The 72,089-nt window shown below is 40.5% G+C and overlaps 2 protein-coding genes across 4 annotated transcripts; both read right to left on the reverse strand.

The window, feature by feature from the left end:
- Window positions 1-7,009: 7,009 nt before the first annotated feature.
- On the reverse strand, window positions 7,010-9,734 carry CYCP2;1 (cyclin p2;1). The gene is made up of 2 exons (XM_010242657.3): window positions 9,207-9,734; window positions 7,010-7,384 (listed from the first exon to the last, which is right to left on the reverse strand). The coding sequence occupies exons 1-2, from the start codon at window positions 9,611-9,613 to the stop codon at window positions 7,108-7,110; spliced, it is 684 nt and encodes a 227-aa protein (XP_010240959.1). The 5' UTR covers window positions 9,614-9,734; the 3' UTR covers window positions 7,010-7,107.
- A 4,767-nt stretch (window positions 9,735-14,501) lies between these two features.
- On the reverse strand, window positions 14,502-43,593 carry LOC104585693 (autophagy-related protein 18f-like). Of its 3 annotated transcripts, none has more exons than XM_010242655.3 (8): window positions 42,608-43,590; window positions 19,930-20,388; window positions 19,396-19,827; window positions 18,875-19,111; window positions 17,958-18,779; window positions 17,685-17,848; window positions 15,808-16,173; window positions 14,502-14,874 (listed from the first exon to the last, which is right to left on the reverse strand). In XM_010242655.3, the coding sequence occupies exons 1-7, from the start codon at window positions 42,812-42,814 to the stop codon at window positions 15,810-15,812; spliced, it is 2,685 nt and encodes an 894-aa protein (XP_010240957.1). In that variant the 5' UTR covers window positions 42,815-43,590; the 3' UTR covers window positions 14,502-14,874; window positions 15,808-15,809. The 3 variants fall into 3 exon arrangements, 2 of the variants coding, with proteins under 2 accessions (XP_010240957.1, XP_088750648.1); XM_088894522.1 differs by lacking the exon at window positions 42,608-43,590 and adding an exon at window positions 22,054-22,121; XR_016080297.1 differs by lacking the exon at window positions 14,502-14,874 and adding an exon at window positions 16,692-16,849 and having other exon boundaries at window positions 16,053-16,173; window positions 42,608-43,593.
- Between the last annotated feature and the right edge of the window lie 28,496 nt (window positions 43,594-72,089).

The following is a 72,089-nucleotide window of genomic DNA, read 5'->3' on the forward strand; positions in this document are numbered from 1 at the left end:
TACTTGCAATTAGCTGGGTCATATGTTCTAGGGTGTATTCCAGAGCACCCAAACTGTCATGAAAAGCATCCCTCATAGAGAATTGGACTTGTGTGTGATAATCAATGCAATTTTATGCAAAAATTCAAGTGATAGAGAGCGGTAGAAGTTTCTTTTAGGCTATGTTTGGTTTGAAGGAAAAGGTAAGGAGAACTATACAAGGTTTGTAAAAGTTTTTTTTCCTTTTCCTTCAAACCAAACACAGCCTTAAGTTTTATCTTGACAGCAGGGTTGAAGTTTTAGTCAAAGAGTGCGCCATCCAATCTCTAGAGCGGCAGAAGTTTTTTTAGGCTATGTTTGGTTTGAAGGAAAAGGTAAGGAGAACTATACAAGGTTTGTAAAGGTTTTCTTTCCTTTCCCTACTTTTTTCCTTCAAACCAAACACAGCCTTAAGTTTTATCTTGACAACAGGGTTGAATTTTTAGTCAAACTGCACCATCCAATCTCTAGATATTGATTAATATTGAATGATGATGCCAATTGTCAAAAAAAAAAAAAAAAAAAACTTTAAGGATACTTTAATGCCCTGTTCACTCTTCAATAAGTCACTTACCCGAGTAAGTGAATTTACTCATGTTCTTTTATTTCTCATGTAAATAAGGCAATGATCATTTTAGTTATAAAAATTCATTATTAAAAGGTGCATTTTTGTCCTATTGAAGCAAATTTCTCCCCATGTTGGAAAGTTATTTACCCACCTAGGAGATGGGTATCATTTACCTAGAAAAATAAATCTAAAAAATGAACATGGTTTTCTTAGTTAATGAGAATCAAAATCCCATTTACCAACTTTCCCCCTCTCAAAATCTGAAAAAAGAACGCCCCCTAAGAGATTTTTCAAACAATATGGTATGTTTTACTCTATTTCCTACAACCTAGGAGTAGTTTAAATATTTTACTATTTTACCCAAAAAGAAAATGTTAATCAACTGCTAATTTTGATTGTCACATTAAGGGGTTCTTTTTTTGGATTTTGAGAGGGGGGGGGGGGGGGGGAAGTTGATCAATGGGATTTTGGTTCCCATTGACCAAGAATCCCATGTTCTTTTTTCAGATTTATGTGGGGACCAAGGAAAGTTTATTTTCTTGGGTATCATTTACCCGGGTAAGTGATACCCATCTCCTAAGTGGATAAATAACTTTCCCACCTAGGGGAAAAGTTGCCAATACTTAAATGGGACAAAAATGCCCTTTTTAATAATGAATTTTTATGGTTAAAATGGTCATTGCCTTATCTATATGAGAAATAAAAGAACATGGGTAAGTGAACTTACCCGGGTAAGTGTTTCCTAGGTAACTGCATTTACCCAGGTAAATAAGTTACCAAAAAATGAACAGGGCCTAAGAGATGGATCAATTCATTCTGTTTTGGCAATTTTCCTCCCTTAACGAGTTGTCCCACATTGACTCTAACACCAGGCAAGTTCATCTATTTCCAACTCAGAACCAGTTCATTGCTGGAAAAGAGTATCATCATCATCTAAGCCTTATCCAGCTGTATGGGGGTGGGTGGTCACATGAATTCTATTTTCTCATTAATCTCGTTTATTTAATTATCAATTGTTAAATTATGAACCTTAAATGATTTCTTACTTTCTCCTATCCATGTTCTATCCTCAGCCCTTTTAATCCCTTCAACTTTCAATAGATCACTTACTTCTTACAGTGCTGTTGAAGTAGTATTTCTTAGACATTGGGAGCTTATTTTACATTGTTGGTCTTAAGACTGGATGAAAGAAGAGGGTTGTGTCAGATTGACACCCGGTAGAATCATGAATCCTGTATTGTTAAGGACTATGAATCCTCTAAACCTATTTTGGTTTGAACGAAAGGTAGGAAAACTTGTACAACCTTTTCCTTCAAACCAAACACAGCCTAAAGGTTACAGATGGCACCATGCTAATCAGAATCCACCAGGTTAGCCTGATGTGTGGGACCCCTGATTGGCCCAAATAAACAAGAGTTAAACTGTAGACAATTCATGCTACGTAACTAATCATACACATACAGGTATCCTTGACTCCTTGCAATAATACTGTTCTGCAAATTTCCTCATCCCAATTAGAATCCAGTTGAAGGAAAACTGCATAGTTAGGTTGGTGGTTAAGCTGACTTGGTGCTAGCGCTATATCACCCATGTTTGTATTGTCAACAAATCTCACTCCATCCAACCTCCAGCTTCCAATTCCTTCATAATATTAATTGTTTCTCAAACTTCAAAGATATGGTTATTGGCTGCTTATCTATCTATGCCATTTATATTATTGAAGGGAGATGGTGATGTCTAATGCGTCTCCCTATGATTTTTATACATAAAAAATTGTAAAATTCACGTATGAGATTAAGCATGTTCTCTCTCCCTTTTTCAGTGTATTTTTCTTTTATTTTTCATCTTTTCTTAAAACTCATACTTTCTCTCTCTAACTTCATTCCAGTTTTCCTTTTTCTCAAAATCTTCTTTCATTCTTTCTACTTTTTCTCTCACCCAGAACTGTGTTTCCTCCTTAATTGTCTCCATCATCTCTAATTTTTTCTTTCGTTTGTAATGCCCATTTATGCACGGGCTCTTTCCTCCTAGTCTTTATTAAGAGTAGGACATCCAACAACTTTGTTCTACATTTTAATATTGTAAGACTTCACTATAATTGTTATCGTTGAAGCAGTAACGTATAGTTAAATTTGGCAGTTCCTTTTGTCCCTTAGGCTCAGTTTGGAATATGTAGAGTACAAAACCTTGTATTTTATATTATTTATATTATTTTGTATGTATTTATACTATACATATAAATATGTATTCCTTTTCCAAACTGAGCCTTAGCCCTTAGGGCATTGGGCAGTACTGAATCCTGATCAGTTTGATCAATTGAAGTAAATGAATGGCTTCTTTCTACAAGACAAGATGAATCAAGGACCCTGATGTCTCTATTTTGGCCTAAAATATAAGTATCCAAGGGATCAGAAAAGCATGAATAATGAAAATCGCATGGCAGAACTCTAGAACTAAAGATAAAAGACAAGTGACCCGCATTAGCAAACCCGTCTGCAGGTCCCCTCCATCCCTGCAATCAATATAATGAGTTTAATCAATTGAGATTGCTAATTAAGGTTCTGCAAGGTGCCAATTGACTGGTTGATAAGATCTCTAGCCGGTTTAGCAGAGATTTGGGATTGAATCCCCGTCTGCACTAGGGTTTGGGGGGGTGTTATGGGTTCGGGGGATGGACTACCCCCGTTGTGTAGTCATGGAGAAAAAAAAGATCGACAATTAAGTTTTAACTTTATTTTATTTATTTGTTAGAAATAAAATAGAAAGTAGAATCATCTGGTTCCCACTTTGAAACAATGGAGGCATGTAGAAGGTTTTTTTAAAGAGTAAATTAGGAAGATAAATGATGCAGACCCCATTTTTCATAGGAAAAAGAAATTTAAATCATGGTCACAATCAAATATAAACATGGGGTTTTTATTATTCATTCCACCCACTACAAATCATGACCACAAACAAATATAAATATGGGGTTTTTATTGTTCAGTTGCCCATAAACTTTAGTACGGTTGGAACAATAATAGGTGGGGGAATGAATCAAAATTCAACAGGGTAGGGCTGTTCATAAACAAATTCAAACTGACCAACTGGGCCCGACCCAACTCGAATCGGCCGATTTTTCTTCACCACCAGTTGATTTCGGGTTGTGAAGATGTGTAAACCAATAATTCGGTTCGGTAACTGAACCGAATTGAACCGAGTTATCTAACTAGGTTGTCTCTATCTTAATTCTTTCTAGTTATTTACTAACTTTATTACTTATTTTTAGCATTAATTTTTTAGTTATTTCTTTGATTCTTTCTAGTTACTAACTTAAATGGTGTTTGGAAGCATGGGCACTTTTTGGAACCGATTTTTAAGAAAAAATGCCCATGCTTCCAAGACCCGTTTTTCACAAAAAAAAAAAAAAACTACTTCTGCCACATAGGCAGTGAGCAACACTATGTTATTTGGTAAGGTGATTTTCATCACCGTTTTTCATGTATGAACTGACAGGTAAGCACCACATAGGATACACATCAGTCAACCATTGGCGTTTCATGCATTGACGGGGTCCCGATTTTCGAGGCATGCCCAATTTTTTAATAATCGGCTGAACCAAACAATGAGATACATGGGCATTTGTTGAAACGCCTATGTGGATCCAACATGGCACCATTTTTTCGAAAAACAGCCACGGTTCCAAACATCCCCTTAGTTATCTATTCTTTCTAGTCTTTAGGATTGTCATTAATGGCAAGCATTGCAAGGCAAGCAAAGTTCCTAGTCCCTATACGTTTACTCCTTTAGAAATATTAGCTTCTTGCATTTTTTGGAAAGATTAAAAGAAAGGTTCCCTACTCTCTAAGGACCTTTACACCAAATAGGCAATGGCAAATAGGAGTCTTTTCTTTCCTAGATTAGAGATTCTCTACTCTCTAAGCATTGCAAGTCCTAGTCTTCTTTCAAATTTCATTCTTCTTTGACTCTTTTTTTCCTAGTCCACCTCTTCAAGGTTCAAGCACTCTCAAGATTTTCAAATTTCAACATCATTCATTCACTTGGCTCCCATCTTCTCAAATCTCAACTCTCACTCTCAACTCAAGTCTCAACTCTCAACTTCTCAAGACTCAAGCATCACATTCACAGGTTAGTATTTTTTTATTTAAAATTTAATGCATGTTAAAAGTTGATATATTTTATTTGTATTTTGTTTAAGCTTTGATGAAAAAATCTGGTTAGAAAAGAGGAGAAGCAGCAACCCAGGTTTTCATTGAGACAAAATACTTGGTGGGAATAAACTGTGATTCTTATGTAGTTCTTCTTAGTGCTTGTGCTGAGTTTAAGGTGTCAAAGAAGGGAAAAGGAAGGGTAGAGAGGTTCATGCGTTTGTACTCAGAACATGCCTCAATGATGTAAAGGTTGCCATTGAAAATGGGCTGGTGAACATGTATGCCAAATGTGCCGCCATTTACGATGCCTGCAAGGTTTTTAATTTCACGAGTGTTAAAGATTTGGTGTTGTGGAACTCCATGGTCTCTGGTCTTGACCAAAATGGACGTTTCAAAGAGGCAGTGATGAGCTTTCAATACATTGATTAGCGCTTTAAGTTCATGTGCAAGCTTGGGATCGGTTGAAACCCAAACCGACTAAGTCAGTTTTGTTTAATAGAGGGTCGGTTCTGGTTTAATTTTTATGTAACCCAACCAAGTTGAATCGGTTAAAAAAACACTAATAAACCAACCCAACCCGACCCATAAACAACCCTACAAGAGGGTTAGTGAATCATAGCTGGAGTTATTGGTAAATAAAACCCAAAAACCTAATAAAACTCCCTGAGTTGACTGAACTCTAAATTTCCCAGACAAGGAATCTGAATGAGGTGTAAAATTTGTATTCAGTTAAGATTTGCAAGAGCCTATAGAAAAGTAAATCTTTCCTTCATAAGACAAACACCTGGGTTCGTGTATTATTTGTGTCAAGAAGTTATTATTATTCTACCCTAAATGGAAAATTCTTTAATAACTTCTTGTCCAACTTGCATTATTTTTCATGCACATTGTCATTGGGTCATGGATCAAAGGGGTTTGATTATCTATCTAGCTCACCATTACACTTTCTCAAATAAAAATGTGAAAAACAAAATTAATGAAATAATAATGAATTTCAAATTATGTATTAAATGCATTTTACATCAATTACAAGGTTTTGAAGCATTGGAAATGCAAAAAATATCAGAAAAGCAATTTTAAGATAAGCATTGTGATATGCTTTGGACACACATTGATATGATAGAAAAATTAAGAAACTCAAATAATTCCCAAAAATATGTTAATAACACAAAATATAAATTTTAAACTACCGTAAAACAATAGAAACACGTTTTAATGGTTTGTGTGAAGTGTGAACTATTAGGACACAATTGATAATTGCTGGAAAATGATAAGACTGAAATGAAATGTTCAAGTAAATGAGTATATCTTAAATATTAGAAGATCGACATAATTTGTATTAATATTTATAAACATAAATTTGAATAATCAATTTTTAACATTTACAAACAATTATTCATTAAGGCTATGTTGGGTTTGAAGGAAAAGGTAGGAAAAGGTAAGAAAACCTATACAAGGTTTGTAAAGGTTTCCCTTCCTTTCCCTACATTTTCCTTCAAACCAAACACAGCCTAAGAAAAGAAAACTTAAGATTCAAAATACATGCCACTACGACCATGATTTGAACAAATCGAGCAGTGGTGGGTTTATTGTCTTTTCAACCTATAGATCAAGGTTCAAATAGTATGAATACAAAAAATTATAAGTTATAGACTTATAGTAATTAGGGAAATTTTAATGCGTGGGAAAGTCAAATAAATTTTCGAAGAGAATTTAAACCAGTATTGCATATGAAGTCTTTTAGCCATTCCACCCATGCCATGTATCCATGACCTTAAGTATCAGAGAATGTTGAGAGCTTCTTCACATGACTCCCCCTACTTTTTCCATGTGGAGGGATCCTCTGGATGATCAGACTCTTGGGGACCCAATGGATTGGCCAAATGTTTGATTCCACACTTAATATCGGTTGTATACGGTATACCCACCCTTGTTTTGGACTTTTCATAACTATTCATATTTCTAATTAATATAAAAGTTATAACCTGTACAAGATAGACCCTTGGATGATCTGCTCTGAAATCCTGCATCTCTGTTCCCCAATAAGACATCGAAAGCACGTGATTAAAGTTTAGAGGCTCGGGTTTCCTCGCCAATGAAGCAGTTATCAGGAAGCAGCATCCTTCATCCTTCTAAATCTAGATATGTTATCACCTCTATGAAGTAAGCAAAGATGAAGTAGGCTCTCTTCATTTCCTACTTTTTTTTTCAATTCCAGTTTTCCATTTTCTACTCTACTCTGTGGGAAGAAAAGATGGAAATATATGCTATAAAACCTTGTAAGATGAAGAGAGAAACTAGAATAAAACTAGCCAATCAGAAAACTTTACAACTATTAAGCAAGTAGGAGATTAATTATGAAGAGGAACATTAACCAATGGTTTGAGAAGGTGAAGAACTCTTTGCAGTATCCTCAACAGAGATTTCTGTCTCATCATCAACAGAACTAGAGACAATTACCCTCTCGATTTTCTGACCAATAGCAGACCAAATCATCTCTTTTTCCAAATGAAAGCAATAAGTCTCGAAGATCCGCGAGGTAACTATAACACTAAAATCCAACAGGAACAGCAACTCCAGTTCAAGCCGGTTCAACTCAGCATTACTCACACCACCAACACGAGCATAAAATGCATTATTGTAATGCCTGTATCATTACAGATGGTGAATAGTGAGAGAGGATTCATAGATTAGAGTGATAATACATAAATCCTTTTCATAATTTAATATTTTATACAAACACATTTACTCATCACTTTAGAACTCTGATTTAAATTCATCGAATAGGTGGAGTAGTCAAAGGAATCCAGGTTGATGAGTCAGTAGTTTACCAAAAAAGAAAAGATTGATGAGTCAGTGGGGACATAGGCACAGCCACATAATGCCATCTACTAAGAGAAATAAATGATAAGCATTATCCGATAACAGGGGTATTTGTCATGGAAAGACTAATCGAATCAGTGTAAGACAATAGCTAGCAAACAGATCCCTCTCAAGGACCAGAATTGACCAGGTGCATTATGAAATATATTTATCAATCCAGTCTATAATAGTATAATACAACTCAAACCGAATAAGGCCTTATCCCAACCAAACAGAAATGGGATCAGCCACCCAAATCCTGATTTTCCATTGCACTCTATCAAGAACCATATGCCTTGTTATATAGAGCCCTGAGATCATATTGTCAATCAAAATCATCAAATTGGCAGGCCATGTATCCATACCTTCAATTATGGGGGTGCGAAAAGTGAACCTGAATACAAATCCCCAACCAACAGATGAACATGTTCTTTCAAATGACTGAAAAATAATGCCAGTGACTGCATCGAAAGGTTGTGATCATGTGTGGCCCCTCACTCTGATGTGATGACTGGGATTAGTGATGCAGAGACATTGGACGCATAAGGGCTTTTATTTTTTCACATTGGAAGAGCAAAAAAATCTTGTGTGATTGGTTCTTTGTTTCAGGTTGGATGCTTCAAAACTCAAAAGAGTTTTTTTTTTCTTTCTAGATTCGAGTGGGGAGTGAGAGTGGGATTCCTTTCTTACTTATCAGTGGCCATTGCTAATTTAGTAAGGGAAGCAATAATTAGAAGAGAAATGATAAGTTGGTAGAGTTGCAATGGTCCCATGGACAGCTAAGAATTCCTCTAATTAGAGGACAAAGCAATTTAAAAAGTTGAAAGCTTTGCAGCCAAAAAAAACAAGCAATATCAAGTACTAAGAGAATGATGTCTCCCTTGCTAAGTGCTTTTAACTGGAGATGACTCAGCAGTATCCAAGTGGGACTTGATGAACAAACTCCATGAGTGTCTCAGACTCAGGGTGCCATAAATCGCTTCTCGCTTGGTTGTAACAATGGCAAGTTTTATTTTTTCGGCTGGACAGGAGCTCTGTTACAAAGATTTACTGGTAACCACGCAAAGGAGTGGGCCCCACCATTTCCATTCGTATATACTGCCTTCAGTGAATTTGCCACGTGTGTAGTGAAATGCCCCTTCCCTACCGTAAGATTGCCACCTGTACAGCTAGTTTCATTGCCACTATTATCTACTCTTGGAGTGGGGGAGGGTCGAGGGAGTTTCCCACCCAAAAAGCCAAAAACCAAACGGAAAGAACAGAGAGGATCAAAGGAAAAAAGATGAATACATTACGGGCACTGGTAGTGGTACTATAGCAATATTGCGCAATCCACTTAATAACAACACAGTTTACCACTCTTAATTTTAGAAATCTCACCAACTTCCGTTTCTCCATCTCATCTTAGTTTCGATCCGATATCTTCCCAAAACCCAAAATACTAATAATAATCCACAAAATCATTCAAACAAGACCCACACATTTTAAAGCAATAAATAATGACAGAATGAAGGATGAAGATAAGCAATGCAAACCATCGTATCAATCAAATAAATAACCAGAAATTAAAGAAACAGAGAGAGGGGGGAGAGAGAGAGAGAGCTCACACGTCATCGAGCACCTTCGATGCAACCATGACGCTCGTAACCAGCAATCTATGAACGTTGAGGGAGATAACGAGAGAGTCAGGGTACTTGTGCAGGAGCCTATCTATGTAAACGTATCCGACAACGAAGCAGGAAGGGCTACAGTTGGTGTACTTGTATATCCTCTCCAGGTACTTTGGTATACTAATGCTTGGCGCCCGTATTCCATGGAACACGTTCAGTCCCCTTCTGGACGGACTCAAGCCCTCGAACTGGTTTTGGCCACAATCTACAACGAGGCGGTCGTTCCGGGCGACCAATCTCTCGAGCATGAAAGACAGAACCGCTAGCACCCTCGGCGTTGTAGGCTCCGCATCGCTCATCTCCGACCGGTGCGGGGCCTCCTCGCCGACGACTGATGATGACATCTATACCATTTTATTTTTCTATTTTTTTTTTCCTTCTCTAGTTTGCTAGGTACTGAAAATTGGGGAGTGGCCAGTGGGTGGTTTTAAGACGCAAAAAGATGGGGTTACCCATGCGCATGTTATCTGTTTACGGAGGGGCCGTATATTGTACAAGTGACACGTGTCTCTCTATCAGGTTATTTGAGAGTAGAGATCTATCAGTCAGCTGCTAGGGACTAGGGTCTAGGGTAGTCGGAAAAGGAAGATGGATTTCATTTGTTTGGACAGAACAGTGAAAAGCAGAAAAGGTGTTATTTTAGGTCTTGATAGTGTTATACACGTGGTCCGAAGTCCGATTTGTCCTGGTCGATCAATGAAGGAAAGTGGAAAGATACAAGAAAAGAAAAAGAGAAAACTGTCATGAGATGACATTTGGCTTATAGCCAGCAAAGTTCCGCCAAGGAAATTAGCAACAAAATCCACGGCAGTTTTGGTGATTGGGTTTGTATTAGGGGAGAGAGATAACAAACATTTCTACCAAAAAAGGAAAGGAAAAAAAAAGAACAAACATGAATCCCAGGGTCGGTACCAACCTATTTTATATTGACCAACCTCGAATGGTTGAGACTATCCAGCTGTATCGTATTCGTATCAAAATTTTGATCTTTAAATCCAGCTGCTCACCCAATCTCCAACACACCCCATAGTCCAGCTGCTCACCTGATTAGCTTCACGAAAGATCAGCATTGCAAGACTGAACCAATTACATTCATTTCGGTTCTGCATTTGCAAGTTGCAACTCTTGTGGACATACCAAGCTGCTCTTGACGATTTTTCCTTTTTCCCCCCAATTAGACATGGCCATGACGATTTTTACTAGAACACAATCACAACAGCATATGATCCTCCATTCACAAGGTTCATATATAGAATTAAGCCAAGTTTTGGGTTTTGACGGATTATTTGGTTATGCTCAGATCTTTGGCAATTCGGGCCATGGCAAGCCCCGCACCAAACTGAACATATTCCCAAAGCATCATCATATGGGGGCGAACATCCTGCCCAAATGATATGAACTTTAATGAAGCACGTCCATGAAACATCCCACATACATAGTACATAACAGGCCGCCTCGGTGAGGAAGCACAAGGCAATAAACCGTTGCCCTTTCTCGCTTGTTACATTTCTAAATAACGTCCACAAGAGGCAAACACGCATGAAATAATAGCCAAGTATATATAAATGGACAACGAATCAGAGGACCAAAAGGCCCTCCCTAGACCCTAGGGGTGAATTGGGAAGCTTCCCGTATAATACGTATCGACTGATATGGCTCGATATGTGTCGATACTTTGAATTTTGCTTCACTCTAATTATAAAGGTACTATAACACAGTTCAAAGGGATTGTATGGCTCTACTATTATTTACATACTAGCGGAGGGGGCCCTGCGTTGCAGGGGCTTGCTCATAAACTACTTGGCTCGAGCTCAATTCGAATTAGAGACATGAACTCGAGCTCGAGTTCGACTCGAGTCAAAAGCTCGACTACCTTTGATTGCAGGTCTCTCAAGCAGTCAAGGTGCTGAGCCAAGGTCTCCCTCAAATGTCGAGGTGCCAAACCGAGGTCTCCCTCAACTGTTGAAATGTCGAGCTGAGGTTTCCCTAGTAGGTGAGGTTTCAAGCTAAGGTCTCCCTTAGTCTTAGTGGTTGAGGTGTTGTCTAACTCGAGCTCGATTTGAATTAGAGACTTGAGCTTGAGCTCAAAAGTTCGAGCTTGGCTCAGTTCGAACTTGACTACCTTTGATTATAGGTCCCCTAGCAACTGAGATGTTGAGCTGAGGTCTCCCTTAGTTGGAGAGAGATTGGCATTCTTATAATTTATAAGGAGAGAGAGAGATGGCATTCTTGTAATTTGTAAGAAAGAGAGAGAGAGAGAGTTGGTAGGAGAGAGAGTGTCATTCTTGTAATTTGAAAGAAAAAAAAACAAGAGAGAGAGAGAGATGGAGTTGGTAGGACAATGTGACATTCTTGTAATTTGAAAGAAAAAAAAAGCAAAAGAGAGAGATGGTAGAGAGTGGCATTCTTGTAATTTCCATGAAAAAAGACAAAAAATACGGTTAGATTCCATTTCCCTCATCCTCAAGCCTTCTTACGTACACATTTTAGCTTAATATATTTACTAGCGGAGGAGGCCCTGTGTTGCAGGGGCTCACTCATAAACTATTAGGCTCGAGCTCGATTTGAATTAGAGAATTGAGCTCGAGCTCGAACTCAGTTCGAGTCAAAAGCTCAGAAGTTCGAGCTCGGCTATCTTTGATTGCAGGTCTCTCAAGTAGCCAAGGTGCCAAGCCGAGGTTTTGAGTCGATGCCAATCTCAATTGTTGAGGTGCCAAATCGTGGTCTCCCTCAGTTGCTGAAGTGTCGAGCTGAGGTTTCCCTAACATGCGAGGTGTCGAGCTAAGGTCTCCCTTAGTTAACAAGGTGCCGAGCTGAGGTCTCCCTCAGTTGTCGAGGTGCTAATCAGAGATCTCCCTCAGTGACCGAGGTGTCGAGCTAAGGTCTCCCTTAGTTAACAAGGTGCCGAGCTGAGGTCTCCCTCAGTTGTCGAGGTGCTAATCAGAGATCTCCCTCAGTGACCGAGGTGCCAAGCCGAGGTCTCCCTCAATGGTCGAGGTGCCTTCTAGCTCGAGCTCGATTTGAGTTAAAAACTTGAGCTTGAGCTCAAAAGTTCAAGCTCGGCTCGGCTCGAACTTGACTACCTTTGATTGTAGGTCCCCTAGCATCCGAGATGCTGAGCTGAGGTCCCCCTCGATTGGAGAGAGAGTGGCATTCTTGTAATTTAAGGAGAGAGAGAGATGGCATTCTTGTAATTTGTAAGAAAAAGAGAGAGAGAGTTGGTAGGAGAGAGAGTGGCATTCTTGTAATTTGAAAGAAAAAAACAAGAGAGAGAGAGAGAGAGAGAGTTGATAGGAGAAACTAAATCGGGCCGGGCTACCTACAACCTGGCTGGAAATTGGATCGGCCCGACCTGGCACGACAGCCCATGGGCTGTGCCAGGCCCAACACGATGGTCCATACCGTGCTGGGCCAAGGGTTTGTAGTCTACAGGCCGGCACGACATGACATGACTATTTTGTCGCAACCCACGTGCCGACACGGTCCAGCCCATGGCACAACCTGCAGCACGGCCTTTCATGGGTGGGCACGGTACGGCCAGTAGCTCGTCCGAAAACTAGCTGTTGCCTGCCCCCCCGAAGCCCCAAGTCCCCCCAATGGCTAGTTTTAGCTTTTTGGGTTTTTTTTTACATAAATACCCCCCTAACAACTATAAATAGTTATGTAGGGGGTATTTATGTATTTTGCTTATCGAGGGGAGAAAAATGACACAAATGCCCCCAACAACTATATAACAACTAGTTTAGGGGGTTTTTTGGGTAAAGTTATAAATAACTTTATAATGACCAAAATAGCCCTTTGTACAACTAAAAAATAGTTAATTTTTAGGGTATTTTGGGCAATTAAATTATTTTCAATTCCTATAAGTAGCCCTATCCTCTACCATTCTTCTCATCACACCAATTCAACAATCAACATTCAACAATTCTCTTATTCTCTTAATCTCTTCCCTCTCTCAGTCTCTCTTATAAATTCTCTCTGCAATACGAGTGAACTCTGATAGTCTAATTGTCGGATTGTTTGATTCTCCAAGTTAGCAATTTGGGAGGCTTGGAGCCTTGGACGTTGAGAGGCTTTAACCGTTGAAATCAAGTTGGGATTCTGAATCGACAATCTGAGGTAAGTCCAATTAAATTGATTTTACTTTTTTAGAATTAAAAAGAAAATGGTCGGCTCTTCCCAAAACCCCAAGTTTAGTAGCCCGATTTGGAAAATATTTAAAATAGAGGATGTTGAGGGGAAAGGGACAAGAGTAGTTTGCAAAAAATGTAGAAAAGACTTTAGCTATTGTAGTAAGGGTGGTACTGGCCATTTGAGTAGACATTTTCTCACACATGAGGAGGAAGAAGAAATAACCCACAATTTAAAGGAATTATTAGAAGTCGGAGGACATTTCTCGCCGCCATGTCACGTGATCTGTGATCTACTAACCCCTCCGGTGTCTATAGACTACTACATGCTACAGTTCCATCAGTCTTGTTTAGTTGTTTTAGTGCAGGTACCATTATACTAGGGTTGGTTAGATGCAGTCATGATGCAGAATATAAATTACAACTTTACAATTACAACACAGAGGGCATGATACTACTACATACACCAGATATTTCACCTGAAGCAGATGATGAAAGTCATGATTCATGAACAATAGTTTACTATTTGTATGGAATTTTTTATTTTTTTTCAAATTATTATAAATTTTGTTTTAGTTTTATTTAATTTATTTGCTATTAATGTAATTTTGTATTTTCAATTTGTAACTATATTGTATTTTTTTATATTCTATTAATTTATTCCATTTTCATATTTCATTCATCCAAGTATGAAGTATGAAGTATCCAACCATTGTATATTTCAATATTTGTATGCTTTGTATTTTGTATCATTATTCATTCAAATTTAAATGAAATAAAATTCCTATTTGGTGTTTTATTTATTTATTTTTTGGATAATCGTAAATTCATAATCCATTCAGTTTAGCCCGGTTCGGCCCAAGCCCAAGGCCCGCCCTATGGCCCAACCTAACGCGGCCCAAGACCATGGCACATGACCTGTAGCCCAACTCAGCCTAGGCCCGCAGCATGGCATGGGTGTGGGCCGTGCCTAACGAACCCCCAGAATTTTCATTAGGGAGGGCAGCACGGTTAGATTCCATTTCTCTCTAGGAGAGAGTGGCATTCTTGTAATTTGAAAGAAAAAAAAGCAAAAAAGAGAGAGAATTGGTATAGAGTAGCATTCTTGTAATTTCTATAAAAAAAAGGCAAAAAATACTATTAGATTCCATTTCCCTCGTCCTCTTCTTACTACACATTTCAACTTAATATAGATAGATATAGATTGCAACTGATTATTGGAATCATATTCAGGAATCTGTTATTTACAATGTTGAACAGAAAAGGAATCCTAGACTGCATATTATCCACAGTTCCGCATTACATTCAAATCATCTCCCTCTTAAGATCCCCCCCCCCCTCCCCCTTTCTCTCTACATTTAAACTCCACAAATATCCAATGCTGGTTAATAACTTAATATGCCTCTTCGTAGAATAAAACTATAAGTCAGCACATCTGAGGACTGATGGACCAGTAAGTTGCGATCCTTCATCACCTGCAATTACACAAATCTTCAATACCTACCAAAGATAAATTGGAAACACAAATCGGGCAATTTGGGGAGCTAGAATAGGTAACAACTCTAGCCATATGAGTGCAAAGTGCACGGTAATAACACCATATATGGCGAATTCTGCGTGGGACCTAGGCATTTGGTAACTCCCTCTGGATTGTTAGCATTGCCCAGACTTAAAGGCACCGGAAGATTAATGCACTGATAATAATTCTCATATATGACAAAGTATTAGAAGTACAACTCACGAATCCCTAGAACTTCTATAGTAAAAAACCCTATTGCTGTATGGGCACTAGGTACCTTATGGGTCACTAGGTACAACTCAGCATAACTGCACTTAAGGATCAGAAGTACAACTGACAAATCCCTAGGGCTTTAGTTGAAAAGCACTACTGTGTAGGTAGTATGTACCTTGTGCATCAAGAACTGCTACAGTGCTACTGTACATATGGGTCAGAGGTACAAATGACAAATCCTAGAGCTTTTATAGTTGAAGAACTGCTACGGTTTTGCTGCTTCTGTTGTTCTCTGCCTTTGAGATGTAGGAATCATGGTCCTACTGGAATAGCATTCTTCGACCATAAAAGCTATAGGTGTTGTCATTTGTACCTCTGACCCATATGTGCAGTAGCAGTGCTTGATGCACAAGGTACCTACACAGGAATAGCGTTTTCACCCATAAGTGCAGTTATGCTTGAGTGCACCAAGTACCCATACAGGAATAGGGTTTTATACTCCTAAGGAAAATATCTCCAGTCCCAACAAATAGTGAAAACAGTTCAAAATAAAGGATTAGAAATCTATCAACTCCAGTTTCAGTGAGACAACCTGCTACTCCTAAATTAGTCAATTCCAACATACAGGGACTTCACAGGCATTACCAAAATCCGAAGCAAAGAGTGAACAGCTTACCTTTAATGCAACCCACTGTCATCGTCCTCGAAGTGATTCTCCATCTTCAGGTTTTGTTTGTTATTATTTACAAACTTGAGGTGGGACCCCATCTTCTCCTTGCTATTTACAAACTCCAGTCCAGTACTAATTTTGGGGCTATCATTGTTATTTACAAAGCCCACATCTGACTCTGATGAAAATAGAAGGCCACAATCCCAGCCATTTTCTTCAATGCCACTACGAAGTTCAGCTGCTGCATTAGAACCTTCAGAGATACAGTCAAGGGAGATACTGCTGTTTCTGCATGAAGACTTTCCATCATCAGACAGCCCAGACCTCTGATTCTGCAATAGGCCAATATGATTGCTATCTAAAGCAGGCACCCTGAATAAGTAAAAAAGAAGTAATTCAGATATATCAGTGGCATCCTTATCCAATCAAAACTAGAATGGTGGTTTAATAAATGTCTTTTTATTTACTATAAAAAAAAGCTAAAATGGTGGTTTAACCTAGAATTTCAATTTGCAAGAGATCTATAAAGAAGAGCATGCTAAAGAATGTAGTTTGCCCACAAAACAAGGAAAATGGAATGACTCCCAGACATGCATTGGTTTCTGATTCCCATGCCTTGTCCATGCAACACTGGTGTCTACCAAGGCAACTTAGAAGGAAACAGAATGCAGAAATCTTGTTTCTCTCCCTAAGGGAAAAAAAAATAATTAGCAATGAGGGATACAATCTCCATTTTAGCTGGTTGAATTTATTGCATGAAAAAGCGATACAAATTTTAGAGAACCAAAGCACAAGATGCACCCAGAGGAAAAATATGAGGACTTCGAAATTCAAACAAAAAAACATCCAACTAAGAAAGGGAGGAAACCTCTTTATTGAACTATAGACACCTTATAATAGAAGGTTACTCTTCTGTGGTCACAGGATCGCTGATGAAGATAAATGATACGAGTATCATGGCTACCAAGGTCCCCCTGTTTGTTTGGATGGACTTTAAGGTCTCTTTGTTTATGTTTTTCACATCTAGCCTTCATTTGGGGTTTATATCCTAATGAAAAATAGAATAAAAGTGCAAAGAAATGTCATTAGATTTATACATGTATGATACCAGATGATTGGTTACAAAATATCATAAAAGTAATAACCAATTAGGTGGTTATTTATCAGATTCATGGGGGGATTTGATTAGCCGATCCATATAGTTGGGATATAACCGGATAAGGCATGGATGATGATGATTGGGGGGGAGGGATTTGGTTGGTCAAAGCTCTTCTGGTATCATGTCTTTCCGGCAGCATAGTACATATACTAGTTTACATAAAAAGGGCTGTTACTCAGTGATAGTTCTAGCTACCTAGGGTCTTGGGAGGCAGGGAGGGGTAGACAGGATATGCACCTATCCTTTGACACATTTTTGTACAAAGTGACCACTCTCAGACTCAAACCCTCATTTTCCGACTTATCAGCCTGAGATTTTACCATCACACCAAGCAGTGGCCCCTCCAATGTGTATATATACATGGGGTGGATTTATAAGTCGGGCAGGATCAGGATGCATTGGGCCAGGCTCAGTCTGGGATCAGGTTACATGAGGCCTCAACCCAAGTTCAACTTGAATTAAGGTCAGCCTTGAGTATTACAACCAAGCCCAGCCCAGAAACCAAAGATCCAAATCCTACCCCTGCAAAACCTAGGGTTGGGGCCACCCAAGTTAATATAAGTCATCAAATTTAATCAGCATAAAGCACAAAAGGGAGGGGGAGAAGGGAAAAACAAAAGAAGCCCTGTAAAAAATTGTTGTGTCCAAACTTGAAGCCAAGAATGATTTTAAATAACTATCTAGGCTGATATTGAGGAAAAAGATATAGAGGATCAATATGTACCTTAACTGTTGAAACTTTGGAGTTCGTAGATAGTTAAATACTGGTACCAAATCTTTTGACCTAGCTTCAATCATGCGAGTTGGAATCCGTTCAATTTCAATCTCGCCTCCTGAAACACTTTCTTCTACTTTCTCGCTGTCCATCATCATCACCTGAAAGTATATCTGGTCCAAATATACAGACAACAAATGCAGAGTCATGCCGCATCGAAGTACCAGCAATGAATTGTTTAAAAGAAATACTTATTTTAATTTCTACATGGTATGAAAATACCTTGGATTTTGCCCACAGTGGGATCCCGGATTGATGTGTCTGCAACTCAGCTTCTGAAATATATAAATGATTTCTTTCCTCAGAATTGACCTTTGCTTTTGTAAATTTATGATCATCAGCAGGATATATACTATTCCCCTTCTTTCCCTCTGGAAAAATTTTAGTGCTATCCTCATTACCATGTTCACCATAAATGTCAAGATTATCTTCTCGTTCTCTTCGATTTTGTCTCTGACAGATATCCCATTTCTGAAGTGCTTCCACAACCAACCGTGCATCACTATCTGGAGGTGATTCATAAGCAGTGACTAATCCAGACAAAATTTCCATGGAATCAGGTCCATTTGACAGGCGCAGCACATATTGTACCAGAGAGCCAGAAGGAGAGAACACCAGAAGGTGGTACTTTGTCCTCAAGGAGCTGGAATCTACAATTGAACCAGTTCCCTGGCAGTTATGGAAGGTTGAAGCAATAGCCCCAGAAAGGGAACTCACCCTGCCTGTAGCAGCAGCTGCAGCACCACTTACTGTGCTCCTCCAGCCATTATTACCATTCCTTATTCTGCTAACAACTGATAATGTCACTGGGGGACCAGACACACAAAAATTTTGTTGATGAAGCTTTGGAATACCAGAACCATGCTGCCAATGAATGGCTGGCTTGGTCATCACACCTGACCCATTGTTGGTAAACCCAGCACTATTAGACTGAAGGTTCACAGAACCACCAAAAGGAGATATTGCAAATAAATGGCTTGTTCCCCTTGAAGAACTTATCATAATCCACTGGCTGTCTATGCTAAAGCTGATGTCCTGTATAACCTGATAAATACAAAAGAGAACATAGTCATGAAATTGCTAATATGAGTACATAAAAAATACCATAAACAACTGCAATTATTTCTCTTTTTATTTACAGCATTTGTGAAACCACGCTGCAGCCTGTAAAGATGTGCATAAGATCCACCAGCATCAGATCCTGATGAACTCCCAGGGAGCATAGGCATTATTCGAAAAACATTGATGTTATGACCCTGAACTGAAGCAGTCACCAATAAAGTCCCACTAGGATCAAAGCATAATGCTGAAATAGGACTCCTATGTGCTCTAAACTGTGCAATAACAGATTTTCCAACAATATCCCTCACTATGACCTGCAGGAAATTAAAAGAACCGCAAAAAGTGTCAACACTAACAAGTAGATACAATGGTATAAGAATGATTTACTCAGCATTATTCTTCTTCACAGAAAGCGAAGGCAGAGGAAGCCAGAACTTAATGCTTGGCACTGAGAATATTAGGATTAGATATTGGAGTGCAGCAAGTAGAACAACGGCAAAGAAAGGAATAACCTTCACAAACTCACAGAAAAGGTAACATTAAATTATTTTTATCTACAATACAGGCAATAATAAATATGAGAAGATTGAAGCAATACCATCCCAGCATTATCTGCATCTGGCAAATGGCCGTTAAGAGTGTCATTGGTTTTCCAGCTGGGGCTCCCTGGTTTTAGAGAATTATTGCTATCAGGTAAGAGTTCAGAGCAGTATCGTGACAGCTTCTTGTAACCCATATCTCCTAAGGTCACTATACCAGCAGCAAGTTGTTTACTTGATTCTTTGGCATAGTGTGCAACCAGGCTCCCATTTGAAGGGGAATCAGAGAAACTTGCAGAAGGTGTAAGATGTTTTGGGCTGACACGACCCGTATTTGATACTATAACAGGACTTCCACTATAAGCCAACCACCTGGGACCCACTGCAAGTGGTCCATAGCCTGCACTGCCAGAACCAGGACAACCCAAAACTACAGGATATGTAAGAATGGTATATTCTCTCTCCAAGGTTGCAGCATCAAAACAATGTATCTGAAATAAAGGAAAAGATGTTACTTGTGAGATCCTCAGGCAATGCAATAACTGAAGAAGAAGCACAGTAGCTGCAAGCTTGCACAAAGAAAATTAATATACCTGAGCTGCCTGAGAAATAGCCACAACTCGAGGACTGCACCTTATAGAGAAAACAGCTGATCTGAATTTCAGAATATGTACATAAGATTGGGAAATCAAAGAATAAAACCGAACAACTGTAGGTACAAAGTTGTCATTTCCAGGCTCATGGAAAGCGGTAACATTCCCATTGCATGTAGAGCCATCTTGAACATTAATAGCACCAGAAAGGGAAAAAACCCCAGCAACTACAAGCAATGGATGTACATCTACAAACTTGTCCTCTGATTTCTTTGATTGTATTGGCTTTGGTTGCATTTGCAGAAAAGAAACAGGACCATCATGTCTAGATACTAGCTCACGCACATTATCTGCTTCCTCAACATCCCAAACCTGGAAACCAGACCGATAACCCAGCAAAAGAACTCGCCGAACTATGCCTCCTTCCAATTCAAACTTGTCAAACCCAGCCCAATACACCTTTCAAGCACATATAAAAGATGAAATGAGTTAAAGGACTTCCTATCAAATTCTTCTTATGTTCTAAGGCTAATAAATTCTTTTACATAATTGTCAATGTGCCTAGGAGATTCTAGGCAACAGTCTAGTGCCTAGTCACCTGTCACCAAGCTGGGTACCTAGGCAACAAAATTGTACAAAGAAAAAAAAAAGTAAACCTATATTAAGTTCCCTAACTCTACACACCAATTAGTATGCATATAAATTGAAAATACAGCAATGCACTTTACTAATAATATTAATTTGCCACTCAAAATATATCAAATCATCAGATCTAAAAAACTACAGCATTTTAAATTAATTAATTTCACTATTTCAATCACAATGTTATATTGTTATAAGTATTTAAAATAGAAAATGCATGTTATAAAATTGTTAACAACTAAAGAAGGTTATAATTTTATACTAATAAAAAAAATTAAGAGAGAGAGAGAGTAATGGAAAGGAAAAAGAACATTGGGCAAGGCCAAAATATCAAATGCTTCCCTGCTGGTTTTTTTTATTTGAGTTAAGAAACCACAATGGATTTGTTTTATTACTAAAAGATACAGGTAACTATGTAATCTGGGTGAAAATTTATTTATCCTTTTTTGAGTGGGAGGCTACCCACATGTTTGAAGGAGAAGCTCTCTAGTCTTATCTGAGGATTTAATACATCCATATTAGATAAGGCACTCACGTTGTGATTTTTGACACCTAGGCGGGCACCTTATTACCTATGTAGGCACCTTTTTATATAAGCCATAGAGTTCAGAGGAGGCACCTAGCCAAGATGCCTAGCTACCCAGATGATGCCTTGATAACTATGCTGCCCAACTGATATTGATTTCATTTCATTGGCAAGGAAATAGAAAAATGGCTTACAAAAGGAAGCTTGTAAGAAGAAAAAGTAAAATATCCTCAGAATAAGTGAACAGCATGGCCAATTGAGGCCCTTCAGGCATTGGAAGAGTATTTAAAGATAGGCAAGGATGCATACTAGAAGTTTACTCAGGTCACATAGGAGTTGACACATCGATAAGGGAAGAACTATTAGCTAGCCAAATGTCTTAACTAGAGTGGTCATATGATGATTAAAAATGCTCACCAAGAAATGTGGTAATTCAGGAATTTGATGGAGACAGCCAGAAAGAGCAATGGACATCACCTCTTCATGGATACAGATTGGCAAAAGGAGTAGCCAGGGTAAATATGGGAAACTTGTTTTGGGGAGCTTTAAAATTTAACAAATAAAGTTGGGTCTAGGTGGTTTCTTGTGGTCTAAAATCTGATGGTGCCATGCATAGCAAATAAATGTGCCCATATGAAGAAATACATAAACCAATGAAATTAAAAAACATAGAATAATTTAAGACCTAATTTTTAATACAAACACAAAAAACAAAATTAAAAAACATAAAAAAAATTATAAAAAAAAGCTCTATTAGAACATTCAAAATACTTGAATGATCCAATCATCACACGAAGATAGGTTAATAAGCAAAAAAAAGTCTTGATTAAAATTACCTTTCTGCTCATTTGTACATTTAGAGTAATAACAACTAGACATTAATTTATATCAAAGAGTCATAGAATTTCTGGAATTTTAATTCCAACCAACAGCTGTAAAGAAGTTATTTATGGTACCTCATGGAGAGCATCTACTTAAACTTTAACAGGTAACCATCAAGAATGATCCCTAAGGCATTTGAATTGAGACCTATATACCCTGAAAGCACATACAAGATACAGAGAAGTATGGTAGAAGAGTATCCTGGAAAGAGGCATACATGACTAAGAAAGCCTAGATAATGCATCTCAGGCTAGGGATGTAAATGGATTGGATTTAATCTGATTCAAATTCAAATTCAAATCTGACTCATTTAAGTCACTGAACAGAATGGAATGGCAAAAAAGGACTGATATAACCAACCCCACATAGTTGGGACAAGGCTTAGATAATGATGATGATAATATTTAATTTTATAAATTATGCTGATTTTATATAGATTTACAAATATTTTAATCTAATTCAATATCTGGATATACAAATGAATTGAACTTGAATCTTTGTTTTATGTATCTGTCAAATATCAAATCAAATTCAGATCTCTTAGATTGTAATTGGATTGAATTTGGACATACCCCTATCCAACTTCGATCCAATCCATTTGCAGTTCCAGCTCAGGTGGCGGCCCAAAAAAGGTTCAACTGTTTGCCAAACAACCCCATGTCTGCAAGTTTCATTCAACAAGGCAATCTTACATGTCAGAAGAGTCTGACATAATATACCTCATATAGTGTCAAACCATTTGACTCAATCTTCTGCATTTGTATTTGTGGCAAAATTTTCCTTCTTTTTTCTTTCCATTTTGTTACAGGAGAAGTTTACGGAACAGTGCTCTTAATTATAAACTTTTATTTTTGACACTTCCATGATTAAATATACCTTGAACCCTGAATATATGCTTCTTCATTCAAATGAGACTATTGCTATTGTGGTGGAATCCTAAAAATCATTCAAAACCAAAATAAGAATATTGTAGTCGTATGAGACTACTGACAGCCCAAGCTGTGGTGTATAATCAACAGGGAATTAAGAGGATGAAAGGAGAAAGAGAAAAGAAGAGAAGAAGATTTCGAAGGAAGGATTTCAGAAAAGAAGAGAATGCTTAATCTGCCGCCCCCCTCTTTCTATTTATATTAATTCTGAAGTAAGGATAAGACTGCTTACATGGCAAAATTAAAATCCTAATAAAAGACAACAATTAAAGTCCTAATAAAAGACTAACAACTAATTGTGGACTGACACTTAAATAACTAGTAGTTGTATACGAGTACAATAGAAAGAGGTGGGGACCACATAATAGTTGTATACGAGTACAATAGAAAGAGGTGGGGACCACATCAGTGGTTTCTACACTCCCCCTCAAGTTGGGAATAGATGTTTGTCATTCCCAATTTGCATAGATCTGCTTCTAACTTCTTCTTTGAAACTACGTTGGTGAGAAGATCAACAAGCTGCATGTTGGAGATGATATATGGATGACAGACTTCTTGAGATGCAACCCTTTCCCTAATAAAATGTCGACTTCAATGTGCTTGGTTCTATCATGTTGTACCGGGTTATGAGCTATATTAATAGCAGCCTGATTATCACAGTACAACATTAGAGGTTTCTCATAGGTAATACCCAATTCATCAAACAGTGATTTAAACCATAGTATTTCAGCCACACCATTTGCCATGGACCGATATTCAGCTTCAGCACTGGAACGAGAAACAACATTTTGTTTCTTACTCCTCCAAGAAACAAGGTTACCTCCTACAAAGGCACAGTATCCAGAGGTAGACCTTCTATCATCAACACAACCGGCCCAATCTGCATCTGTGTAAATTTCTATCTTCATGTGATTATTATCCTTAAATAGTACACCTTTGCCTAGACACCTCTTTAAATATGCCAATATCCTCTCAATAGCAAGTAGGTGGGTAGTTCTAGAAGAGTGCATACACTGACTAACAACATTGACTGCATAGCTGATGTCTGATCGCATAAGACAAAAATATAGTAGTTTACCAACTAATCTTTGGAACATAGCTTTATCTTCAAGAGGCTCTCCACCTTCTGCACTAATCTTGTGATTCTGTTCAATAGGTGTATCAGCTGGCTTAACACCCAACTTTCCTGTTTCTTTTAACAAATCAAGGACATATTTCCTTTGAGAAACAAAGATTCCATGATTAGACCGAGCTACCTCAATACCCAAGAAATATCGTAGCTGTCCCAGGTCCTTTACCTCAAATTCTTGATGGAGAAGTTTCTTAAGAGACTCAATTTCGCTGCTATCATTCCCTGTTACTACAATGTCATCCACATATATAGCAAGAGAAGAAGAAGAAGAAGAAGATATGAGATGGGCGGCAGAATTGTTCTCAGCCAGCCCTAATCTATTATATATAAGAACATTACATAATGTTACATAAATAGACCAGAATGCCCCTGATTAGTGATGGGACACCTAGTCAAAATAAACACTAAATAAGATTAGGCCCAGTAACTAAGGCCCAATAACTAATGACTTAAGACCCAACAAAGATAAACATACAAATTAAGACAATCGAACCAACACTCCCCCTCAAGCTAAGCATGGATGTCAATCATGTTTAGCTTGCCAAGTAAGTCCACGAATTTCATTGTAGCTAGCCCTTTAGTCAGAACATCTGCAATCTGCATCTCGGAGGGAGTATAAGGGATGTAGAGTTCTCCTGAGACAATTCTTTCTCTGACAAAGTGACGGTCTATCTCAATATATTTCGTTCTATCATGTTGCACTAGGTTATTTGCAATGTTGATGGCAGCCTTGTTGTCACAGTACAACCTGAGAAGACACTCAATCTTTATTCCAAGTTCACCAAGCAGGATCTTAAGCCATAAAAGTTCAGCAACACCATGAGCCATAGCTCGATATTCGGCCTCTGCACTAGATCTAGCAACCACATTCTGTTTTTACTCTTCCATGTAACTAAATTTCCTCCAACAAAGGTGCAGTACCTAGAAGTAGACTTCCTGTCTCCAACAGAACCAACCCAATCTACATTAGTATATCCTTCAACTTCAATTTTACTGTTTTTCCTTAACAGAATCCCTTTCCTCGGGCAAGACTTCAAATATCTGAGGATCCTTTCCACAGCTTTCATGTGAGGGATTTTAGGAGTGTCGATGAACTGACTGACAACATGTACAGCATAAGCAATGTCAGGGCGAGTGAGGGACAGGTAAATTAACTTCCCCACCAGCTTTTGGTATCTTTCCTTATCAAGGTAGTCCTCTCCTACTGACTCCTGTAGACCATGATTCTGTTCTATTGGAGTATCTGCTGGCCTACACCCCATCATGCCTGTCTCTTGAAGAAGATCAATGATGTATTTCCACTGACATATATAGATGCCCTCTTTGGATCTTGCAACTTTAATCCCAAGAAAGTATCTCAATTGGCCCAGGTCTTTGATCTCAAATTCAGCAGCCAAGACCCCCTTTAGTCTTTTAATCTCTTCCTGATCATCCCCTGTAATTATCATATCATCCACATAGACAATAAGTGTTGTAAGTTTGCCATTTCTCTTCCTTATGAATAGGGTATGATCTGCCCCACTTTGAGTGTAACCCCCTTTCTTCATGGCCCCACATAGCTTCTCAAACCAAGCTCGAGGGGGCTGCTTAAGGCCGTATAGGGCTTTTCTCAGTCTACATACCTTCTTGCCAAACCCATAACCTGGTGGAGGATCCATGAACACCTCTTCATGCAGGTCGCCATTCAAGAAAGCATTCTTCACGTCCAACTGATGTAGCTCCCATGAGAAATTTGCAGCTAATGATAATAGAACTCGGATTGTGTTGAGTTTTGCCACCGGAGCAAAGGTTTCTTTGTAGTTAATCCCTTCTTTTTGAGTAAACCCTTTTGCTACCAGTCTAGCCTTGTACCTTTCAATGGACCCGTCCTCCCTATGCTTCACAATGAACACCTACTTGCATCTAACAGTGCCTTTCCCTTCTGGTAGATCCACTAATTCCCAAGTCCCTGCTTTCATTAAGGCCTTCATTTCTTCGTCCATAGCCTCTTTCTATTTTGGGTCAGATACTGCCTCAGAATACCTGGTAGGAACATGCACAGAAGAGAGAGCAGACACAAAAGAACAATAACGAGGAGACAAATGTGAGTAAGACACAAAATCAGCAATGGGGTGTCTGATAGTACAAGAACGAGTAGACTTACGAAGGGCAATAGGAAGATCCAAGTCAGAGGAACTTATAGGATTACCTTGAGTTTCTGAGACAGGTTGATCCGAGTCCAATTGGTTGCTGTCATGAGTTAGAGGGCCCTTCTTCCTTCTGTTGTAGGTGATTCTGATATCTCTTTGTAGCCTGCTGGAGTCTTCAGTAATATTTGCAACATCACTAGTAGTAGTTGGTACAATGGGAGTCTCACTAGATTCACCTGGGATACCACAACTAGGTGGATCAGGAGGAGAAGATGGAAGGCCTGAGGTAGAGAGAGGCACAAAGAATGGGGGAACAGAAGAATCCTCTTCCATCCCACTAGTCTCCCCCTGAAGAGGATTCTGGGAAGAATGAAAATAGGATTGAGACTCAAAGAATACCACATCCTTTGTGACATATTTTTTCTTGGTGACTGGATCATAACACTTGTATCCCTTCTGAGTAGGGGAGTACCCCAAAAAGATTCCCTTTGTAGCCCTAGGATCCAATTTGGTCTTCTTCGGATCCTTGACATGTATAAAGCATACACAACCAAAGACTCTCGGTGAAAGAGAAAAGTCAGGAAGATGAAGGCAAAGAACAGAGAAAGGAGTTTTCATCCCCAATACCTTGGATGGCATTCGATTTATCAGATATGATGCAGTAAGGATTGCTTGAGACCAATAGTTTTTTGGAACTTTGTGCTGAAATAGTAAGGCTCGAGCAGTCTTCAATAGGTGCCTATTCTTGCGCTCAGCAACCCCATTCTGTTGGGGGGTACTAGAACAAGATGACTGATGAATCATTCCAGCATCCTCCATAAACAGATTCAAGGACCTTTCAAAGTATTCTACAGCATTATCTGACCTGAATTGTTTGATCTTCGTGCCAAATTGTGTTTCAATCATTTTGCAAAATGTCATGGTTACCCGCGGCACTTCTTCTCGTGCTTTTAATAAGTAGATCCATGTGCATCAAGAATAGTGATCAATAAAACTGATAAAGTATCGAAAGCCATCAACAGAAATAATGGGAGAGGGGCCCCAAACATCAGAGTGGACTAAGTCAAAAGGAGCTTGAATTTCATTACTCGAAGTTGAATAAACAGTTCTACATTGCTTTGATAGTTGACAGACTTCACAAACTAACTCTTGACTTGAAACACCTTTGAATAATTCTGGAAACAACACTTCCAATGATGAAAACGGTAAATGACCTAGCCTAGCATGCCACAGATGTAACCTAGCTATTGACTCCACATTGGACTGACTACTAGTAGCAGATGTTTGTAAGGCCAAACTGATGTCTGCATCAAGGTAGTAGAAACCTCCACACTCATGACCGCTCCCAATCGTTCTCTTCGTCAATCTGTCCTGAAAGACACAATGAGTAGGAAAAAAGGTTATGCTACATTTCAAATTTTTTGGTAAGCTTTGAAACTGATAAGAGATTTGAAGAAAGATTGGGAACATGCAAGACAGATTTGAGTAAGAGGTCCTTGCTTAGGTCAACCACTCCTTTCCCAGAGATGGTAGAGAGAGAACCATCAGCAACCCTCATTTTATCTTGGCCAGACATTAAATGATAGGAAGAAAATAGAGAAGACATGTGTGTCATGTGGTCAGTTGCACCAGAATCAATAATCCAAGAGGCAGGATCAATAGTATTAGATGCACTAAAGGCAGAGACAATACCTGATCTGGCAAGGGAGGAGGATGGAAGAGAATTGGTCCTTAGACGGGCTAGGGCCCGGCTAAGTACCTCTACCTCATCGGCAATAAAACCCAAGGACCCGGTTCCAGGGTAATTAGTAGTCTGTCCCATGGAAGAGGAAGTAACTGTGGATGAGTGTTTTGAACCATCATCACTTTGACCCGTAGCCAGATTCACACTTGCAGATTGACCCTTCTGATGCTTCTTATCGTTCCTCAATGCAGCTGGCTTCAGATGCGGATGGAGAACCCAACAGGTCTCTTTCACATGCCATTCCCCTCCACAGTGGGTGCACTTCAGATGTCTCTTGTCAGAGTGCCTGTTTCCCCTTTGATTTGTAGAGATTAGGGCCGAATGTTCCACAAACTGTTTAGCTAGTTTAGTTTGAGTATCAACCTACATCTCTTTTCTTCTCACCTCTTCATTCCTCACAAGGTAGTAAACATGATGTAAGTCTGGCATTTCATCCCTTCCCAGAATTTGGGACCTTATGCTCTCATATATAGGATCTAGGCTAGCCATAAACTTAAATGTTCTACCCTCTTCAACTTGTTTGTCATGCTTTTCCTTGTCTATGGCATTCTCCCAATCAATAATAAGGTGGTGATCTAACTCTTCCCATAGTCCTTCTAGTGTAGCAAAATATGTTGCAACACTCATATCTCCTTGCCTCAAGGCAGCAATGTCTTGATTCAATCTGTAAATTCTGGCATTATTCTTTTTCTGCCCATAGGTTTTAGAAACTTTTTCCCATATCTTGGCAGCCGTGGAGAAATGTTGAACAGTCCTAGCTACTCTTGGAGTCATTGAGGCAAGTAGCCAGGACATAACTGTAGCATTCTCCTTGCGCCAAGCTGCATATTCAGCACTCTCCACTTCGGGTTCCTTCTTCTGCCCATCCAAGTAACCAGTGAGTTCCCGGGATGTGATGAAAAGCATGGCAGAGCCAGACCATTCTCTGAAGTTGTACTCATCCAACAACACACTTGTGATCTGTAGGCTGTGCAGATTTGGATTCTCCAAATTAGGAGATCTCCCACAAGCCCTAACATCTCTAGAAGACACTTCCCTGGATATGGAAGACATCTTCTCTTACTCGTAAATGTCAAGACTGTAAACACAATATATAGTGAACTGTTTCACACTTACGGAACTTGCTGCACTGAAAACTCAGTCATGAGAACCCGACACAGAGCTGAAACACCAAGTACTACACTGCACACTGTGCCCTAATTACTGCTGTCACAGATTATAATCTGTTGTGCTACCTTCTGTTGTGTTCTAATCACTACTGCCGCAGCCTGCAACTTGTTGTGTTGGCTTCTACTGTGTGCTAAGCACTGCTATCGCAGGTTATAACCTCACCCACGAACAGTTCTAGGACTGCTGAGATTAGTCCTTCTGCCTAGATCTGTTCTACACAGATCTATCTTAGCCGAATGGCTACAGTCTGTTGTACTGCGTCTATTAGGGCATCAGCCTCTGGGTCTAACTCCCATTGGGCCCTACAACCAAGGGAAACCCTAGATGTAGGTCCAGCTGTGTTCTACGACCAACCCTAGGGCTTCTTTGCAGCAACCAAAAAAAAAGAAGTGAGAGAGTTAACTGCGAGTAGAAGAAGAGGCGGCTGCTGTAACCAGTCGAAAGATTAGCGCTCTGATACCATGTTTGCTGAAATAGAGCTGTCGAATGAGAGGAGAAGAAGAAGAAGAAGAAGATATGAGATGGGCAGCGGAATTGTTCTCAGCCAGCCCTAATCTATTATATATAAGAACATTACATAATGTTACATAAATAGACCAGAATGCCCCTGATTAGTGATGGGACACCTAGTCAAAATAAACACTAAATAAGATTAGGCCCGGTAACTAAGGCCCAATAACTAATGACTTAAGACCCAACAAAGATAAACATACAAATTAAGACAGCTGAACCAACAAGCTGGCTTAACACCCAACTTTCCTGTTTCTTTTAACAAATCAAGGACATATTTCCTTTGAGAAACAAAGATTCCATGCTTAGACCAAGCTACCTCAATACCCAAGAAATATCGTAGCTGTCCCAGGTCCTTTACCTCAAATTCTTAATGGAGAAGTTTCTTAAGAGACTCAATTTCGCTGCTATCATTCCCTGTTACTACAATGTCATCCACATATACAGTAAGTAGAGTCAAGGAAGTATCCACTTTCTTAATAAACAAAGTGTGAACTGATTGAGCCTACACATAGCCAAACTTTTCAAGGACTTATCTGAATCTATCAAACCAAACTCTGGGGGACTGTTTTAGTCCATACAAAGCTTTATTCAATCGAAAAACCTTCTTACCTGTCTTTGTACTATAAAAACCAGGAGGTAACTGCATGTACACTTCTTGCAAGTTGCCATTGAGGAAGGCATTTTTAACATCCATTTGGAACAAGGGCCAAGAGTAACTGGCTGCAAGAGATAATAACACTCTGATAGTGGTCATTTTTGCTACTGGTGCAAAAGTCTCCAAATAATCTATACCATAAGTCTGAGTAAATCCCTTTGCAACTAACCAGACCTTATACCTTTCAATGGAACCATCAGCATTGTGTTTCACAGTAAACACCCATCTACATCCAACTGGTTTCTTCCCTTTGGGTTGATCAACTAGCTCCTAGGTATTGTTTCTCAGAAGGGCATCCATTTCTACCTTCATTGCATCTTTCCACTCAGGAATGGTCAGGGCTTCCTTTACTGTTCTGGGAATGGGAATATCAGCAATTGATGTAAGAAAGGACTTATAAGAGGGAGAGAAGTGATCATAGGACAAGAATTGTGAGATACAATGGGCTATGGATGAGGTGCAACGGCATTTGCCTTTACAAACTGCAATGGGAAGGTCAAGGTCATTCAATGGAAGTGAGGGCTTAGAAGATGGAGAAGGCTCATCTGTAATGGGAGCTGGAAGAGATGTAGTACCTAGATCTGGATCTTCAAAAGGAATTGGGGCTGGCCTAGACTGTTGATGACCGAAATCAACCTGCCTCCATCGTTTGTGATAAACTCTCAAATCCCAACATTTTTGGCAACCCTCCCCATTACACCCCTCTTCACTCAATGGAACAGGTAAAGGGAATTCTGATGTATTAACCCCAACCATACTACTCTCCCCCTGAGAAGAAACCCTAGAGTAATAAGGTACATCCTCAAAGAAAATAACATATATGGATACAAATCTCTTTCCTAGCAACAATATCCCTTTTGAGTTTGTGCATAACCAAAGGAAAATACATTTTGAGGCTTTAGGGTCAAATTTGGAATAGCGAGGGCCAAGAGTTTGCACGAAGCAGGTACAACCAAAGGTTTTAAGAGGGACAGAAAACAACTCTTTATCAGGATATAAAAGAGTGAATGGGGGTTTCATGTCAAGAACCCGTGAAGGAATTCGGTTGATGAGATACACAGCTATGAGAATGGCATCTTCCCAGAAATGTATAGGCACATTGGAGTTGAATATGATACTTCTAGCTACTTCCAATATGTGCCTATTCTTTCTCTTAGCCACCCCATTCTGCTGAGGGGTATGAGGGCAGGTACTCTGATGGATAATGCCATGGTCAAGAAAATAAGAGGCTAGTGATGCTTTAAAGTATTCTCTCGCATTATCGGATCTGAAGATTTTGATTTTTACCCCAAACTGGGTTAAAATCATCTGATGAAAGGTTTGGGTTAGGGCAGGGACCTCATCTCGAGAACGCATCAAGTAGACCCAAGAAAACCGGGTGTAGTCATCAACAAACAACAAGAAGTATTTGTACCCCCCCCCCATAGCAGTGATGTGATATGGTCCCCAAACATCGGTATGCACAATGTCAAAAGGAATACTACTTCTCTTATTACTTAATGAATAGGTTGTTCTATAATGCTTTGCAAGCTCACAACTTTCACACTTTAAACTGGACATCTGGATAGATTCAAATAAACTAGGAAACAAGCTTTTCAAAGACCTAAAGGATAAATGACCCAATCGGTTATGCCAAAGCATGACTTGACTAATAGACTGAGAAACAAAAGACCCTCTAACTTCACTACCGTCCCACTATGAACTTTCGCCAAGCAGATAGATTCCATTTGTCTCATGGCCAGTCCCAATCACCTTCCTTGTCTCCAAGTCCTGAAAAACACATCGATCAAGAAAAAAGGTTACTGAGCAATTCTAGTTTTTAGTAATATTGCTAATTGAAAGTAAATTGGTGCTAAGTTTAGGAACATGCAGAACAGAAGATAGGGAAATGGCACTAGACAACTTGATGTCTCCCTTGCCAGAAATGGGAACAAGTGATCCATCAGCAATAGACACCTTGTCTTTACCAGAGGATAAGTACTAGCTAGTAAATAGTGAAGGCAAACCAGTCATATGATCAGATGCACCTGAGTCTATTACCCAACAATGTTCAATGTTACCTGGAGCTGAAGCATGATAAGCAGAGGCCCATGTACCTAAATGAGCAAATGCTGAGGTGGGAGGAGCTGATGTTGTGACTGACTGAGATGATGATGCTGAATTACCAACCTCCTTTTCCAACTGAGTCAAGGCAGCTTGGATGGCGGCGAGAGTGTCTAGTGGTGCTGCTCTTGTGCCTAATGAGGTTGCACAATCAATAGTAACAGTTGTATTAGCATTCCCCTTTTTGTTCCTGAGTTTTGCGGGAACTAGATGAGGATGTAGCTTCCAACAGGTTTCTTTGGTATGCTTAGGTTTCTTGCAATGTTCACATATTAGGTTCTTCTTGTCTTCCTTCTTCATATCTCTCTCCTTATCCCTCCCCCCAAACTTGGGTTTAGTTGCTGCCAAGGCTGATTCAAGTGGTGAATGTTGTAACATAACTTTCCTTCTACTTTCTTCACTGTGCACCAGAGAGTAAGTTTGTGATAGAGTCACATTGTCTCTTGTTAGAAGCTGTTGTCTAAGAATGTCATACTCAGAATTCAGACCAGCTAGAAACTCAAATACCCTATTAGTTTCAACCTGCTTTCTGTAGGTCTGTGCATCCTTCTGACTTTCCCACTCAATTGTTTCCAAGTGATCAATCTCATGCCTCAAGGATTTCAAGGTAGAAAAAATAAACCGAGACTGGCTTCTCTCCTTGTTTAAGGTTATTCACCTTACATTTTAGCTCATAGGCCCTAGCAACATTGAGGGGTTTGGAGTAGGTTTCTTTCATGATACCCCAAATTTCTTTAGCTGTTTTTGCCTATAAATAATTTTGGTTGATATGTGGTTGCATGGAGTTACATAGCCATGTCATAACCAAATAGTTCTCCTGAACCCATTTGGTATATATTTGGTTGTCCTTGGCTGCTTCCTTGACATCTCCCAGTAAATAACTTAGCTTTCCTCTACCCCCAATAGCCATCATGGCTGATTGGGCCCACTCTAGGTAGTTTGACCCATCAAATTTTGCAATGGTAATCTGAAAACTGTTATCAGGTATGCTACCAGCACCACCAGCCCCTAAATAGTGTTCCCCTTGGCTCTTAAACTCCATTCTTTGTCAAGAAAAGATTAACAAATGCCTTTTGTATCACTGAGACTGGGTAATTACACTTAGACCTAGAATTTGCTATCAGCCGAACCTACTTTATCCTTCTATGTCGGCAATCCACCTAAAAAGATAACCTTCCAAGTACAACTTAGAGTGCAGGGCTGAGAGTGCAAGACTGAAACTAACAGCAGCCCTAGAATTGGCGACAATCAAGAAACTAGAATCTTGAAACTCGAACCAGTCAAAGGTCAAGAAACAAGCCAAGAACACAACCAATTCAGCCGCACCTCTTAAAGTAACCAAAAAACTATTCTTTTAATGTATCAAGAACAGTTCAGGAGGGAAAAAAAAAACTTTCAGTCAAACCTTTGAAATAACCAGAAAAGGTAATCCTTTTAATAGAAAAGATTGACTTACTTCAGCAAAACTCTAGCCGCAACCTTCAAAGACAAGTCTGAACCTTAATCTTGAGGATTCTTCCTTCTGACTCTTCCTGATTGCTGGTCATCCTCTGATGCTTCACCAACAATCTCCAAGACTCAGCCGATGATCCCTTTTGCTGGAAATTTTCCAACCCTAGGAAATTCTTATGCAGCCGGCCATGTCAGACTATCATAAGATTTCCTAGGTTAGCTCTGATACCATGTAGTCATATGAGACTATTGACAGCCCAAACTGTGGTGTATAATCAACAGGGAATTAAGAGGATGAGAGGCGAGAATGAGAGGAGAAAGAGAAAAGAAGAGAATAAGATTTCGAAGGAAGGATTTCAGAAAAGAAGAGAATGCTTAATCTGTCGCCCCCCTCTTTCTATTTATATTAATTCTGAAGTAAGGATAAGACTGCTTACATGGCAAAATTAAAATCCTAATAAAAGACAACAATTAAAGTCCTAATAAAAGACTAAAAGACTAAAGTCCTAATAAAAGACTAACAACTAATTGTGGATTGACACTTAAACAACTAGTAGTTGTATACAAGTACAATAGAAAGAGGTGGGGACCACATAGTAGTTGTATACGAATACAATAGAAAGAGGTGGGGACCACATCAGTGGTTCCAACAAATATTTACACCTTTGGGTTCCTGGTCACAGATGCTCATAGTATAGGATTTTAAGAAGAGAAATATGTTGTCCCTCCATTTCCACTATTTGGCAGGGTCCAAGTCTCTAAGGGACACAACATCAGCTGAGCTCAACAGAAACTCAACCAAGCTTGTACTTTTCAAACTATGTTTGTCCATGGCTAGAAAAGCACTAACAAGCCCAAGATCATGGCCTCGTGCAAAAGAGTCAAAGTAAGGCCAACAATGAATCGCACAAGGCAGATTGGTTGTGCATGTACAGATGAAACTTACTGATGAAGATGACTCCATTACATAAATCTGTACTACTATTAAAAGTGTAGATGAGAGTGTGAAACTTTTGTTTGAATAAAATACCCCAATTCTTGAATTTGTCCCTTTCTAATTGTAAAGATAGATATGTAATTTGAACAACCACTCTTCTCTTCATTCAAATCCCTCTCATTAAGTCTTATATTTAAGGTATTAACTTCCACTTACATTTACTAAATTCTCTTCTTGACTAGAATACCCTTGTTTTTGAATTTGGTCCCTCTCTAATTATGAAGTCACAAAATGTAATTTGAACTACATTTCTCCTCATTCAATTCCCTCCCTCTCATTAAGTCTTGTACTTAGGGTATTAACTCCCGTTCTTTCATTGAATCCTATATTAATTAATCATATTAAAGAAAAATAAGTGTGACACTGAATAATTGTTTTTATTGATGATAGAAATAAAATATAAATTTAAAACCAACCCAAAAAAATGAGTTGATTTCTTGTTTTGGTGGCAGTCAATAATTAAACCTTTTGGGTCAAAATGTGCCAACCCTTGATGTTATAGTTAAATAATAATAAAAATTAAAAAAGGTGAAAACACACAAAAGTATAAAAAATACAAAAAATGTAGAAATATTTGGGCACTTACCTAATATCATATATTCATAATATTAAACAAAAATAAGGGTGACAAATAAGAACAATTTTTATAGATAGAAATATGAAAAAATTGTAGAAAATTATGGTAACATATTTTTACTAACATCATCATCATCATCATCATCAAAAATTTCCACTTGCAAAGCATGTGCAAACTTACTAGTAGTACTTGATGAGGGCGGATTTGGCCCTCCAATGATATTGTGACACATGGCACCTCAGAACAACTAGGTGACACCCGAAACCACTTTGGCAACAACTTGCCTTAGCCAAGTTGATGGTGTCCCACATGGCGGCCTGGCACAGGCGCGAGCTGGCAGCCTAGCACAGGCACGAGCTGGCGACCTGGCACAGGCACGAGCTAGCGACCTGGCACAGGCACGAGCTGGCACAGGAGCGACCTGGCACAAGCACGAGCTGGCAACCTGGCCCAGGCACCGACCTGGCGACTTACAAGACGTGCTCGCCAACGAATTCGGCATGCATATCCTAACACTCCCACGATCCTTCGCAATTGGCCCACGTGTCGAACGATCCGGAGGGTGGTCAACGTGCATGGCGGTTACCTCTAGGAATCTCGAACCACTTAGACGACCTCGCAGAAATCTCGGATATGGTGCGTGAAGCCCACACCAAACAATGCCTATATAAAGGCACCAACCCCAAGGGCAAGGGGGGCGAGCAAGTAAGCAAGTAGGCATATCCTAGCTCTCATACTTTATGATTTTTTAGCTCGCAGTTTACTATGAGAGTACTGACTTAAGCATCGGAGCAACCTCACCGGGTTAGCCACCCCGGGTCCTCTGACATTTGGTTCCTTGCAGGTCTCTAAAGAGCAAGGAAGCTCGTCAATCCAGCTCGCCACCAGGCAACTCGGCACTAGGCAGCTCGCCACCAGGCAGCTCGGCACCATGTAGCTCACCACTAGGCAGCTCGCCACTAGGTAGTTCATCAAGGTAGTTCGCCACCAGGCAGCTCGGCACCATGCAGCTCACCACTAGGCAGCTCGCCACCAGGCAGCTCAGCACTAGGCAGCTCGCCCCTAGGCATCTCACCACCAAGCAGCTCATCAAGGTAGTTCGTCACCAGGCAGTTCACCACCAGGGAGATCACCACCAGGCAATTCACCACCAGGGAGATCACCACCAGGCAGTTCGCCACTAGGTAGCTCGCCACCAGACAGCTCGCCACTAGGGAGCTCCACTTCAGTCTCTGAGTCACAGGCCACTTGGGAGCAGACGTCACTGATAAGGTACTTGGCACAAAAAATTGATACATCACAAAAAAATTGATACGTGACCAGGAAACGGTTACATCAATTGGCACCGTCTGTAGGAATCGCTACAAGAAGCTAAGTTCTCCTCTAAAAAGCTAAGTCCTCTTCTTCCAGAAAGCTAAGTCCTCATTTCTTAGAAACAAAAGCTCTCGCTTTATACTTTCCATTTTTTATGAACTCAAAGACTATGCAGGGAGCTAAAAGACTAAGCAGCTCTACCAACTTTACTTTCAATTCAAATAAAACCTCATCAGCCCTCTTCGTGAGGTCCCCTCTACAAAGATGAGCTCTTCGTGGCTTCCATGGGAGTTGGCGGCCAACAGACTACATGGGCACCCTTGCTGGTCGAGCCTTCCAAGGCTCCCGTGTGAGCTGGCGACCCAAAGTTAGTAGTGCTGCCCCCGAAGGTCGAGCTCCTAGTAGCTTCTTGTAGGAGTGGGTGACCGGCATTACGAGGCTGATGCATCACAATCATAGCTCTAAGGCGCCCACCAAGCGGCCAGCACGCGGCCTGGCCAGGCGCGAACTGACGAATTGATAAGAGGCTTCCTCATCACAAGACCCAGTCGCCTCTTTGGCATGGGCAAAGTCAAGGAGAGTGGACTACGAGTCGTTCCCAGAGCCTAAGGGCTAAAATATCACATAAGACCCAGTCGCCTCTTCGGCACGGGCAAAATCAAATACCAATGAGAGTAGACTACGAGTCGCTCCTAGAGCCTAAGGGCCAAAATACCGAACTAGCGAAGAACTCCTCACCATATAAAACCCAGTCGCCTCTTCGGCATGGGCAAAATCAATGAGTGGATTGCGAGTCGCTCCCAAAGCCTAAGGAATTGAATCGACGCTTACGAGCTCATCAAATTATTCATTCCGGGCCAAAAGGAGAAATCTACTCCCTTCGCCGAGTTACCTTCGGCTCGGGAGTGGGGGGCAAATGATGAGGGCGGATTTGGCCCTCCAATGATATTGTGACACATGGCACCTCAAAACAACTAGGTGACACCCGAAACCACTTTGGCAACAACTTGGCTTAGCCAAGTTGATGGTGTCCCACCTGGCGGCCTAGCACAGGCACGACCTAGCACAGGCGCGGCCTGGCATAGGCGCGAGCTGGCAGCCTAGCACAAGCACGAGCTGGCAGCCTAACACAGGCATGAGCTGGCGACCTGGCACAGGCACGACCTGGCACAGGCACGACCTAGCGACCTGGCACAGGCACGAGTTGGCACAGGCGCGACCTGGCACAAGCACGACCTGGCACAGGAGCGACCTGGCACAAGCACAAGCTGGCAACCTGGCCCAGGCACCGACCTGGCGACTTACAAGATGTGCTCGCCGACGAATTCGACATGCATATCCTAACACTCCCACGATCCTTGGCAGTTGGCCCACGTGTCGAACGATCGGGAGGGTGGTAAATGTGCATGGCGGTTACCTCTAGGAATCTCGAACCACTTAGACGACCTTGTAGAAATCTCGGATATGGTGCGTGAAGCCGATGCCAAACAATGCCTATATAAAGGCACCAACCCCAAGGGCAAGGGGGGCGAGCAAGTAAGCAAGTAGGCATATCCTAGCTCTCATACTTTATGATTTTTTAGCTCGCAGTCTACTATTAGAGTACTGACTTAAGCATCGGAGCGACCTCGCCGAGTTAGCCACCCCGAGTCCTCTGACATTTGGTTCCTTGCAGGTCTCTAAAGAGCAAGGAAGCTCGTCAATCCAGCTCGCCACTAGGCAGCTCAGCACTAGATAGCTCGCCACCAGGCAGCTCGGCACTAGACAGCTCGCCACCAGGCAGCTCGGCACCATGCAGCTCGCCACTAGGCAACTCACCACCAAGCAGCTCATCAAGGTAGTTCGCCACCAGGCAGCTCGCCACCAAGCAACTCAGCACTAGGCAGCTTGCCCCTAGGCAGCTCGCCCCTAGGCAGCTCGCCCCTAGGCAGCTCACCACCATGCAGCTCATCAAGGTAGTTCGCCACCAGGTAGTTCACCACCAGGGAGCTCACCACCAGGTAGTTCACCACCAGGGAGCTCACCACCAGGCAGTTCGCCACTAGGTAGCTCACCACCAGACAGCTCGCCACTAGGGAGCTCCACTTCAGTCTCTAAGTCACAGGCCACTTGGGAGCAGACGTCACTAACGAGGTACTTAGCACAAAAAATTGATACATCACAAAAAAAATGATATGTGACCAAGAAATGGTTACATCAGTACTCTAAATGATAGTAGGCATGTGCCAGTTGATAGGGCAAAGTCTTATGTAATATGGTTCCGCATGTGATCTGTTGGTGTGTATGGAAGGTAAATATTTGCAGGGAGGTTGAAAGGGTGATAGTAAAATGGGCCTCCATCAACAGATTATTCTTGGCGTACAAGTTCAGCCACTTTTACAATCATTGGAGCAGCATATTATGGCATGATAATTTTGTGTTGAAATGTTTTGTTTGTACTCTAATGGGCCTAGTGTTGTTGGTGTATTCCTGGCTTGGAGAGAACCTCTCCCACTACAGCCTTTTTCTCATCCTTGATGAAATTTATCTTTCATCATTTAAACAAAAAAAATGCCAGCTGGTAACCACCCAACCAGACCAAAACCAGGCTGGTTTTGAACACAGACTGCAAACTTGGATCAATTCTTTAGCTGGAATGCTGGATAGTGTCAAGCATTTCATATTCACATAGGTTTCGTGACTTTTTATGGCATCACTAGGGGGGGAGAAGGGAAAAAAGAAAGATGCTTATGACCTTAAGCCTATCAAGGTGAATTATTGGTTGAGTGAACGTATGAAAATGATAAAGACAAGCATTAGAGCTAGAGCTTCGTTTTAACCAGTGTTTTAAAAGCGCAAGGCGCAGGGGCCAATTTGCACCTAAGGCGCAAGGCGAGGCGCATGCCTTTTTGAAGCAAGGCACAAAAAAAAAGCTAAAAAGTGTAAAAAAATAAAATATATATATATATTAAACATAATATTAATAAAAATATAAACTTAAATTTTAAAAATAAATGTTTTAAAAAACATATTATCTAAAATTAAAATACATAAACATAACATGTAAAGCGTATTCAAATGAGAATTTAAAAATAAAATCAAACATATAAAACACTTTCCTCAATTGCATTATTTCAAATAGCTAATGTGATGTAAAACATATTATATTCCTAATTCTATGAGCCGCCTTTGTGTCACGCCCCTCGAGGCAATCCCAAACAAGTCAATGTTAGGGTCTTAAATTCCTAATTTTCACGCAAAAATTCATCTTAATAAAATATCTTCTTAAAAGGCAATTAAAATTATAAAAGTATTATTTTTTGTTTGAAAATTAAGAATTTAAGACCCTAACATGGGCATGTTTGGGCTTGTCTCGAGGGGCATGGTCAGGGGTTTCTAGGTTCAAAATAGCAAAAAAGCGTCCAATTTTTTTTTCAAAAGGCACACACCTAGGCTGAGGTGCAAGGTGCATCAAGCACACCAAGCGTGCGCCTTTTGAAAGTGCTGCACCTAGGACCTAGGTGAGGCGCATACCCTAAAATGTGCCTCGCCAGGTGCGCCTTTTAAATCACTGGTTTTAACAAGGAAAAAGGGGCTTGCAACTGTATAATCCCCCCCCAAATTACACACCCTGTCAGTTAGACTTGAACCATTGAAAACCTTTCTTTATGAGAATAAATATTTAATTGTCTTAATTATACCAAATAATAGATTAACAATTTTTTTGGTCTGAGATATTAAGATAATTAAGCAATGTGATATTCAATTACATAATTAAATTTCAAATTAAACTAGAATTTTTCAATATAAATTAATAAGTTCATTTGGGAGGGGGGGTGGATACTCATTTGAATTGCATGGATTTGGAATAGCAATGACATGCTTTCCACTTCTGCACACTGATCCATACACAGCAAACTATTGAAATTGAGTCCACAGTCCATCAACCATTCTTTCCATCTAAATAGGCCAAATCTCATCAAAGCATCTATTGAATCCAATTCAGCATTAAATCTATAGCCATCAACAAGTCAGCTTGTTGGCATAAAATAATATGGTTGGTACTTGCTGCGTACAATAGATCTTCAATTACCCATCCTAGCTACTAAAGCCATAACTGAGACACAACTTGCACTGTTATATATCCAAAGAGGGGGAACCTCCAAGATTACAAAGATCATGGTTAGAATGGTGGAACCATGTAGAAAATATACATGTATGTCCCTTTATACATAAAAAGCTGAGGTAAAATCAAAACATCCCACTGATTCCAGAAATCGTCAAAGGAGAAGTCCTCAAACTCCTTCAAAATCAAATTCCACTGACCATAGAAAATGTTATTTGTGCACTTTAAGTGGGTTGTAGTTGAAAATTATTTTCTTTGTTTTGAATTTATAGTGTATATTCATTATTGAGTGTTTTAATAACAAGGTGCCTCAAGAGTGGGGAATGGACTCCAGGGGATGGAAGCTGCAAACTAAATTTTGATGGGTGCTGTATTGGAAATCCTAGGAACTATGGACTGGGAGGAGTAGTTAGGGATTCTGGTGGCAATGTAATTCTCAGTTATTCAGGGATAGCTGGGTTTGGAAACTCTCTAAGGGCAGAATTGTTGACTTTAATTCAAGGCCTTAAACTGATAGGCCAGCAGGGGTTATTGAATATAGCGGTTGAGGGGACTGTCAAACAGTCATTTTGTAGATGACTTTTCAGGAACAAATACCTTGGCAGTTTAGACTGTTGGTAAGAATGTAAGATTGGGTCACTCTTAGTCCTTAGGTGTCAGCTTGAACATCTGATTCATCTGGATACCCACGAGTGCAAATATGCTAGCTGATTCCCTGGCAAGATTGGGGGTAGGAAAAGAGAGTTTGGATTTGGGTTTCCCAGGCCTGGGCTGTAATTTGTAAGAGATTCTTTTATTCTGTTGTTTTTGTGCTTTCTTTGGCCTGTACTGAGGATCTGTTGTAAGTTTGCTCACCTGCTTTGGTTCTGAGCAGTGTGATTTCTCTTATTTAATGAAACTCACCCTGTTGCTTATCAAAAAAAAAGTGTAGTATATATTCATGCAAAACGCATAGGAGGACATGCAAAATGGCCAATATACAACCAGAAGCGCTATACATCAAGAACTCAAAAAGAACCCCAAAAAAGTGTTGCCAAGTTTATCTGTACTGCATACATAATGAATTAACGCTGAAGAAATCAGAACCGGACTCATCCCTGAATTCCTTGCAAGTACTAAGATATGATCCATTTGTTCCAGTAGCTTTTTTCAGCATTGCATCAACGAATGTAGTTTTTTTCTCAAAAACACGGATATTCATTCTTTCCATATCAGCCAAATCACCACAAAGAAACTATTCTCCACGAGGCATTACCCTGCTTACTTGATCCTTCAGCATGCCTGCTAAAGAAAACTCTCTGATGGAGGAAGGGAAGCACCATTTTACTCCAATGACGTCCAAGAAGTGTACCATATGATAGAACAAACTAAATAGATGAACTACAGTAGGAGTTTCCATGTTTTGTAACAGTTTATCTTTTTTTTTGACTAGTAATGTTTTATATCTATTGCCCCTGCAGTTTTCTAAATCAAACCTCCGTAGTTATCGACATGATGAAATGAGAATAGAACTTTACTCGTTCCATTTCCTCTTCCTCATAAGAAATTGAAGAGAAACTTTTATAAGAAAAATGTCTTAAATTAGACCTATATTATAATAAGAAAATATAATTGCTTTGCGCCATAAAAGGACTGGATACCAAAAGATATTTCTGTTAAATTTAACTTAATGAGTATCACTACAACTACTAAAAACATTTAATGGAGACGAATCAAGTAGAATTCCAAAAATTTCTCCGTTAATCCAGAAGAAAGGAAAAATACTCCTCAATATGATAAAAGACAAACCGGTTATATCGAAATAGTACCTGATCACGGCTGTCATCATCGTCTCTATCCACAATTGACGACGCTACCGATGCACCAGCTGATCGAACTGTCGAAGCAACACTTGACGCGCCCGAAGAGATTATCCTCAGGTAACTCGAGATCGCTCGAAAAGAACTTGGTATGAACCCATTACTCCGTCCCTGTCTGGGAACTACTCCCTGAGGTTTCTGGTCATCATTCCTCATCCCCAAATCCCAAAGAAGAAAAGAAAAAAGAAGAAATTAAAAAATAAAAACTTAATTCACCGAACTGTGGCCTAATCATAACAGCAGGCTGTTTCTTTAATTTCAGCCTTCGGAAGAAACAGCCTCCAAATTTCCAGTTTCAAGTCATAAGTCTATCCATCTCCTTTTCGCTTCGAATGATTCAAAAGTCAAAAACTTGCTAAAATCCGAATCAAAACAAGACCTTTTCGGTTTCCGTGGCCTTCCTTGTAAAATTTAACAATCTCTAAGAGAAAATTTCTCTCGGAAACCTAAAAAGCTGATAAAAAACGGCAGCTTTTCAACTTTTCATGTTTATATCAATAGAAAGAATTACTCGTCCTTGTGGATCCTCTCCTGAAATTTTACAAAAAGAATTTAAAAAATAAAAAATAAAAAGAATACGATAACGAATTGTTCAGTTAAAACCATAAGTCCGTTATCAATTCGAAACTGTATTAGAGAAGATAATTAGGACAGTACAACACAAGAACCGCCGCAAATAGCCGGAAAACGGTTTTAAGCCGCCGGAAAACCGGAACAGATCTAAGAACACCGGGTTTTCAGGAGATTGAATAAGGAACTAAGAAGAGAGAGAGAGAGGGATGCATCGATCCCTAGCTATCGGATAATGAAATGATGACTCCCCGCAACTCCGTTTACGTCTCTCTCTATCTTCGCCACTTTCTCTCTCTTCTTTTTTTTTTTTAATTTTCATGTTTCTTGTCTACATAGAAGAAGAAAACATCCACAGACGTCTTGCTGCTGTTCGGTTCAAGGTGCCAAAGAGTTCACACGGACAAGGTCGACTTTTAATAACAGGCCGTCAGATTCAAAATAGACCCACTATCAGCCCCAGCTGTAGCTAAGGACCACAACTTCTTGGTGCATTTTTGAGCATTATAACATTTCTCAAGGACCGTGCTGTAAGATTACAGACGTGAACGGAATCCGAGGAGTGTGCGTTAAGGGTTTCCTCTCGGGCACGTTTTTTATAAAGCAAAATATCAACATACCCCGAGATTTTGAAAGTTTGATTTTGGTAATCTTCCTTTTCTTGTAAGGTAGGTTTATATTTGCCTAAGTTTAGAAAGAGTATAAATTTTGTATTTATACCCTTTTCTTGTGAAAGATGAAGGGTAGGCTAGTTTCATGCAGAGTAGTAGCGCTTCCGATTTATTTTATATTTTAACCATGGTTTTGTGGGAAAGTTAAAATGGTAGAGAACTATGGGATGATTGGATTACTTTTTATATCACGCTACAAATTAGGACTAAACAAGAATTCCACAATTGTTAAAGGAGACTTTTTTTTTTTTTTTGAAAAATTGTTACAGACATGTTCATGGGCCGGGTGGCCTGACACTCGGGCGGGTTTGAACACGCAAATGAGCACGCGAGTTTTACCTCTGGCTAAAAAGTTCAGCCTGCAATAAATTCGAGTCAGGCTCGGGATTTGCCAAAATAACCCGACCTGGCTCAACCTATAGACTAAACTCAAAAACCCTAATATCCTAACCCTTCTCATTCATCTCTTTCCACATTTCCTATTAGTCAAAATGTCCAGTGTCGAGCCTCTCTTCTCTTCACATCCTCCTCACACTCTCAAGCAGCCGCAGAATCGGCGAACATTCACCGGCGCAACAACTTCGGCAAACCGGCGGTGAGTCCTCTCTCTCTCTCTCTTTGACGCGAACTCAGCACCGGCGAACACAGTACCGGCGGTAAGTTCTTTCTTCTGTTAGGTCGGGCTTTGGGCTCGGGCTCGGGCCTAACAAAATCATGTTTATGAAGAGTAAAAGCTCGGCCCGGCCCGGCCCATGAACATGTCTACTTGAGAGTAGTTTAAGCTTATGTTTAGGATGAGTATTTATTTTAGAGTTATTTATTAGAACACCTCTATATTTACTTAAACCTATCCAATAGTTTTTTTATTTTATTAAAACATTTCTTATACTTTGTAATCTATTTACTTAATTGACATTTTTATTAAGGAGTGTTTGTTTTGTTATTGAAGGTATAATTGTTTATTCCAAAAATACCCTTAACACTTTTTTATGTAGAAAACAAAATTAACCAAATAGATCCAATAGAATAGTCACTTGTGTCTTATTAGAGAACATGGTATTTTCATTTCTATTTATTTTTTTATTAGATTTATTCAAATGGACTTTAGGAACAAAACTGTCATTTTCCTCTGTCATCTAATAGAATATCGATTAATTAAATCCATTACAAATTATATAGGGTGTTTTAGTAAATAACCCTTATAAATGCTTATAAGTGTTTTGACATCGGGGTAATTTAGGTATGGGTACATTTAAGCTATACCAAATAAACACTTAGAAAATAATTTCAAAATGGATTTATTCGGCTTTTTTATCAAACCTACATAAGTACTTATTTTATTGGTGTGGTCCAACTTAAAATAAGTACTTATTTAAATAAATGCTTAAAATTAAGTACTCCCAAGTCCCAATGGGGGTAAATAAAAAACATTGGCGTTGCTACAGTACAAACAAATCAAGTGAGTTGCCTTTCCTTCCTTCTGAGATTTTGTGTTTCGCCAATTAGGATGAATTTGAGGCGCATTGATTTGGCTGGTTTTCTGTTGATTCTAAGAGCCCTTTGGACGATCCAACATGGCTATAGGAGCCCCTGTTTAACAGCTTCCACACTTTGGGAAGTCCGTTCATGCTTTTGTCTTGGAGTTGAAGTTTTGCACAGAAAATCTAGCTTAATCCAATTCTCAAAATCTTAAGATTAGCTAGTGAAAACTGAATACAAATTCTGGGTTAAGAGCAGAGTGTTTTCTTTTCAGTTTTTACGAATCACAGAAATGTGAAAGCTTCACGGAACAATCAAAACATCTGTCAATATATCATCTCAAGAAAACTTGAGATGAGAGAGAGAAGATGCTTCAAGGATACGAGTCGGCGCCATCTCGGCTTGATTGGCGTTTTCCATTTACATCGTTTTCAGCTCGAGTACCTATCTAACTATCTTCAGTTTTTAGCATTAAAATGAGATAATTTATTGAGAGCTAAATAACTCTGAAAGCAACCCATCTTATCCCCCATACTTAAAAGCTCCAATATTTGGATTAATTTAAGCCAAAGCCCAGAGGTTGAGAGGGATGATTAGCTTTTCACGCACAAGATGCGCATCGAGCAGAGCCATACGAATGGTAGACCAGTGGCTTCATCTGAGTCGTGTCAAATCCATGGTTCCCAGTGGACGAAGCCAGCAAATTTTAATTGGATTTGGCTGAACGATTGTACAACTATTTGATGCTGTTTAATGGATCTTGTCTGAAGAAAAAGGGAGAAGAACTAAAGAGAGTTTGATTTAATTTGGGCATTGCTTTCTCTACTTTCCATCATTGAATTGAAATCCATTTAGCATCCGTACATGACCCGTACGAGCATGTTATGAACACTAGTGATTTAGAAATCTGCAGAATTCAGTCTTGGCTCTTACTTAACATTGGATTGGAAAGCAAAGCCCTCCACACCAATTAATCCAACACGTACTGATTGAACTTGAACCTCGTTCTCTTTGAATAATTTACGCTTGTACTGATCCAATTCCTCTAACCTGATGCTCACTAATCTGGAGTCTGGACCCATACCAAAAATAAAAAAGATAGAGAGAATAAGGTTAGCTTGGTGAGTGGGGTTATATAAATTAGAAAAGAAAAAAGAATAATACTTAAAATTCTATTTCTATCTACTCTATTAAATAAAAAGCCAAGATACAATGCGGTGACTTCCACTTCAATGACCATGTGTTGCATGCACAGAGAAGTGGGGTCCTATCTGATGCTGGGTCCTCGTCTTCTTAACCTAAACACGTGGCATCTTATGAGACCATCTTATTGCTGTTATGATAAGAGCGCCCTCGTTGTAGCGTCTCTCTCAAATGGGATCCGACCTACACCATCTAATATTCGTGGGACGGCCCATCATCTCAATCAGTGAGGCCTCTAGCAGAATGTTTGATTTTCCTTGCGTTGATTAATCAAACGGGCGATAAGACTCAAGACAGTTTAGCTTCTTGAATTTCTATCTATGTCTGCACTGCTCAACTTATTTATCCACAAAAAAATTAAAATAAAATATTATATTTCTATCATGAATCAAGTTTTTAATGTTATGAGAGTAAGGTTTGTGAAACCAATAATAAGGTTTTATGTCATGGGACCTGCATCTTTTATAGCGGGGCCTTTGAATTTATTATTGATTAAAATCTCATAATTAATTCCACAGCCTGCTGAACAGCTAAAGGGTTCAGTTAATCCAAATTCTCTTGTGGGTCATTGGTTGGATCATCCAGATCAATGGATATCAATAATCATGATTTATAACATCCTCAGGTTGACCCAAACCAGAAAAATAAAATGCTAGTAATAATAAATCCATTAAAGTTATGTTTGGTTTGATGGAAAAATAAAAGATAACAGACAGTTGAGGGATTTCTACCAAACCAAACATGGCCTAAAAGTTTGTGAAGTCTAATCAGAATATGATAGATCAACCAAAGTTGTTTTTTTGACAAATAGACTTGTTCAAGGAGAGCCCATTGTTTATATGACGCCATCATGGGCTCATTTGATCTTTTATGGGCTGGGGCTTTTGGATGGTGACCTGCTTGACGTTTTTGAGAATGCTAAGATGTTTTAACCGAAACCCAACGTGCATGGCCGGGGTCGGTCTAATATGAACCCAGCCTCGGGGAATCACCAACCACGTACTGTTTGTTAATTGTATATATCTCGGGGGAGCCCACAGTGTGCAAGATCCTGCTCACAACTCATATATGACTGACACGTGTATGAAGGAAATCAGAAATTAAAAATCCTTCCGGGACATAGCAACAACAAATTAAGTTATTAACAAGTCAAAAGAGAGCAACTTTTTGGGTGGGGACCTCAGGATCGTGATCAGGAACAGGCCAAAGAAAACTGAACCGAGCCGAGTTGAGCCGAGCAAGTGAAATATGTTCTCTGCCAACCGAGGTACTGGCGCGCTGATAGTGTTAAGGGCTCGTTTGCGAGGGTTTCTGCATTGAATACGAAGCTAATCTGATATGGTTTCATAAAAAAATCGATTTTGTGTCTTCTGTGAATCTATTTTCAACTTTCCGCGTTTTTACCAAATATGACTTTATGGTTTTCTAGGTTCCTCGGTTCATATAATGCTAAAAGCCATTTCATGAAAGCCCTCCCAAACGAGTACCAAGGGCAAGAGCATCCAAATCAGTGGACAAACTAGCTAGATATGGAACTGAGCAGTGGATGTGTGTCTAATAGTAAGCCTACCACTTGTAACAATTAGAATGGCTGGTGAAAAGGCCACACGAGAGTCCCTTTCTGGAGCATTTTTGTCTCCAACATTTTGTTTTCTTTCCTCTTGTTTGTTTATAGATCTTTGCTTTCTTATGCTTTTTTTCAAGCTTTATTGTTTTCTTGTTCCATGTTTGGGAAATATTTTTGGAGCATTTTCTCTTTCCTAGAACCATTTTGCTTAGTTGCTACCGGACCAAAATTCGAGAGAAACGGGGCACCCCTTTGATAAATTTTAATCTCAAATTCTCAATGAAAATATGGGTGAAGAGGAGTTATTCTTATTCTTATTGTTCTTATCATGACTGGTTTAGAAAATGAGGGTGAAAACAACTAGATATTGTAATTGATTATGCGCGATCTAGTGCTCTCTGCTAGCGCAGACGCTGGACTAAGTAAGTTGCCTAGTTGAGTTATAAGAGAGAGAGATCAGAGTGTATGGGTGGCTTTATTCGGGGTGGGCACTTCAATGCTTAAGTTAGCAAATTGATAATGTAATTACAAGAATGAAAGAGAACTAGAGTGCTAGAGAGCTAAATCGTACATACTTTTTTCTGTGAATGGGGATGCCTTTATTATAGGCAAGCTATTGTGAGGCTCACGAAGCGTACCCGAGATCTCCGACCTATCTGGTTTGGAGGTGGTTTCATGCCAGAGATAGACTCCATGTAAGTAGATAGTGTTTATCCAATCGCACCCGAAGCGGTCGGGGCGATAATCGGATCTTCCGACGTGGCATCGTGATCCCGACATGCTCATGGAGGAGGTCACTTGACACGTCAGAAAAGTCGCTAACCGAACTTAGGTTAGGTTGGTAGAAGTAGGTCGCCTTTTATGCCAACCTGAAGTCTTGTTAAGCCCTTTGTAGTTCAACCTACCGAAGTGGTGTCGAGATCCTCAAGGCAAGTACAAGGTGTCTGAGGCACTCACGAGGTTTGCTTACGTGGTGCTAAGATGTCATCTAGCTGTTTTGAGGTGCCACCGAACTTAGGTCAGGTCGGCAGAAGCAGGTCGCCTTTTACACCAACCTGATGTCTTGTCGAGTCGTTCGCCGTTCGACCTACCGAAGTGGTGCCAAGATCATCAAGGCAGGTGTCAGGTGTCTAAGGCGCTCCCGAGGTTTGCTTATGTGGTGCTAAGATGTCATCTAGACGTTTTGAGGTGCCATGTGTCATCACGCCACTAAAGGGCTAAATTGCCCCCCATCAATTGCCCCCCACTCCTAAGTCGAGGCCAGTTCGACAAAGGGAGTAGCTCATCGCAAAGCCTTTGGCCTGGAGTGACGGGTTTGACCAGTTCTCCATAAGCTTGGTCTGATTCACCCACCTGACCGAGAAAGCGAGTTACCACATGTGCCAAGTTCAATTTTTTTTCAGGCACACGAGATCAAATTTCAAATCTCGCCGCCAAGTGCCAAGGTGGCTAAATGGGGTGCACAAATTTGAATTTCAAATTCACAACTTAGAGCTGAATGGGAGCGCACGAATTTGAATTTCAAACTTGCCACTTGATGCTAAATGGTGCGCTCTCTTTCTGGGTCATCGGGTAGGGCGCATCTCCATTGTTGATCTAAGGGTGCTTTCACTATAAATAGGGGGCCCCCCAACGGGTCCCCACTACACTGTTTGGAGTCTTCTGAAGGTTTACTTGATTAAGATCTTGAGCAGCTCGCGAAGGAGTTTAGTTTTTGTGTGAGATCAGTCTTCTCTCAATTTCTAGTGAGTCTTTGCTTTCCACACTATGTCTAGTGGGTCGGAGAGGGAGTATCCCCAGGACGCTCAAGACGAGGTGGGGACCTCGACTCAAGAGCGATGAGGATCCAACATAGGGGCCTCGACCTTTCAACAACCTAAGACTAGGTCGGAGTTCGGACCTACTGAACTGAGCGAGGAGGAATTGATTGCCTTGGTGGCGGCCTTCCATATCCCTGAGTCCTATGGTTTCATTCTGCCCGGAGAGGATCAACATCCTTAGAACCATAGGTGAACTGAAGTATCAAAGAGGTGCTCATCGCCGAGTTCCGTTTCCCACTACACCCTTTAATCTGCGAGGTGTTGTCATACTATGGCATCTCCTTGGGGCAGCTCCACCTAAACTCCATTAGGACATTGGTAGGGACGATATCCGTCTGTTTCCACCTCGGTTTCAAGCTCAACTTTGATATTTTCGACAGGCTCTGCCAAATAAAGAAAATGCACCGAGAGCCTTATTGTTTTTACCTGAGCTACTGGCCTGGTTGCAAGTTGTTGAGTGGTTTCCCTTCGAAGGTGGCAGACTAGAAGTCGAGGTACTTCTTCTTGTCCTAAGAAGATGGCTGGCCCATGGATACCACTTGGAGGAGTGAGGGGAGGAAGATCCCCGACATTGAGTTTAATGATGAGCTAGCAGACCAACTTTTGTTTTTCGTAGAGTAGCACTCCTTGGCTGATGAGTTCTTAGCCGAACTAATGCTCGTTGGGGTCGGACTAAGTCCTGTGGGTAGGTCGTCAGCATGTTACTTTATTATGTTACTCTCTTTTTATACTCTAATCTGACCAGATTGCTTTCTCTTTTTAGTAGGTATGTCAGACACAACGTCTATTCTGGTTGCGATGAGGAGGGATACCCCAAAAAAAAGGAGGGCATCCAAGTCTACTCATGCTTCAAAGATAGAGCAAGAAGCTGTGGAGAGGCCGCCGGATAGGGAGCCCGACGTAGTGGACATCAACAATGATCACATCGGTTCGACCTCCATTGACCCTACGAGCATGCCTGACCAATTCACTCCGCCCCTGACGTACATGTTCCCCGACGTCACCTACGAGGGATCCAGTTTGTGCGGCCAGGTCTACCTCTCGAAATGGGATGTCACAGCCACAGATAGGATTCGAGACCCTCGTGTCACCTTTGAGGTGAGCACTAGCATATTCTTCCTGAGGACAGAAGGGACTTCAGTCAGCAGAGTGTTGCCAGCCTCGGTAGCTTGATATTCTGGGATGCATTGTCATTAAGTACTGGTCCTTCAACACTTGGTCTTTGTACATGTTCACCTTGCTAACTCTTTCTTATTTGTAGGTGAGTTGTATGACCCGGGCTTTATATGACCGTGCCATCACTATGAAGCGCAACAACACACAAATAACGACTGAGATCAAGTCCCTTCGATCGCAGCTGGAAAGTGCTCTGCTAGAAGCCTAGGAAGATCCCCGATGATTCCTCGATGCATTGTCCAGCTTGACTTGCCAACTAGAGGAGGTGAAGAGCAATATTTCTGAGTAGGCTCGAGAGCTTGAAGAGAGGCAGACTAAGTACATCGAGAACATCCAACATGCACAACATCTCGGCATCGAGGAGTTACAAAGGTCACCCAAGTTCGAGCGTGTAAAGATGGAGGATGTTGTGCCTTATCTTAAGAGGGGATTTCACCTGCATCCGAACTACATATTTGGGCATGTATCAGCCAAATCGGTTCCAAACGATGAGAGCACCCACATTGATGCTGAGCTAAACACTTCGGATGACATGGAGGACGGTGAGGACAAGGTCGAGGAGGGCGTTGGAGATGCTGACAACTAAACTACTTTTCTTGGACCCCCCTTTTACAAATTGTACTCTGAGCCTTTGAGCTCGGTTTTCTATTTCTCTTCCTTTTTTTTGTAGTGATGTAACTTTTCTCATTTGTAATGAAATCACCCTTTTACATGTCCTATGTCACCGTTTACACCGTTTATTTTCTATTTTTATAAAATAAGCTGTGTAGAACATTAATCAAGGTGCTTGGATTGCTTACATGCCAAAGCAACTAGGCTTACAATTTCGGTTTAGTCAAAACGCTGTCGAGTTGTCAACGTCTTTCGAGATCAGCATAGGGGGCCTTAGAGTGGAAAGTGGTTTGGATTCCCCTTGTTCATTTGATCAGGTCGTCATAGTGGGCAGTCTATGCTTTTGCTATTGCGGACGTAGCTCAAAACTTCCAAACTCAAAGGTAGTATCAACTTAGGTTATTAATGTTCCACGCATGGGGTAACCACCTCCCCTCTAACGTTTCTAGCTCGTATGTGCCTTTGTCAATCACCTTGAGTACTCTGTAGGGGCCTTCCTAGTTTAGACCTAGCATTCCCACTTCAAGCTCATGTACCATAACCTTCCTGAGTACCAGGTCGCCCAATCAAAATTGGCATCTCTTAACTTAGGCGTTATAGTACCAAGCTACCCATTGCTGGTATGCCGTGGTCCGAATGTAGGCTAAGTCATGAACTTCCTCCACTAGGTCGAGGTTAGTCCGTTGCTCATCCTTGTTAGCCTCCTCATTGTACGTCTATGACCACAAAGTCGGCGATTCGGTCTTGGTTGGGATGACAACCTTTGCCCCGTACGTCAGGTTGAAAAGAGTCTCATTGGTAGCTGTCTTGATGGTAGTTCAATAGGCCCAGAGAACACAGGGCAACTCGTCCACCCACAAACCCTTAGCTCAGGAAAGATGAGCTTTTAGTCCATAGAGGAATGCCCTATTCACTACCTTGGCCTGACCATTCGTCTGGGGATGGGCCACCGAGGTGAAGTTCTGTTGGTTTTCATCTTGGCACACCAGTTTTAGAACTTGATGTATTCGAACTGCTTCCCATTGTCTAATATCAACATCCTGGGGAGTTCGATTCTACAAATGATGTTCCTCCAAAAAAATTTTGGATATTGTGAGCTGCCATTAGACCTATTCATGGGCTAGGTAGTCCGACGGCCCGATCTACACCCCGGCCAGGCTTGGACATGTAATTAGGCCCGCAAGCCTGACCTCGGACCTAAAACACCAAGCCCGATTGTGTGTTGAGCTGGGCTCGGGATTTTTTAAAAAAGCCCAGCCCGAGCCTGTCCTGACCTGACTCGTTTATATAATATAAAATATATACATTTTTTATTTTTCTTTATAATTTCTCTCTCTATTCAACCACTTCAACAGCGACATGAGCTATATACTTCAGGCTCGGGCACAGGCCTGAGCTTCGGGATTTTTATGAGGGCCGGGCTCGGGCCCAGGTTGTCGGCCCAATGGCCGGGCCAAGCTCGGGTTCGGGCCTTAAAAAATGTGTTAATGCATAGTGAAATCCCAGCCTAAACCTGGCCCAGCCCAGCCCATGAACAGGTTTAGCTGCGATGGATACCAGAAGCTCGTAAGGTATCTCAAGTTGGCGGGCTCGTAAGGTAGCTGTGCAAATGGCCACGAGCTTGTAAGGTATCTCAGGTTGGTGGCGGGCTGATGTAGTATGTTAATGTGCTGCAGACACTTGTCGCACTTTCGAACTAATTGTAATGCATCGATTTTCATTGTGGGCCAATAGTAGCCTTGTCGTAGGCCTTTCTGGGCCAATGCCTTGCCCCCAAGTGTCCTCTGTAGAGACCTTCATGGATCTCATGTAACACCTAGTTCACTTTTGTTGGATGCAAGCAACGCAAGTAGGGGAGCGTGAACGACCTACAGTGTAATTGCTCACTAATGATAACATAGCGAGTTAACTACTGCTCTACTTTCCGAGCTGCATTGCATTCTATTGGTAGGATCCCGTGGCATAGATAGTCAACGAGTGGGTCTATTCAGCTTGGTTCCATAGCTAAAATAGGAGTGACCTCTTTTTCCACCCTTTCTATGCTAAGTCATGGTAGGTTTTCAACATAAACTGTCATCTTTGTGATGTCCATTGCACTGACCAACTTTGAGAGTGTGTTGGCCTTAGTGTTCTCAGTCCTTGGAACTTGTTGGATGTACCAAGAGTGGAAGTTGGGTAGGAAATCTCTAACCTTGGCCAGGTAAGCCTACATGGCGGGCTCCCGAGCCTCATACTGCCCATTCACTTGATTCACCACTAGTTGGGAGTCGTTGCACACCAAGAGATGTTTCACGCCGACCTCTTTTGCCAATGATAGCTCAACTTCATTATTCAAAGCTTGAAACATAAATCGGAGAGCATATTCCAGTTTCACCTCGCTAGGTCCTAAAAGGATTAGCTCAGCTCTACTTTCGCGCTAGTTGGACAAGCTGTCCACAATGAGGATCTAGGGCTCCTCGTCCCAAGTCAAATCGGGCACTGTGCTGGTAGGTGTCTCCAAGGTAATAAAGTCTACCATGACCTGGGCCTTGGTCTCTAGGCGTGGCTCAAACTGAATGTTGTACTTGCTGATCTTTATTTCCCATTTTGTTAACCTTTCTAATACCTCGAGCTTCTGAAGGACTTGCCTTAAAGGTCGATCAATTAGGACCACAATGGTATGGGCTTGAAAGTAAGAGTGCAGTTTACGGGCTGCTAGCACCAGTGAGAAGGCCAGCTTTTCGATGTTCAAGTACCTCATCTTGATCGTGTGTAAGACTTTACTTACATAGTAGACAGGTCATTGTACCCTATCCACCTCACAAATTAAAACTGAGTTGACTACCTCATCACTCGCTGAAAGGTAGAGTTTTAGCTCGTCTTCGGGTTTCGGCCTAGTTAGTAAGGGTAGTGAACTTAGGTATCTTTTCAGCTTGTTAAACGCGAGCTGCCAATCTTGAGTCCACTCGAAGTCTTGATTCTTTTTTCTGTCTTTGAAGAATGGAAGGCACCGCCCAGCTGACGTAAACATAAACCGGTTCAGGGTGGTTATTGATGAGAGTAGAATTTATCATATTTTTATCCCCAAATATTCTGTCTTTCATACCTAATTAGTACTTACTTGGACTCATATGTCTTGTATTTCGGTTCAGGACATGAAAAGAAGGCATCAGGAGCAAAGAAAGGCAATTCGGATGATTTTTCACAGTTTCAGCACCATTCAGTAATTTGGGCCTAACTCGCGTATCCGAACTCCGATTGGGTTGATTCAAGACCCATTGGAAAGATAAGAGAAAAATCCACAACTTTTGTGTTTTGGGCTTTCGCAGATTCGGCCTGCATCGAAGTCAAATATGGGCCCGAAGTCGGAGAAAATTCGTAGGAAGGTCCAATCCGCAACTGAAGCCCAACTTGCAGAAAAGCTTGGCTGAAGCCCAATTCGCAGAGGAGGTCTAATACGAATCCAAGAACAAGAAACTGAGAAGAGTCCTACCAGATCAATTTATGATATAATCCCAGAAAGATAAGAGATTGATTTCATTAGATAAAGAGACTAGGACTTTCTAATTTGAAAGAATAACTTCAAGAGAGAGTAGGAGACCACCCCCTCCCCTTTAGGCTATATAAAGAAGTAGGGGGCAGACTAGAGGGATCATCAATCAACAATTGGAAGAATTCCTGAAGTCCCTCTGAAGTGAATCAAGAAGGTCTTCAAGAACTTCAAGAAGGAGATCAAGAAAGCTTCAAGAAGGAGGTGGCGACAAGAAGAAGAGGAGATCTCAACACCCTGGGCGAATTCATGAGTTCTTTCTTTCATCTTGTTTGCTTTATTTCCTTTATTATGAATTGATTTGTTTTTATCTAGGGCTGTGGAAAGCCGAACCATGATAATAAATATATTTTTATTATTATGATTTATCCAAGATTGTGATTTCCATATAGTCTATGAATTATTTGCTTAATGCGATTAGGAATGACCATCTCTTAGTTGATTCGGTGTATATGAATGAATCGGGAGAGGAATTTATATACTCGACCACATAGTTCATGGTGTGAATTGAATGGTATATAGGGTTATATACACATGATTCATCTGAATATATGAGTTTTTCTTGCACTTCATGCATTTCTATTATTGAGAACTCTAGTCGAGGGATCGAGGGGTTACTTGATAGAAATATGTTTAATATATCTTGGGAAAGAATATTAAATAAAATTGGGAAAAACTTTAGCTTATGGGAATAACAATTAATCTTGGTTAATCGCATCCATCAAAATTCATTAGATTGGTTGGGCGGACCTAAAGCCCTAGCGATTTCATCCTTTGCATATTCGGTTGTTGATTGTCCTTGCTTTTATCTTCTTTTTCTAGTTTTTGTTTTCAGTAGTTGTTACTCTTAAATCAAAATTTTGATTGTCCAAATAATTAGGGAGGACTGTAGTTCTAATACTTATTTTGTTAAATCCCCGTGGGAACGATATTTTTATACTACTTGATAACTAGTGCACTTGCTAGGGTTATATTCATAGCTATCAGTTATCCGGCCTGATAGCCTTTGAACTTCTTTAATCGACCTAGGGGGTACCATATCTAGGATGGCCTAGATTTTTGTCTAGGTTGCCTTCAACACCACATTGGTTCACAATGTACCCGATGAACTTGCCCGATGTGACCCTGAAGACGTACTCATTCAGATTGAGTTTCATGTTATATTTTCTTAAAATGTGAAAAACACTATTTTGGTAAAAGATTACAGAGTTTGAAAACTAGGTTTAACAACCATATCATCGATATAAGCTTCTATTTTATTTCCAATCAAATCAGAAAATACTTTGTTTACAAGGCGTTGGTAGGTCACCCCAGTGTTTTTTAAACCAAAAGGCATAACTTTATGACAATACAAGCCCGTTCCAATTTCAAAAGCAGTTTTTTCTTGGTCGGTTGGATCCATCTAGATTTAGTTGTAGATATAGTAAGCATCCATGAAGCTCAATAGTTCAAACCCTGAGGTTGCATCTTCTAGGTGATCTACCATAGACAGTGGGAAGTTGTCATTTGGGTAGGGTCAAACCCTTCTTCACAAGCACTAGGTTCGTAATCCAACTCAAGTATTGGACCTCTTGAACGAAGTCTACTACGAGAAGCTTCCATACCTCCTTGTCCACTATCCTCCACCACTCCTTAGCAAAGTTTCTTTTCCTCCACCGAACTGGTATGGCTAAAGAGTCAACATTCAGCCTATGAGTTATGAGAGAGGGGTCTATCCCAAACGTTTCTACAGCCGACCAAGCAAAAACATCTAAATTATTAATTAAAAAGTTTACCAGTTCAGAGCGTAGTGGTTCCATGAGGTGGGCTCTGATATGCATTGTCTTTGCGAGGTCGATATTTGACACTGGTACCAAGACAATGTTCTCCATAGGACAAGCTCTTTCATCACTATTTTCTAGGGGCAGCTCAAAAGTCAACATCGGCGGCTTGCTTTCCCTTCACTTTCACTACAGCCACGTAGCACTTTCGAGACTCAAGCTGACCATCTCACACCACTCCAACTCCATAACTTGTCGGGAATTTCATTGATAGATTATAGGTCAACACCACGACTCTAAGGGTGTATAGGATAGGTGGGCCCAAGATGGCATTGTAGGGTAAAGGAGTTGCAGCCACTAGGAAGTTGTGGTCGAAGTGAGCCTAGTCCCATGGCGAGCCTACTACACTGGTACTCTTATTCGACCTAGAGGCCGCACTACTTCACCGCTGAAGTCGACTAGGGGAATGCTAGCTAATAGCAGGTCCTTTTCTTGAGCTCCATTCGCTCAAATGCCTCCAAGAGGATATTTTCCAAGCTGCCAAAGTCAACTAGAATCCGCTTTACCTCAAGTCATTTATCACTAACTTGACCACAAGGGCGTAATCATGTGGATACTGGATCCCACAAGTGTTATTTTCGGTGAAGTAGATTATTTCCTCCACACGAGGGCGCTTAGGCAAGTTCTCGTCCTCATGCACGAGCTCCTGAACTGAGTTCTTCTCGGTTGAGGTGTTGCATCCTACCACGATGGACACACTTGTGATCATGTTGATTACACCATGGATGGGCCATTCTGTTGGTGGTGGGTCTCATGGGGGCTGATCCCTATTCTGGTCCCTGCTCGACTGTGGCACTTCTATTGGCTAGTTGGTAGGTTGGTGTCGGTCTTCTTGCTTGATGAATTGCTTTAGGTAACCTCGACAGATCAACTCTTCAATCTCATTGTTGAGGTTACGGTAGTTTTCTGTTTCATGGCCGATGTCCCAATGGAAGTGGTAGTACTTGTTTGGGTTCATGTTGAAGGGATGAGAGATCCATCATATGGATGGCCGAACCCAATAGGTAGGTTGGGCGAAATTTCAAAAATTTCTCTCTCCCATGTGGGAATCACATTTCCTATTTTAGAGAACTACATTTTCAATGATCAATCTTGAACTTAAACCAGACCATATCTGAAACCAAAAGGTAGGAGAGGGATATACCTGAAATGGAGTAGTAGTAACCCCCAACGAAGGTGTTCACGCCCAAGGAGATTATCAAAGACTGCTTCCACTAAAGATGACACAGCGTAGGGTGGAACAGAATCAGCAGGATGGCTCTTCAGCAAGAACCAGATTCTTCACCAAGAATCTAATGGAGGGCGAGTGAGCACGACTTCAGATCACCTTTTCTACCAAAAGGTGATATCAAGAACCCTTTCTTGATCGCTCCTACAGGTGGAGATCAAACTGGTAATGGCGGAAAAAGTAGGAGAAGGTAAGAGCAGAAGATGGCGTCAGTCTAACTGTATGCTATCTTCTCTCTTGTATTAGTAAAACTGAAGGATGATTTGGGGTTCTCCCTTCTCCTCTATTTATAGCCTTAAAGAGAGGTTCTCCTAATCCCATTAGGAGTTTCCTAATCCAAATATTGTATTTGGATCTGGACTCTCTTTAAGAGATAAGGATAATCCCTTATCTTATCAGTAGATAAAGATCAACCCTTCTAATCTAATTAGGAGTTTCCTTATCCAAATCTTTATTTGGATATGGATTCTCTGAGTGGATAGGGACAATCCCTTATCCTATCTGCTGATCTGAATCCCAGAACCACCCCTCTTTAATTAATCTAATTAAGCCAGTTTGAATTGAGCTTTAGGCCCATTAAGTCCATGTGCTCACTTATCCTCCAAACTGTTGCCCAGTTGGATATCCTTGTATGGCGTGGGACCCAAACATTGATCTGCACATCATCCACATGGGTTCAGCCCAGCCTCTGTTAGAAGGCCTGGCCGAATTCACTGTAGGAAACAGTGAACCCCTAAGTCCATCACCATGGGCTCTTAATGGGCCCAACATTTACACAAAATGGTCATTGGGTCAAGCCACCTTATAAAAACCCAAGGACTGTGGGCAGATGCAAGATTAGCCCATCAGGTATTACCCTCAATGGTCTTACACTTAACCTCTCAGCACATAATGATCAAATACTGTCCGACAAGAGAGGAACTCTCCCTCGGTTGCAAGGTACAGTGCTGCATTCTCTACTCACATGGATCCCGGGAATTAAAACATTTTGCAAACATATATATATATATATATATATGTATATCTCTATATAAATATATTTTGCAAAACAAATTTCAACGGTTGAAATCGACTGCCGACAGTTTTGGTTTCCATCAGAGAGAGTGCATCATCGATCATTCACTTTGTTCGACAAAGGGGCTGATTCTATCACTATGATCACCCACTCAGATGAATTCTCAAACTGTCCCAACATACCCAGGTTTTGACCCCCTCTAAGGATCTCACTGATTGACATATCAAAGACAGCCCATTCCGACACCTAGTGCAGTATTATAATCGAGTCTAGGGGTCAGGTGTAACATTCCAATTTTTCCCATCTATGTCAAAGGTCCAGGGCAATACTGGAATTCCGGTCCGGTTCAGGGTTTTAAGAAAATCCACACTGCATGTACCTCAGGTCTCACCCTGGCAGCTGAGACAAGCCATCCCAACCAACTTGGCTGCACATTGATGAATGCACAAATTACACATATTTTATGAGGCTTTATGCATGGTTTTTGTGCTGATTTGTGTAAAGTCTTACCCTAATTTAGCTTAATTTAAAGAAATTATCAAAGGAGACCAGCTTAGGGGAAATACATCATAAAACCATGGAAAAGAGGCCAAATTGGAGGCAATGCAGCCCAGCTGGAATAAAGGCCCAGCTGAGAGGCCTAAGGAGGTCTATTCGGCCCATGAACAAGCTAGGCCCATGCAACACTCTTTGGGAGATGCCCAAAGAGAGAGCCTAGCTGCAGCCTTCCAAGGGAGCCTATTCAGCCTAGCAAGAGTGAGGCCCATTTACAGTTCAAGAGCAGCCCAAAGTGCAGCCCAAGGAGCCTAAAGGTGGCAAACTTTCTAGAAGAGAGAAAAGAGGTGTTAAGTGAAAAACAAGGCTAATTGAGTAATTCGGGACAGTTTCGGAATTGCGTTGTAGTTTAGGCATAACTCTCTCATCTAGACTCCGATTGAGATGATTCAAGATGCGTTAGAAAGAAAAGGAAAAGTTATAGAACTTTTATGTTTTGAGTTTTGATAGATACGGACTGCATCGAGTTCAAAATCGGGCTTGAATTATCTGGAACCGCATTGCTGGAGAGAAGGTTGAAGAGAAAACTATAAAAGGGGGAGAGAAAGAGGAAAAAGGGGTCAAATACCTTTTGGGAAAATTATGTTTGGAAGATTTGAGAGGAAAGGTGCGCAAGAGAGAAAGGAGGAGATTCAAGAAGATTCAAAAAAGAAAAGAGGCTGATTTTGAATTTGGAGGAGAAGCCATTGGAGAAGATCAATCTAGGTTGTCTTTTTCCTTGATTTCTACACAAGTGGTAATCGAATTCAGCTAGGGATTCATGTTTATTTTCTCTACTAATTCAATCTTTCTTGTTATAATTGAATGATGTTTCTTGTAATTTCAGATCTGTAATTAGTTTTCTAGGGTTATTCGAATGGATTACATTTAATCTTGATGTTTCTTGATTAGGATTTTAATTGTTAGAATAGTTAGCCGAATTAATCTTGATTTTTGTAATGTCCAAATTTCTTGAGAAAGAATTTAGGCAACCTTAATTCTGTTTGGGCGAACTGTTTTTTATTCTTGAAAGTTCTAGAGTGCTTGAGAAAGACTCTAGAAATTCAGATCTACTAATCAAGAACTGAATTGAGTGCAAAGTTAGAGATAATTTGCACAATTCGGTTGGTGCTCATTCAATCTGAATTGAGGTCCTAGAATGCCTAGACCTTAATGCTTGCATGGGGATTAGATTCTTAATAGAGATAGAAGAACCATCACTCATGCATAGGATGAACATGCGCTTGAGAGAGGCTGTTCATTGCCTTGGGGTTTCACCAAACCAATGCTGAATTCTAATATACTCGAATAGCCTAGAGAACTAATTGCCGAATCAATTTCTATGCATATTTAGCTTGTCTTCTCAACTTACATGCAAGGTATTTGATCCAATTCCTTAGAGATAGTTTGTTAGCTAGGATTTTATATTTGAATTAGATATACAATTCGGTTAATCAAATAATAGATGGCTGATATATTACTAGTAGTTGTTGTATAAGTCCTCATGGGAAACGATACTCTATTCATCACTCTATTACTTGTACGGCTAGTACACTTGCTAGTGTAGCAATTACGCATCACACATCAGTGTCAGCCTTGGCAGGATAAATCTCCCCAGATCTATCCAACAACTTTGAAGATTCTAAACTAACACGAGTCTCATATGTGTCCAGTTTAAGGGTATTACACAGAAACACACCATAATAACATGAATCAAATATGTACTTTATTCATTTACATTAAATGTCATAATGTACATCATTCTGATTGGAGCTAAGGGCATACACTGTCTAACACATGTTGGCGGGGTCCTCTCTGATCCAAGGTGGCCATCTGATGTACTCGACCATCTTTATCTGCATCAGGATTTTTCCCCTCTTCGTGTTTTGTGCAGTATAGTTACAATTCTGAATGAGAGGGGAGCGAGATTGCTGGCATGAGGATTTGCTACCTTTGTAAAGCGGATTGACTCCTTCTCCATGGCAACCTACTATGCCGGTTATGAGGAGACCTACTATGCCTTGGTGGCTTACTCTTCAGGCTCTACTTGTTGCTCCCTGACGTATCTTTCGATCTCTTTTAATTTGTTTCCCACTCAGCTCTAACCAAGATCCAAGTGCTTCTTCAACCTTCGTGAACTTGGTGGCCTAGTTGAGGAACTCCTTCATAGAGGCCACAAGGTTCAACTAGACTTCCCATCGTAAGTCAAGATGCTAGACATCATTCATTGCTACGGTGAACTATACAGTCGGGTTGAGGTTGGGCATCTGAAGCCACTCCAAGTTGAACCGCTTGATGTAGTCCTAGAACTTCCGATCAGGTCGTTGGACTACGTTCAAAAGACAGGTTACTTACTTTGAACATCGCTTGCTCGTCATGAAGTGGGTGGTGAAGAGGTTAGCGAACTGGCTCAAACTCTTAATTGAGCTTGCGACCAGTCCCAAGTATCACATCCGAGTTGTGCTCCGGAAGTTGGTTAGGAAGGCCATGGAAAGGCTTGCATCGTTGGCCCCGTATAGCTACATCAGGGCTTAGAAACTATTAAGGTGGTCAACTGGGTGGTTGTTCCGTCATAAGATTCTAGGCTAGGGCCTTGAAGTCCTTATGCTATGGGGCCATAAGGATTTCACTGGCTAGTGGCAAAGTGTGGGTTACTAGCTGTGTTGACGAGGAGGCGATCTGACTCACCTCTTTATTCTCTTCTTCCTTCTTTTCGGCCTCCTTGTTGTCATTTGGGGCAAGGTGGCTTTTTCCTACACTATGGCATGTACGTCTATGATGCCTTTTCCTACTCCCTTTAGTAGAGTTGGTGGCTTCAGATGTCACAGCTTGGGTCGATTCCACAACGAGAATCTGGTTTGGGTCCAGTACTTGGTTCTGGTTCTGGTCGTCGAACTGCTGATTCTGGTTGGCGTTCTATCCAATGGCCTAATGTTGTTAGTGTTGTTACGGTTGTTGTCAACACCCAATTTTTGCTTGGGTCCTTCACCTTACCTCTTTGTACCCTTCTCTAATACAATCTACAAGACAAATAAGAACCATGAGATCAACATCAACATCCGATCAAACATCATCCCCAGACTTGGAAAACTACAACTTAGTTACACATCAATTTTCATAACTAAATTTCAAAGATCCACCGTTCATCATGCCAACATCATTTTTAATGGCCCCAATCTATGCGATAGTCAAATTCTAATTCTTCCAAAATCAAATTCAACATATCCATCTCCTCAAGATCACTATGAAACAATTAACCAATGAATCCCAATACAAATTTACGACAACCAACCACAAAAACATTTAAATCCCATTTTGATGGACCTGAACGATTACCCAAATTGACCATATCTTTCTCGGATCAGAACCATTCACTTGACTCCTCCCCTTAATATGTGCCTATCCACCAAATTGTAGCTCAAAATTCCCCCGTTTGACCCCCCATCAAGCTTAGATCCTATTTCAATAAATATCATCAATTGGAGCTTACCATCCATCATTCCAACTTCATATAACCAATCAGAACATGCCATTGTATTTGGAGACCCAAAAACACCCCACCACGTCAAATTTCACAACCAAACACCTACATTTGACCGTTGAAAAAGTAAGATTCCATTTCGGGCATTCTCATTGATTGAAAAACCATAAGCTAAGACCATGATCTAAACTAAATCAGTCAATCTACACCTCTGATCAAAGATCCATTACTTCCATCAGATTCGGGATGATAAAAAATGCCTACCCACCAAATTTCATCCCAAAATTCCTTCTTTTGACCCTTCAACAAATAAAGATTTTATTTCAGCAAATCTCGTTGATTCAAACCTATCATCCATAGATCTCCTTCTTCCTGTCCCTATTTATCCGATCAGACCTCACCACTGTTTTTACAGACCCAAAAAACCCCAACACACCAAATTTCATGATCAGATTCATCCGTTTGACCGTTAAACTAAAACTATACCATTTTGACGCACAAGATTAACTTATAATGCCATCTGTCCCATCCTGAAGTATCAAAAGGGCGATGGATGATGTCAGACCAATTATTGACCCATTCAAACACTTGGACCAATGAAATAGAACCTAATAGTCCCAAAAAGCCCCAAAAGCCCAAGATATCCTTACTTAAAGCAAAAAAAAAAAAAAAAAAAAGACAGTGACATTTTAAAATTCATCAAATTTACATTTTTTGCCACTGTCAGCCCCAAATATGAGACTACCATGACAAGCATGCCCCAAGCTCCCATTGGATACACAAAACCCATGAAAACAACCCCTAAATTAAAGAAAATGTTTCATCAAATAGGAAAGATTTACTGGACATCTGTTTCTTTGAAGAATCTTTACTTATTTGTGTAAAAAACCTCTGTTGAATCCCAACCCCCAAGCACTGCAACTGAACAAATTCATACCTTACCCCCCTCTCTTCCTCTATACATACTGACCTAACTTGAGCTCAAGGGGAGAGAAGAAGGAGAAGAGGGAAGGAAACCTATGGGAGGCCTACACACACACACACACACACAGAAAGAGGAGAGCTTTCTCCTAGTTCATATACCGCCTCTTGTTCACCCGAAATTTGGAGGTACTTTGAACCTCAAATTCCAAACTAGCCTCCTTCATTTTCAAGCGGAAGTTGTTGCAACCAGGAGCACTCCCTAACTAAAGAACCCATTTAAACTTCATTCTATCTCATCCCTAGCTCCTGGAAAACTATTGACAAGGTACATAAAAAAGGTAAGTCCTTTTTTAGTTTTTCTGGGTTGCTTAAAGTTCTGGGACCTTGGAGAAGCATTGTTCTCTACTTCTTCTAAACTAAGTATAGAGGCAAAGAGGCGAGGGTCTTAGGAGAAGTTGAAAGCATGTTCCTTTATATTTAAGAAATCACTGCAACCATTTATGTTTTTCTTTGAAAGAAATTGAGCCTGAATAACTCTTGTAGTGGGCTGCTATAGCAGCTTGGAGAGAGGGGTGCTAATACCTTCCTTCTCCCAATCCTTGGGACCTGAAATCTTTCGGTTGTGTGCCTTCCTTCTCCCAATCTTTGAGCTGGCCATGAGCTTCCCGGAGCTCACAGCTGCTGCTGCTGTTGCATCCATGCTAATGCTGTAAAGCGACCTTCCCATGTTCTTAGTAATAGGTCTATCCTACGGACGAACTGCACCAACTTGTGAAACTAGTAGCTGTCAATCCCAACGGGAACCGTGGTGGGCTCAACCACTGGAAGAGACACATTCACGGTGACCAGAGGAAGGTTGGGATTTTGCACGATGGGGATTCCTGGTAGGGTCAGGGGCATAGTGAACTGCCCAATAGTGACAGAGGGGACCTTAGTGTGCATGGTGTGTTGGTCCTGCCCCGATGTGACTGCTTTGTCAACACATGCATTGTTGTTGATGTTGTTGACAAGGTTGTTGCTGGAAGATGCCATTAGGTCGAATTCTTAGTGAGAAGGTGAGAACTTGGCTTCGTGTAACGTGTTCCCATAGATAGTGCTAATTGATGATGCGTGATCTAGTGCTCCCTATTGGCGGATAACTCAGACATCGGACTGAGTAGTCGCTTAGTCGAGCTGTAAGAGAGAGATCAGAGTGTTTGGGTGGCTTTACTCGGGGTGATCACACCGATGCTTAAGTCAACAAAATGGGAATGTGATTGCAACAATGCAAGAGAAATAGAGTGCTTGAGAACTAAATTGCATGTACCTTTTCTATGAATGGGGATGCCTTTATATAGGCAAGTTGTCGTGAGGCTCACAAAGCGCGTTTGAGAGCTCCAGTTTGTTTAGTTCAAAAGTAGTTTAATGCTAGAGATGGACTCTGTGTAAGCGGGTAGTGTCTATGTAGTCGCACCCGAAGTGGTTAGGTGATAACCAACTCTTCCAACAGGGCGTCATGGTCCCGGGGAAGATGGAGACGATAACCCACACATGGAGGAGGTTGGTTGGCACGTTAGGTAGATCACTAACCAAACTTTGGTCAGGTCAGCGGAAGCAAGTCGCCTCTTACACTGACCTAATGTCTTGTTGGATCGCTTGTAGTTCGGCCTGCCGAAGTGGTGCCAAGATTGTTAAGGCAGGTGCGAGGTGTTTGAGGCACTCCCAAGGTTTGCTTACGTGGTGTTGAGATGTCATCTGACTGTTTTGAGGTGCCATGTATCATCACATCACTAGAGGGCCAAATCTCATCAGCAACCAATCAACCAACATCATAAAATAATAACCAATCACGTGGAATTTCATCAAAATTTAGGGGGGGGGGGGTTAATTGGTCAAAGGCTCAAAGCCTTTCTGGTATCATGTCTTTCCGGCACCATAGATTTTTCCTTCAATTCCTCCTTGGCAATACCCATTGTGAACATCTTATTGAAATTGGGTGTCACCTCATGGCTATGAAAGGAGCCACCACCCATCAATAAAACTTGAAGAGGGAGTAATGGGCCTCCCTAATTTGAGAAATAAAACAATGACTCCTAATCCAAGACAAAGACATGATTCTAGCACCCTCTCTCCATTTCTTATCATGTGAATGCCAACTTCAATAAAAACTAAGAAACCTAAGGGCTTCTCTTAGTCCCATGAAAGTCCTACCATGGAGGTGGTACTCTCTCATGAGGCTCCTTCTCCTCCTCTCCCACTCTCCGGGCATGGGAAGATCTTAGAGGAGCAAAGGGATGGTTGTATGCACAACCACCCCTTTTTTATCCAAAGCCTTCCATGTTCCTACTTGAGGGGCAGAGAGAGATTAAGTCTCAAGGAGACTATCACCCATGGACATCTCTCCATAATGAACTCAAGAGTGGCATGCATCAAAGAAAATAAAATTTAAATCATTCAAACATTAATAAGACAAATAAGAAAAAAACAAATTTTCCTATGCCAAAACATTTAACACAAAGAAAACGAACTTAAGCACAAAAGCCTTCAATACAATCTAAAAAACTTAGGGGATAGCAAGGATATGTCACATGGTTGGGAAACACGTAGAACCAAAAATGTACATCAGATAGCCATGTTAATTATCCTCGAAAAAAAAAAAAAACACAATGGAAATAGCACAATGTAGAAATTCGGCTTGAAAACTTTAGCATACACAAAAAGAAAAAGAAAAGAACTAAGAGGATGGGAAACAACAATTGGATTTGTTATGCTAACCTTTCCTCAAGAAAAAAAAAACTACCAAATATTTGGCTAATACTTTCCTAGGCAGAAAAAAACAAAATGAAAAAATGGAAAAGAAAAGAAATAAAATCAAACAAGAGAAAATAGCAATTTAAATTCAAAGGGAAAGAAACCCTTAAGCAAGAAAATAATAAGAAAAAGCTGTAGTAAATTAGGCCAAAAGGTCAGGACTGAATACCTTATTTGTGGCTTTTCCTTCAAGATATTGGGGATGTTAGGAATGATATTTGAGGGAGAGGCTAAGGCTACATGTTTCCTATTTGATGGGGTGAAATAAGAAGATATGCTGATCTTGTTGGGAAAGTGGATTGCAAACTTGAGCCGAGTCTCCTCTTTTTTTTCTTCTTCTTATAATCTTCTTCTTTCTCCCTTCTTCCTTCTAATATGATCCAGGTGATAGGTTTCTTCTCTTTGCGTTCCTCTGTTTTCTTGTTGTGATAGCTGGCTGAAATGGATGGAGAAGATGGAAGGTAAGGATTCTAGAGAGAGAGATATTTCGGTGGTAAAAGTCTAGAGAAAGAAGGGAGGGAGAAGAGTTGGGGGAGATGGATGAGTTCGGTAGTGGAGAGAAGGAGGAGGCCCGGGCTTGGTTGTTGGGTGTCGGGGAGAAGAGACTAGTGAGAGGAGAGTTCGATTGTTGGAATAGGAGAGAAGGAAGAAGATCGGTTTCAGGTTGGTGGTGAGGGAGAAGAAAATGAGTGAGAAAGAGAGAGTCCGGTGGTGACAGAGAGGGGAGGAAAAGAAAGAGAGTTTGATTTTTATTCTAGGTTTTTTCTTCTTTTTTTTTCTTATTTGTTTATTGTTAAATCGAATGGGGTAGGGCTGGTTTGGTTTGGTTCAGTTGGGATGGTTTAGTCTCATTAGAACTAAGTTAGGTTTAGTTTAATTAGGCTTGGACTGAAAAGGGAAGGGTTAGTTAGGGTTTTGTTAAGGTTTCTCATAGGATATCTTTAAGGTTTGGAAAGGATGGAGGGTTTAGATGTTTTGATGCTAATCTAAGGGTGGAAAGGTTCCTAGAGTTTCCTCATTTTTTTCCTTTTTCATTTTTTTCTTCATTGGCTCCTCCTCCTAAACCGAATTTAATTGGTTAAGGAGAGCTTCCCTTGATTTGCTCTCCCTTGTCTCCTTTCCTTTAATCTTTAGAAGAAGGGATTTCAAAGTTGAAATTTAAAATTTAAAATCAAAATAGCATGGCCAAATTCTTTTGAGAGGGAATGGAGAGAGGGGGTAACTGAGGTTTTAGAAATTTGGGTTCGGGGAGTGCTAAATGATGATTAGGTCAATCCTAGGGTGGAGAAGCAAGGGGGATTTAAATCTATATGTAAGATTGCATTCAGGGTAGATAGAGGGTTTTTGATGATTTTTAGAAATGTGCAGGGACTTAAATGAAAAAATAGAAGGGGGTATTTGCAATGAGAAGGGGGTATGATGTGTAGGATTCAAGGGCTGTGATTAAAACTGAAGATGTTATGGTTTATCTTGAATTATGAGATCACATGAATTGGAATCTTCGTAGATGAAGGGGTAAATTGGAGAATTTTGTAACAAGATTTTCTAAGGGGTTCTAAGGTGATCGAAAAGGGCAATGATGGGGTTTGATGGCTTCGGGGTGTGTGTTAGAGTGAGAAATCATGATTTGGAGTGTGTCAAGAAATCGAGGGCATCGAATCGATATTTTTCTTGGTAGAAGGGTAAAATGGTCATTTTTTGTCTAAAAATGAATGAGGGTTTATCCAAGTGTTTAGGAAGGTGATGGCGTGGTCTAGGTGTAAAATGGTCAGTTTAGGGTCTAAAATTTGTTGGATTGTCAATCAAGGGGCTTTGATTTAAAGGTGTCGGATGATGCATGACAATGGATATTTTGAAATTAGAGAGTATCAGGCAATGAGGATGGTTCATGTGGAATCTTTTTAAGTGAAGGGTAAAATGGTCATTTTAAGGTCTAATATGTGACAGATGGTTGATCAAAAGGTTGATGAGGTTTTCAATACAGTTTGGAATCCTGGATAGTGTATCTTGATTGAAATCCTGGATTTGAGAAGTAATGACCAAAAAGGATTGTCGATTTAGAATCTTTTTAAATGAAGGGCAAAATGGTTATTTTAAGGTATGAAATTTGGTGGATGGTCGATCGGGGGTTTGATGGAGGTTTTAGGAAGATTTGTGTATCTCTAGGGAGTTGTCGTGATGCATATGTAAAATTTTAACAATAGCAGCCAATGAGGATCATCGATTTGGAATCTTTTTGGATTAAGGGCAAAATGGACATTTTGAGGTCTAAAGTTGGACGGATGGTTGATTGGGAAGTTGATGGAGGTTTTGGGGGTCTTAGATGATGTGCTTATATGAAGAACTTGGATTTAGAGAGTGGCGGCTGATGATGATCGTCAGTTTGAAATCTTTTTGGATGAAGGGAAAAATAGTCATTTTGGTCCTAAAATTTGGTGGACACAGGGGTTTGATGAAGGTTTTAGGAGGATTTGGGCATCTTGGGGGAGCTGTCGTAATCGAGATCTAAGATTTTGGAGAATAGTCGGTTTGGAATCTTTTTGGATAAAGGACAGAATGGACATTTTGAGGCCTAAAGTTGAGCGAATGGTTGATCGAGAAGTTGATAGAGGTTTTGGTAGGTTTTGGGTGTCTTAGATGATAAGCCTAGATAAAGATCTTAGATTTGGAGAGTGATAGCTAATGAGGATCGTTGATTTGGAATCTTTTTGGATGAAGGGTACAATGGTCATTTTGGGCCTAAAATTTGGTGGACAATCGATCAGGGGTCTGATGGAGGTTTTAGGAGAATTTGGGCATCTTGGGAGAGTTGTCATAATGAAGATCTAAGATTTCGAGAGTAACGAGCAATGAGAATGGTTGATTTGGAATCTTTGCATATAAAGAGCAAAATGAGAACTTTTGGATCTAAAATTTGGGTGGTGGGTATCCTGTGGTCCTTAGAGTCTAATGGAAGTGTGCGATGGCTTTAGCAGTGTGGGAATCATGAGGATCTATGTTATGAATATTTTGGACAATAAGAGGGCTTGAAATGGAATCTTGGGTTGATGGATCGGTAAATAAGTGAATTTTTAAGTTTGACTTTGGTGGAGTGGCATGGATTTGAATTATGAGGCCGTTGTGACGGTTTGATCGTATTGAGGACTTGTGGATCGTAGGATTTTTATTTGAGAAGTGTCGTAATCAAACTCATTGAAATGGAATCTTTGATGGATAAATGGAGAAATCAAGAAATTCAAGGTTGAAATTTGGTGTGATTGGATGATAAACAGATTTGCTTCATGTGATAGAGTCTGATTGGGTAACAAGTGTGGTGGTGTGGCACAATCAGGACCATCGAAAGGGAATCTTGTGGGTTTGATGGTGGAGTTAAGGCTATATGAGTTGAAATTTAGTTTCCTTGGGTTTTGGCATATTCTAAAGATGTTGGTAAGGTCTGATTGGGCATTTGGAGTGTGAAAAGTGGGTTAGAGAGGGGGCCGAGCAAAAATTGAGTGCTGACAGCTACCCCTCTTTGTTGTGAGGTAGCGAGATAGGGAACAACAAAGACAAAGAGAAGCACGAGAGGATTTTTGCAAGGGACTTTGAGAATCATTCTCTTAAAAGTAGCATTGATCGAAAAGCTGAGTTTATTTTTGTACACCTGCTTAGCCCCTATGGAATGGTGCGTCTTTGGGGAATGGAATAAAGCATATGTGAATGGTGGGAAAACATTTTGAAAACATGAGAAAGCTTGAGGAGCCAAAGTTTATTTCCGCTTGATGCATTGTTATGTTCGAATGATTGATGCAAAGCATGAAAGAGATCGACGAGGGTCCCAGCAAGTTCAAGCCGCTTGGTTTGATAATACAAATAGCTCGATAGGGTCGAGTTAATGTGTTTGATTAATGAAGGGACTCGAGAAAGTTGATTTGACTTATTTAGTGAATGAAGAGCTCAACAAGGTCGATTTGCTCTATTTGATGAATATAGTGTTGGCTAAGGTCGAGTTGACCTATTTATTGATTGAAGAGCTTGACAAGGTTAATTTTTCTCTATTTGATTAATGTAGTGTTTGACAAGTGTGAGCTCCGAGAAGCTCATGGCCGACTCAAAGGATTTGGAGTCGCCACCCATTTTTTAGAGGAAATGGGCCCTCATTTCAACTGTGAAAAATCGAACTAAGTCTTTGATAGTGACTCCGTTTTCCATGGGAAAGGTACACAACCAAGAGATTTCGGGTTCTAAGAATTGGGAGAAGGAAGGTATTAGGCACCCCTCTCTCCAAGCTGCTTTAATAGCCCAAAATGGGAGTTATTCAGGCTCAAATTTCGGCAAAACACGAACTAACAAGATTGCTCAAAGCTCCTGAAATCTGGTAAAAATGTTCCAAACTTCACCCAGATTCGATTTGAGGTAATCTTATCGGGTCTTAGGTACTAGTTTCCCTAAGGCCCTCGTCTCTCTACCTCTTTTTCTCAAATCCGAAGGAAGTTGGGAAGGCAAGTTTCCCAAGATTTCAGGGCTTTAAGCAACTTGAAACTAAACTAAAAGCAAAGATACGGTGGAATGAGAGGCTTACCTCTCGTGTATGACCTGGAAACAATATTTCCAGCAACTGAAAGGATTTCAAATGAAACTTAAGCAAGGCAAGAACTAGGCTGGGTGTCTCTAGTGTTGAGTCTGGAAAATAGGGGATGAGGCTTGAGCTTGGCTTCAAGGATTTTGGGGTTTTCAGGCAAACTGAGTGTTTTACAGGAGTTGGGAAACTCTCATCTCTCTCTCTCTCTCTCTCTCTCTCTCTACGGACCTCTCTTAGGTTTCCTTCCTTTAGTTCCCCTTGGGTTTCTTCCTCTCAGTCCCCTTCCCTTTTCTTCAAGCTTGAGTTGGGCCTCTATTTATAGAGAAAATGGAGGGCAATGGGTCTGAAATTTTCCTAGTTACAGTGCCTAGGATTTAACCGTGGTTTTTCACAAAAATAGGTAAAGATTTATTCAAAGAAATAGATGTTCAGTCAAGCTTTCCTGTTTGAT

The sequence above is a fragment of the Nelumbo nucifera genome, chromosome 1 (assembly GCF_055504915.1).
Source record: "Nelumbo nucifera cultivar China Antique chromosome 1, China Antique-T2T, whole genome shotgun sequence".
Lineage (NCBI taxonomy): Eukaryota > Viridiplantae > Streptophyta > Magnoliopsida > Proteales > Nelumbonaceae > Nelumbo > Nelumbo nucifera.

What these genes read in the sequence shown, in the direction of transcription:
- LOC104585693 (XM_010242655.3), bottom strand. Translation starts at nt 42,814, where the DNA reads ATGAGGAATGATGACCAGAAACCTCAGGGAGTAGTTCCCAGACAGGGA. An exon ending in ATGATGACAGCCGTGATCAG is followed by an intron (nt 20,389 to 42,607) that starts GTACTATTTCGA and finishes TGTGCTTGAAAG; the next exon opens with GTGTATTGGGCTGGGTTTGA. An exon ending in CCAAAGTTTCAACAGTTAAG is followed by an intron (nt 16,174 to 17,684) that starts GTACATATTGAT and finishes TTACTTATTCAG; the next exon opens with GGTGCCTGCTTTAGATAGCA.